The 72,089-nt window shown below is 36.7% G+C and overlaps 2 protein-coding genes and 2 non-coding genes across 6 annotated transcripts; 2 read left to right on the top strand and 2 right to left on the bottom strand.

Annotated features, from left to right (window-relative positions):
* The first annotated feature begins 33,144 nt into the window (after positions 1-33,144).
* On the top strand, positions 33,145-38,535 carry LOC111023024 (zinc finger protein 7). Of its 2 annotated transcripts, XM_022300364.2 has the most exons (4): positions 33,145-33,402; positions 33,683-33,727; positions 36,628-36,701; positions 37,608-38,535. In XM_022300364.2, the coding sequence occupies exon 4, from the start codon at positions 37,715-37,717 to the stop codon at positions 38,438-38,440; it is 726 nt and encodes a 241-aa protein (XP_022156056.1). In that variant the 5' UTR covers positions 33,145-33,402; positions 33,683-33,727; positions 36,628-36,701; positions 37,608-37,714; the 3' UTR covers positions 38,441-38,535. The 2 variants fall into 2 exon arrangements, with proteins under 2 accessions (XP_022156056.1, XP_022156055.1); XM_022300363.2 differs by lacking the exon at positions 33,683-33,727.
* A 9,910-nt stretch (positions 38,536-48,445) lies between these two features.
* On the top strand, positions 48,446-53,593 carry LOC111023039 (helicase SEN1). Of its 2 annotated transcripts, XM_022300380.2 has the most exons (6): positions 48,447-48,644; positions 49,218-49,754; positions 49,990-51,006; positions 51,338-51,665; positions 52,151-52,415; positions 53,063-53,593. In XM_022300380.2, the coding sequence occupies exons 1-6, from the start codon at positions 48,522-48,524 to the stop codon at positions 53,280-53,282; spliced, it is 2,490 nt and encodes an 829-aa protein (XP_022156072.1). In that variant the 5' UTR covers positions 48,447-48,521; the 3' UTR covers positions 53,283-53,593. The 2 variants fall into 2 exon arrangements, with proteins under 2 accessions (XP_087974144.1, XP_022156072.1); XM_088118018.1 differs by lacking the exon at positions 53,063-53,593 and having other exon boundaries at positions 48,446-48,644; positions 52,125-52,327.
* Positions 53,594-57,180: 3,587 nt separating this feature from the next.
* TRNAD-GUC (transfer RNA aspartic acid (anticodon GUC)) lies at positions 57,181-57,252 on the bottom strand. Its single transcript has one exon. It is a non-coding gene; the product is annotated as a tRNA-Asp (tRNA).
* Positions 57,253-57,316: 64 nt separating this feature from the next.
* Positions 57,317-57,387, bottom strand: TRNAG-GCC (transfer RNA glycine (anticodon GCC)). Its single transcript has one exon. It is a non-coding gene; the product is annotated as a tRNA-Gly (tRNA).
* Positions 57,388-72,089: the final 14,702 nt, after the last annotated feature.

Here is a 72,089-nt window from a genome sequence, read left to right as displayed (position 1 = left end):
ATCTGTTTTGATTTTTATTCTGAGCTGATTCCAACCTTTTTTCTAGCGAGTGCACGCTTGAATTCGGGTGTTGTGTTAACCTCGGAAAGCAACCGGCAAATAACGATTTAGCACCACGTTCGTGTCGAATTTTGTTTTCAAGGCAATGGGTTCCACTACATAACAACTTCTTTTCTAGATCGTGATCTTCCTCTATTTGCTCTTACAATTTGAAAGCAAAATACCCGATGGCTTCAGTTAGATCTGGCAAGATGGGCTTCAGTTAGATATGGCATGGTACTTCGAAATCTATCCAAACTCGAACCATTAGATGGATCGAATTACCAATGCTGGTCTCAGAAGCTGCTCATCTTCTTCAAGCAATTGAAGGTAGACAACGTTCTGACCACCACCGTAGCTGCTGCCGCTGGAGCCACCACCACCAGTGTCATCGCCAACAACTTCGCCATCACCACTCGAACCGCCACCACCGATAAGTTTGAGAAAGATAACAAGACTGTCTGTGGGCATCTCCTTAACCATATGAATGACTCGCTATTTGATATGTTAATTACCAAAAACTCTACAAAGATTATTTTGGACATTCTAGAGTAAAGATATGGTGGAGATGATGCTGGAAGAAAGAAGTATGTTGTTGGCAAATAACTGCAGTTTCGAATGACGTATGACAAACCAGTCATGGATTAAGTGCACGAGTACGAAAACTTGGTGGCTAATGTTTTGTCAGAGGGCATGAAGATGTGCGAAATCCTCCAGGCGAATGTGCTGCTCGAGAAATTTCCTCCTTCCTTGATTGATTATCACAATCATTTGAAACACAAGAAGAAAGATCTGACATTACAAGAATTGATTAGTCATATCCGCACATAAGAAGCCAATAGGCAAAAGGATAAGCTCTCTTATAAATTTGCCAATTCAAACTAATGCTAACTTAATTGAATCTTCTGGTGCAAATAAAGGCATATTCAAAAGTAAAGGAAAACAGACTGCCAAAGAAAGTGTCCAAAAGAAGAAGGGGTTTCAATTTAAAAGTTCTGGTGGAAGAATTAGAAAATAAAAGATAGTATGTTTCGTGTGCGGGAAACCTGGACACAAGTTGATATGATCATAATTGGCCTTAAGTCCTTGGAACAAAGTAAAGCTAATATGAGAGCTCGACTGCATGCAAAATGCCTACAGCGCGCATGCGTTTACCATTAATGGCAGGCTAACTACACAAGGCATCACCCCGTGCATGCTCGCCATCTCCTTTTGTAGGCCCTGCACGCAAGCCAGCGCCCCGCACGCATGCGCTTGTGCCTTGCCACACCGCACGCGTACCCTCACCCACTCGCTTGTCCTTGTTGCCCATGCTGCTTGCCATATGCACGCCCCAACTGTGCCAGCGCCCCCTGCCGCTTCCTTCTTCCGCATGCCCAACACGCCTACATGTTCCAGCGACCATCCACCCACGCCTTTGAACGGCCGCTGTTGGGTGTGTTGTCCTAAACTCATAGTTTGTATGTATGTAAAAAGAAATTTATATTCAATAAAGTTATATTCAATCATTTTATTTTTGAATTCATAACATTGCAATTATCTAATCCAATAAACTAAACATTAAAGGTTATTGGCATGTAATCGGGACAGTATATATACTGAGTATATATTTGATATACCCTCGATATACAAGTAGATAATGTCTCGAGAATAACCTAAATGGTCTATGGTATATGGATAAGGCTGGGTACCTTATCCTGGGAACACTATGAATACGACCCACTTTGTAAATGTTACAGACGATCTGATCTAGGTCGTTCGTGTGGAGGTATGTGAGTGGGGATATCCTGTACAATGAGTTTGTATAAGACTGAACCAAGAAATAACCAATCTTTAGATGTAACATCGTTGATTAATAGATTGCTGTTTCATAAGATGACTAGGCAACTCATTCTCAATCCTTTGTGAGTTATGGACTCCTACTCATGAGGGCTCGTTCTTTGATCTGTATGAGTGAGAATGGTTCGAGTCCCCGACTAAACATTCCCACCATTTTGGGGACAAGACCGAGTGGGGAGCTGAGAATATAACTACATAAGATGGAATTCACTCCTCCCCGACTTAAGGTACAAGATGTAACACAGGGGTAGGACACTCGTGAAGGATTGACTTGCCATTAATGGTCGATATCCGTAGACACATAAATATTCTATAGTGAGAAGAGTTCAGCTGCGGATTTTTAGGGGAGTAACCCGTAGTTAACGTATGTTGATTAGGGTGGTTAATGAGTTTAAAGAATTATTCTCGTAAGGTTAGAGTTTTTGATCTATAGGTCCATTAGGTTCCCTTGCTAGCTCGTAAAGCGTAATTATGAACATTAAGTCTTGGAAGGAATTTGAATTGTTCAAATTTAATTAAAGGAAATTTTAGCTAATTGTGTATGACACAATTTAATATAATGTATGATGATGAATTATAGAACTATATATTATGAGAGAATAATGTGAATACGATTCACATTAAAAACTATAGATTAAAATTTAATGTGAATTAGATTCGTATTAAATACTATATGTTATGAAATGTATATTTGAATATGATTCAAATATTAATTGATTTAATTAAATGTGAATTAATTAAATTATGTTTAATTAATTAATTAATTTAGATTTAATTAATTATTAATTAAATTAAAATAGTTTTAATTTAATTAATTATTTAATTTATTATATTAAATGTTAAATATTAAATGTTATATTAATTAATTAAGATTTAATTAATTATTAATTAAATTAAAATAGTTTTAATTTAATTAATTATTTAATTTATTATATTAAATATTAAATATTAAATGTTATATTAATTAATTAATAATATTACTTTAGTTAATTAATAAACTCACCCTATCCCAGTAATTTTGTTGGGAAGTGGCGAGGTAGGGAGTGGGAGGTTACACCCTCCCGTCTCCCCTCCCTCTTTGAATAAAAAATACAGAGTTGTGGTGTTTTTGGTTGATCTCTTTTTAGAACAAAACAAAAGCTCTCAATCTCCCTCATTTTTGATAATTCGATTATCTTATCTGTTTTTCCTTTCAAACAGGAAGAGGATCCCGCAATCCGTTTTTGATCCTAGAGTCTTAGCAAGGTTGCTAAGTGATGATGTTCAATCATGCATTCGGGAATATTTGTTCGTGCTATCACAAGTTCTGTGCTCCGAGAAAAACGTTTGCTAACAGTTTTCAAACATAAGTCTTTTCTTCCCCAATAGGCTTAACCTCTAACTTTTGATAGAATTGTTTTGTTCTTTTAAAACCGGTATCGTATTGTTTTTAAACCGAGTTGAATCACAAGCGATCAACTGCTTCCATTTGGGATTCGATCCCTTGAGCCGCCTGTAGCCCCACACATGCCGGCCCGCACGCCTGCTCACTATAGCCTCAATGCCTCCCCTTGTTGTGCCATGTCGCTCACGCCATGCGCCCATGCCTCGTGTGCGCCAATGCCCTCACCATGTCCCGCACGTGCCCTAAACACTTTGACACCAAAAAAGTTGCTTGCTACCCACTTTTCACAAATAAGGAAATTATTTCCTTATATTTTCCTTAGTTTTATTTTTTGTTTTATCAAAATACATTTAAGGAATAATTTCCCTTGTTTGATTAATAATTTAAGGGAAAGCTCTTTTAATTATTTTGTTTATTCTTATTTTTCATAGAATTTAGGATTATTTTAATTTTACACATTTTTTAAAGACCATGGGCCTTAGCCTATAAATAGAATTGTACCCCTCCTTCTTTAAACACCTTTGATTTGATATAGAATTGGAAAATTGAGAGTTTTTCTCACCCTTTGCATTGTTGAAAAACCCCTTCTCCCCCAAAATATCGGTTTTCTTTGTGTAGTTGAACTTAGGATCTCATATTTTACCCTCGGGGCATGCTTGTTTAACTGGTCATAAAACTCATGGAGTTTCCAGCCTCGAGCATAGTGAGCTATTTGTCTGCTTAAGGTAACGACTACATAGGTAATCCCTTTAACTTTTAACCTTTCGGATTGAAACCATCTATAAGATCAGATTCAAGTGGCTAGTGGCTCGAGTAATCTATACGCTTGAGTTGTTGTGTATCACAAGTCCTACCAGTGCAACCAAAGGAAAGCAAAGCTAGAATAAAAGCATGCTCTACAAGCCAACATTGCTGAGACGACGACATCATTGCTGCTGTGGTTATGGAGGCAAATCTGGTTGAAAAAAAGTCCGACTGGATTCTCGACATTGGAGCTTCCCGAAACTTTTGTTCAAATCGAGACTTCTTCCACGAGTTTTAAGACTCCACTGACGGTGAATGCGTCATTACGGGTAACTCAGCTACTGTTGGAGTCCTTAGAAAATGGAAGGTTATTCTAAAACTTAAACATCTTGTAAAACTTTATCCTTAAGTGATGTTTTGTATGTTCCTTCTCTACATAAGAACTTGATATCTGGAAGTTTACTAAACAGGGTGGGGCTTAGGATTGTCTTTAAGGCTGACAAGATTATCATCGCAAAAAATGGTGATTTTGTTGGTAAGGGATATCTGGCTGATGGTTTATTTGTCCTTAACACTACGTCTACTTTTGGTAGAATGACTGAAATTAATTCTCGGTATGCTTATATCGTTGAATCCATTGATATATTACATGGTAGACTAGGTCATCTGAATATTGCATCAATTAAAAGACTTAAAAGTTCAAATTTAATCAATGCTTCTGAACGACATGAAACTGGAAAATGTCCTGTCTGTGTAGAGGCAAAATTTACTAAAAAACCATTTAAAATTTTCTCAACTAGGAGTACTGGATTTTTAGAATTAATTCATTCTGATTTAGCTGATTTCAAGAGCACCACTAGTAAAGGCGGAAAAAAAAATACTATATTTCATTTGTTGAAGATTTCTCTAGATACACAAAAATTTATCTTCTAAAATCTAAAGATGAAGCAAGCAACATGTTTTTAAATGTAAAGCTGAAGTAGAAAACCAATTCGATAGAAAGATAAAAAGGTTAAGATCTGATAAGGGTGGAGGATATAGTGACAACTCTCTTAAAGAGTTTTGTGAACTGCATGGTATTATACATGAAGTTACTGCTCCTTATTCACCTTAATAGAATGGAATAGCTGAACGTAAGAATAAAACTCTAAAAGAAATGATGAATGCAATACTTTTGAGTTCTGGTTTATCTGATAGTATGTGGGGGGAAGTTGCACTTTTTGCCTGTTTCATTATTAATAGGGTTCCTCATAAAAAATTGGATAAGACACCATATGAGCTCTGGAAAGGATATGAACCTAACCTGAGTTACTTGAGAATGTGGGCGTGGCTGGCAAAGGTAGCATATGTAGAATTCAAAAAATCCACGGTAAGATCTACCTTTAACTGTGTGTTTATTGGTTATGCTCAAAATAGTTTTGTATATAGATTCATGAACTTAAGTAACTATTCAATTTGTGAATATAGAGATGTTGTGTTATTTGAAAATATATTTCCCAAGATAAAATCTGTTGGTGAATCTAGTGGAAATTTAGAACAAGTGCCTATGTCTGTTCTCTTTACCTGTGATTCTATGATAGAACTTAGGACTGATGTTGTGAATCATGAACCTAGGAGAAGTAAAAGGTAGTAGACTAGCAGAATTTTTGGACCTGACTTCTTAACTACCTTTTTGATTAAAAATTGTGATAAGATAGATGATCATTTTGTTTGGATGTATCTAATAGATGAAGATCCTAAAACCTACCAAGAAGCAATCAATTCAATAGATTCCAGCTTATGGAAAGATGAAATTAAAAGTGAGTTAGACTCTATAGTTTTAAATCAAACTTGAGACTTGGTAGATCTATCTGTAGAAAATAAACCTATTAGGAGTAAATGGATCTTCAAAAAGAAAATTAGACCAGATGGTTCAATAGAAAAATACAAGGCTAGATTAGTGGTTATGGGTTATACACAGAAATTTGGTGTTGACTATTTCGATACATATTCACCTATAACCAAAATAGCTACTATTAGATCTCTAATTGCTTTTGCCGCTATTCGTGGCCTGTTAATACATCATATGGATGTAAAAACGACATTTTTTAATGGACATTTAGAAGAGAAGATCTATATGACTCAACCTGAAAGTCTTGTAGTGGTTGGTCAAGAAAATAAAGTATGCAAGCTTAAAAAATCATTCTATGGTCTAAAACAAGCTCCCAAACAGTGGTATGAAAAATTTAATAGTACTTTAATAAACAATGACTATAAAGTAAATTGTTGTGTTACATGTGTTTATTCAAAGATGTTTAGAGCTGAATGTGTGATTATATGCTTATATGTTGATGACATGCTTATCTTTCGTATAAACTTAGATGTCATTAATAATACCAAGTTATTGATGTCTTCACATTTCGAAATGATAGATCTAGAAGAGGCTAATGTAATACTCGATGTTAAAGTATTACATTAGAACATTATATTGGGAAAATGCTGAAGAAATTTGATTGCTTTGATAAACCACCTATTAGAACATCCTATGACGCGAGCATAAGTCTTATGAAAAACAAGGGTGAAAGTGTATCTCAATCTGCATACGCAAAGATCATAGGTAGTGTTATGTTTTTAATGAACTACACTAGACTTGATATCGCATATGCTATCAGTACATTGATTAGATATACACATAATCCTCGTAAAGAACATTGGAATGCTCTTCATCGTTTATTGAGGTAATTAAAAGGTATAATGGATTATAGTTTTCATTTTAACAAATCTCCTGGTGTGTTATAAGGTTATTGTGATGCAAATTGAGTTACAGATAACGATGAGGTAAGCTCCACCAGTGGATATGTGTTTATTTTGGGTGGAGGAGCTATATCATGGAAGTCAGCGAAACAGACTTGCATAGCACGCTCCACCATGTAATCTGAGTTCATAGCACTTGAACTAGCAGGGCAAGAGTCTGAATGGCTTAGAAGTCTTTTTCGAGACGTGCCAATGTGGGGGGGAGGGGGGCATATCCCTACCTTATGATCACTCACAAACTGCCATAGAAATTACCAAAAACAGTGTGTACAATGGCAAGAGGAGGCATATATGCTTGAGACATGGAGCTGTGAAACAATTGTTGAAGGACAGAGTCATCTCCTTAGAGTATGTGAGGTGTGAGAGAAACTTGGCAGATCCTTTCACGAAAGGTCTGACAAGGAGAGTGATTTTTCAGTCCTCGACATGTATGTGACTAAAACCCTGATGCTTTATTTGTGAATTCATAGCCCTTGTTGGGTGGTATATATGTAGACTTGTTGGATTATTGATGAGTGACGTAAATCCATAGCCCAGTCTTTGGGTGGTAGATTCATAGACTTGATGGATTGGTTACAAAGTCTTCATAGCTCAAGTGGCTTATCTTTGATAAACTTGATGAAGCACTGATGTGATTGTGAAGGTAGGATAGCCTTCCATGGAAGAGTTAAGGGTCTCTTTCTAGAGCTTTCACATGATCCAAGGTTCTATGTGCATGGATTTAAAAGCACCTGTTATATATTGCGGAATCGAAATTAAGGATTAAAATGTGTTGTGTGGGTCTCAACCATAATTACTGAAAGTTCAAGAGGTAACTCACTTTCATTACTTAGGTTGTTGCCTCACTTCACTATGCATTAATTAAAACCATAAGATATTAATGCTTAAGTTCTATCCTTCTTTTGCTCAGAATTTGTTGTTTAATTTTTTCCTCTTTTTGTCATTCGTGGGGGAGTGTTAGGAATGTCAAAACAGAAAATTAGTTTACAAAACAAAAATTGGTTTTGTTGTTGTCCCACATGGAAAAATTTTAGAGTTGAGAAAGCGTTTATAATGGGAGGTGTTTTAGTGGGCTTACAAATGTTGCATTGAGTGAGTCTAAGGCACTTCCCCACACATGCGCTGCTGCTGCCATCTGGTTGGTCAGACGGGTGGCTTTGGGTAACTCACGTTTGCGCGAAAAATAAAAATAGTTTTGGACCGTTATGTGTTTGATTCCATTTAAACCGGCCACAAACATTTTAATTTAAAAACGTTTAAGGAGTATTAAAAAAAGTTTCGTTTGTTTCATAAAATGATTTTTAACGTTTTTTCATTTATTATAATAAATGAAAAAACTTTTTATTTATTTTGGAAAGTATGTTTTTCTTCTCAATTCCTGTTTAAACCACTATTTCTTTCATTTGTAACACACACAATTTCTTCAACTTCTTCCTCTACTTCTTTTCTCCATTCTCCTTTCATCTGTTTTGATTTTTATTCTGAGTTGATTCCAACCAGTTTTCTGGCGAGTGCACGCTTGAATTCAGGTGTTTGGTTAACCATGTGAAGCAACTGGTAAATAACCATTTAGCACCACGATCGTGCCAAATTTTGCTTTCAAGGCAGTGGGTTCCACGGTACAACAACTTCTTTTCTAGATCGTGATCTTCCTCTATTTGATCTTACAGAAAATGCCCAATAGAAACAAAAAACAATGGACTGTAGCTCTTCATCACTAGTGAAAAATATATGGCAATGGAATGTAGCTCTTCATTGGCGGCAACTGAAACGAATGAAAGCAGCCGAAGAGATTAGGGCTGAGATTTGGAGAAGAAATCCAAATGGAGTACGAACAGTTTTTATAGTAATATTTGAGTAGGAAATCATATCGAATGACACACAAATTATGTATGTGTAAGTTAACTCAAATTGCAAGTTTGATTCTTTTAGTTTTTTAATTTGTCTAGTCCAAGTCCTAGTTTCTAGGAAGTTGTTAGGGTTATTTTTTGTTATAGTCAAGTCAACTAGGTAGGTTATTATTCTTATGGCTAGTGGAGTAGTTGCCTTTTATGTGGAATTAGATGAGTCTAGTGTATAAATATGTAGCATCATTGAATGAAACTTATACTTCCTCACTTTCTCATTTCTCTCTCAATAATAAGAACTACAGTGGTATCAGAGCCTTAAATTCTTAAGGGATCTGTGAGTGAGGATTAGTGAAATATTCCCGAAAGAAACTAAGTGATACACCTGTGAGAGTTTTGTCCAATGGAGTTAGGATCAAACAATCTTTCTTCACTGGCTCCACCTGTGTTTGATGGTGAAAACTATCAAGCATGGGAAATCAGAATACAAGCCTACATGGAGGGTTGTGATTATTGGAAGCAATGAGTAAGATTATGACATTGCTCCACTTCCTGATAATCCAATAATGCATCAGATCAAGACTCACAAGGAGAGGTTCACTAGGAAGGCAAAGGCTCGAGCTTGCCTATATGCAGCTGTGTCTCCCACCATATTCAACAGAATTATGGCATTGAAGTCAGCAAAGGAGATCTGGGAGTTCCTCAAAAGTGAGTATGAAGGTGATGAGAGGATTAAAGGCACGAAGGTATTGAACTTGGTGAGGGAATTTGAGAGAATGCAGATGAAGGATTCTGAGTCCATCAAAGAGTACTCAGAAAAATTAATCGGGATTGCTAACAAGGCAAGAGCATTAGGAACTGATCTATCTGACAATAGATTGGTTTAGAAGATTCTGGTTTCAGTACTTGAGAGATATGAAGCAACCTCTCCAAACTCAAAGTGATAGAATTTGTTAGTGCTTTGCAAGCACAGGAGCAGAGGAGATTGATGAGGCAAGAAGGAAGTATTGAGGGGGCACTGAAAGCTAGAATGCAGTAGGGATAAGGTGGAAGAGAGAAGAAGTGGAAAGAGAAGAAGGCGAGTGGAAGTAGTAGCTCAGAATCTGCTGCAAAGGATGTTGGTAGTGCATGCAAGCACTACGAGAAGTACAACCATCCACACTTCAGATGCTGGAGAGGGCCAGATGTGAAGTGTAGAAGGTGTAATTTATTGAGACACATTGAACGATTTTGTAAAGGTGCCAAGACTCAACAACAATGAGGAGCACGTGCTGCAGTACAGCAAGAAGAAGATCAACTCTTTTTGGCTACCTGTTTCTCATCAACCAATCAATGTGATGGTTGGTTGGTTGATAGTGGGTGTACCAATTATATGACAAGTGACAAAGAGTTATTCAAGGACCTTGACAAGTCATTCAAGTCAAGGGTAAAGATAGGAAATGGTGAGTATCTAGAGTGAAAGGGAAGGGCATAGTGTCAATAGAGAGTTGTGCTGGAACCAAGTTGATTAATGAAGTGTTGTTTGTTCCTGAGATTGATCAAAACCTGTTAAGTGTTCGTCAACTAGTAGATAAGGGATTTAAAGTGTTGTTTAAAGACAGCAAGTGCCTCATTTCTGATTCCAGTGGGAATGAGTTGTTCAAAATAAAGATGCAGCACAAGAGCTTTTCATTAGATCCATTTGAGAAGGAGCAAATAGCTTTCAAGTGTCAAGTGAATGACATTGAGTTATGGCACAAGAGGTCAGCATTTTCATCAGGGGTTGCAGTATCTGCAGAAAAATGAGATGGGAATAGGAGTACTGGTTCTGAAGGAGCTGAAAACAAACTGCAAAGCTTGTCTGACAGGGAAGCAAACAAGATTGCCATTCAAGAAGTCAGTTTGGAAAGCAACCGAGAAGCTACAGCTCATCCACAGTGATTTGTGTGGACCTCAACAAACTCTCTCATTGAATGGTAGCAGGTATTTCATTATCTTTATTGATGATTATACTCAGATGTGTTGGATATATTTCATGAAGCAGAAATCTGAAGCAGTTAGAGTGTTCCTGAAGTTTAAAAGATGGTTTGAGAATCAAAGTGGCTGTAAGATTCAAGTGGTGAGGACCGACAAGAAGACTGAATATACATCACAAAGGTTTAATTCCTTCTGTGAAGAAGCTAGGATAGAACATCAACTCACTGCTCCCTATTCTCCAAAACAAAATGGAGTTAATGAAAGGAAGAACAGGTGTATTATGGAGATGACAAGATGCTTGTTGCATGAGAAGACTTTGCCAAAGGAGTTTTGGGCTGAAGCAGCAAACACAACAGTCTTTCTATTGAATAGACTACCTACAAGGGTCTTGGAGAAGAAAACCCCCTTTGAAGCTTGGTTTGATACTAAACCAGAACTGACAAACTTGAAGGTCTTCGGTTGTTTGTGTATTTTTTCATGTTCCACAGGTGAAGAGAGACAAGTTGAGTGAGATGACAGAACCAGGAATCTTTGTAGGCTATAGCATGGTGTCCAAAGCCTACAAGATCTATCAACCTCACACAAAGAAGATGGTGATTAGTAGAGATGTTCAATTTTTGGAGGATGGGGAGTGGGACTGGACAGAAGAAGCAGAGGTGAAGCAACAAGAAGTCTTAAACAAAGCATGCTGCAAATTTAATCTCATTTAACATATTGGTGTGCCTTTTCTTATTTTTCATGTCGATGATGATTCTTAAGGATTACATGAACTTTGTTTTCTTTTTGTCCTAACAAGGCATGAGCCATTTGTGACCGAGTTCTTTTCAATAACATGTTTTCTTTGCTTTTCTTTTTTTTTTGAAACTTAAACTTTTTCAATGTTTTATGAAGTCTTTGTCCTCTTTCATTTTTATTTTTGCATTGCCTCTTCAAAAATCTTTTCCAAGTGAGGACACCGTCTCTTTTAAGTTTGGGGGGGGACAGTCTTTTGCTTTCAGAAAGAAAATGTTGTTTTTTTTATTCATGAAAGAACATGCTATTACTTTGCATAAAAGAGTCACTAGAAAGAAAATGCGTATAAAAAGAGTCTTTGCAAGAAAAAGAAAAAGAGTCGGAACAAAAAAACAAGTTTGCAAATAAAAGAGTCCTCTTTGCTTGTGAGAAAATAAGAGTGGGGAAAAGATTTAAAATTGTGAGAGAACAAGAATAGAGGTAAGAAAAAAGGGTGGCAAGAAAATGTCTTTATTTTTATCACTGTAGACACTCGTTGTAGCTTCGGTCGAGTGGCGTAAGCAGCTTCGAGGGTAGCAGTTGGGTCTAGTGTAACATTGTGCAACCCACCGTAGATATGTTATGACCGGTTGTTACTTGAAAGGCCTCTACAAAGCTATGGAGGAAATCCCCACAGAGGCTAGTAGCCATTCCTTCAGTGTTAAAATTTAAGTGAAAAAGGAAGCGTGCAAATTCTAGAGCGTCGTCAAAAAGTTTTCATGTTTTGAAAAAGGAAGGATTTTAAGAAACTTTTTATTGTTTTGAAACTTGTTGGCTTATGGTAATTTGGCTTTTGAAGATAGGAAGATGATGAGGTTTTGATGATCTTTCCTGAGATACCATATGAAAAACAAGTCTAGTCTATCCTTATGTTCGATGTTGCTTATGATTGTTGCATGTGATTTAAGATATATAAATTGTTAAGTTTGCTTGGGGACAAGCAAAAAGCCAAGTTTGGGGGTGTGATTTCCCTTGTTCATAACGGTAAAAAGAAGCTAAATGTGTGCTGTTTTCTAACGTTTTAAACTCGGAAACCGTATTTTAAGCTTATTATAGTATCCAAAACCTTTCATTTTAAGTTATCTTAGGTTATACATGCACATAGGACGTTTTTACATCATTTAGAGTTTATTTCTAACAAAAATTATACTTTTGTGCAGAAAAATTTCGAGCTAGGTGCCTGGCACCTTCCCCAATCCCGAGATTGCCCTTAATGTAAAACGCACGTTTTGGTGTGATTTGAAGCCTTCCCAAGCTCTGCCACGTGTCTTTCATGCATTAAAGGTTGTCAATTCAACAACTACCCAATCAAAAGGCGTTTGAAATGGATGGCTCTCTACAAAGCTTTCAACCTTCTAACCACCTTGAAGTCCCTCTTGAAGTGATGTGAATCCCGGAGCGGAAGCGGACCGTTGTTCATGATATTTGGGAAACAAAATGAAAATGTGCAAGGAGAAAAACACAGGGGAAAACAATACCTTTGAAGAACTTTTCTTCAACGAATTCCTCTCGAACACCACCATCGAGTCTTCCTCGCTATCCTCTTAGGTCTCAAGATCGTGCTTGTGGGAGCACCTTGTTTGGAATGAGAGGGAGTATTGAGAGAGAGCTTGAGAGAGATTGGGTAAGAGTTCTTTCTTTTTCTCTGTTCTGTTACCATTGCAGAACTGTTCTGCAATCCAAAAAGAAAGAAGAATGACGTGGGGTAACTCCCCACGTCATATTAACTCCCCACTCTCCTGCAAATTTGCAAGGGAGTTTAATAATATTATTAATATTAATAATATATATAATAATTAATATATATATATATATAAACAATTAATCATATTAATTAATAAATATTAATTAATTATTAATCTAATTAATAATTAATTAACATATATATATATCAAATAATTAACACTTAATTATTTATCACATAAATAGAATCATATTCTATAGCATTTCTCTCGTATAACCTATAGTTTTAATGTACATCTTATGCACATTATTTTTAACCTATAGTTTTAATATGAATTTTATTCATATTAATTTTATTTGAATCATATTCATATAATTTCTCTCATAATATATAGTTTTAATTTAAAATTAACTATATATTATAATGTATCAATATACATATAATCCCTTATGAAATTTGAACAGTTCAAATTCTTCCAAAAACTTGATCCTCATTTTACCCATTATGAGCTAGCAAGAGTACCTAATGGACCTACACATCAGAAGCTCCAACGATGCAAGATTAATCGGTCAAACTCATTGACCAAGTTAATCAAGGTTCGTTAACTACAGGTCATTCCACTAAAGACCGGCAGTTGCACTCTTCTCACTGCGGAATGTTTTCGTGTCCATGGATATACGACATTTAATGACGAGTCAATCCTTCACGAGTGCTCGTAACTCAAGTTGGGTCAAATTACCGTTTTACCCCTGAGCTACATCTTACTCCTTAAATACCACTGCTCCTCTAATGAACAACCCGGTTATGGTCTGACCAATAACCCGGAAGTCCCTCTCGGGCTAATGAGAGGGTGGGGCCCCTTGTTCAAGTCCCGGAGTTAGCATTTAAGGGAACACTCATCTACTCTTCTAAAGTCGGAGAGGAGTGAATTCCATCTTGTGAAGTTATGTTCCCAGCTCCCCACTCGGTCTCGTCCCCAAAATGGTAGGAATGTTGAGTCGGCTACTTGGGCCAAAGGACGAGCCCTCACAGGCAGGAGTCCATAACTCACTCAGGATTGAGAATGAGTTGTCTGGTCATCCTAAAAAACAGCAATCTATTAGTTAACGGTGTTACATCTAAAGATTGGCTATTTCGTGGTCCGGTATTATACAAACTCATTATATAGGATACCCGCACTCGCATGTCTCTACACGAACGACCTGGATCGAGTCGTCTGTAACCTTTACAGAGTGGGCCGTATCCATAGTGTTACCAGGATAAGGTACCTAGTCTTATCCATATACTATAGACCCTTTAGGTTATTCACGGGACATTATTCACTTGTATATTAGGGTATATCAAACATATACCTCGTATATCAGGGGTATATCAATTAAATACCCAGTATATCAAATATATACCCAGTACATATACTATCCCGGTTACACTAAAATAACCTCGGATGTTTAGTTTATTGGATTTTGGACAATGCAATGCTATGAATTCAACAACAAATTTATTGAATAAAACTTTATTGAATATACATTTGTTTTTACGTAAATACAAACTACGAGTTTAGGGCAACACACCCAACACCTATAAATTCAGCAACTCATTCTCTTCATTCATCATCCCAGAGTGATCAATTTAGCTTTAGACGTTCCTTCTCAGTTTATTTACGTTTTCTCTTTTAGTCTTTGAGTTGTTATTGTTTTAAACCTTGTTTATTTCTAGTTCACCTTTTATTTTTAGCTTGTTAGTCTTGAATTGTAAGTTTAATCTTGTTTAATTAAAATTCCAGCAAGTTCTTTGTTACTCTCATCTCTCTCTCGTTCTCATTACGAAGTTGTAATCACTCAACCTTGAGGAGTCGACCGTGTATTGCTCCCCAATCTTGAAAGAGAACGAGTTAGGGTCATTCGGGTTACAACTCCACCATTTCTAGCTTGTTTTAATTCTACTCATCTTTTAATCATGTCTTTTACTTCCATTAACATTCAATTTTGTTTTTCCTTTATAAGCATGAGCTAAATTTATTTTTCCCAAGCTTGGTTATGAATAGTTAGTTAAAGTTTTTAAAATCCAACAAGGCAAAAGACGTTTTTCTCCTCTTTTATCACTTAAAGTTGTTTCCATAAGTTGAAACTTGATTTGACCAATTAATGTTTTAACCAAGCATCAATAATGAAAGGGTTGATAAGTTTTTACAACTTTACTGATTTAACTTTAGAGAGGAATACTTTAGACATAAAGATTTCGCTCGAGTAGCCTAGACATAGGACCTCGACCTAAGGTTACGGTTGGTTTTCACTAAATTAAGTTCTTTTTTCTAATAGACATATTAGGAATGGATTTAAACCTTCAAAATCACTTAGACATAAGAAGATGACGAAGTAAAACCGAAGAAAATTTATGAGAGGCGTCTGGCGCCTAGTTGGAAAAAGTTTGTGTATTTTTAGCTAATTTGAAGTAACTGGGTTGGGTTTATTGCATTGAGTTTTTAAATATCAAAACCAACATTATCCTTATTATTTGTCACCCCAAATTCAATTACAAAGTCACCGATCATTAACATTTCCTATAAAAAGACTTCATTTGTCCCTAAGGATCGATACTCGGAATACTCGTTTCGTTTTTACTACTTGTAACGGGTGTACACTTGCGCTCTCATTTATTTTGAATCCAAAATCCCAAACAGAATGTTAGAAGAAGAGATCTACATTGAGCAACCAGACGGGTTCATTACACCAGGGCAAGAGCAACAGGTTTATTTACTGAAGAAGGCTCTCTATGGGTTGAAGCAAGCTCCTAGGGCATGGTACAGCAAGATGGATGATCACTTGTTGAGCTTGGGTTTTGTGAAGAGTCTGAGTGAATCCACACTCTATGTGAAGAAATCAAGTACTGCTATTGTGATTGTATCTCTTTATGTAGATGACTTGCTGGTGACAGGAAGTGATAATAATCAAATAGAGGTGTTCAAGCAAGAAATGATGAAGGTGTTCGAGATGACCGATCTAGGTCTGATACATTAGTTCCTTTGCATGGAGATTCAGCAAGGGCAGAATGAAGTGTTTCTTTTCCAGAAGAAGTACATGAGAGAGATATTGAAGAGGTTCAACATGGAGGAGTGTAAGAATGTGAACACTCCGATGATTTAGATGGAGAAGTTTCAGAAGGATGATGGGGAGGAACCTGCAGACGAGAATGTGTACAAAAGTTAGTTGGATGTCTCATGTATCTCGCATCCACTAGGCCTGACATCATGTACACTGTAAGTGTCTTATCTAGATTTCTTCACTGTGCAAGCAAGAATCATATGGTGGCTGGAAAGAGGGTTTTGAGATGTCTTAAAGGCACACTGTCTTTTGGGATCAAATACAATAAAGTTGAAAATTTTGAGTTGCAGGGTTACTCAAATAGTGATTGGGTTGGGTCATTAGATGATATGAAGAGCACCTCTGGCTATTGTTTCACTTTTGGCTCAGGATGTTTCTCATGGTGTTGAAAAAAACAAGATATAGTGGCTCAGTCAACTGCAGAAGCTGAGTTCATTGCAGCAATAGCAGCAATCAACCAAGCTGTTTGGTTGAAGAATTTGATGCGTGACTTGCATCTAAAGCAAGAAGAGAGTGTGAAGGTGTTTGTGGATAATCAAGTCACTCTAGCTATTTAATTGAATCCGGTTTTTCATGGAAGGACCAAACACTTTAAGATCAAGTATTATCTTCTTAGAGAGATGCAGAAGGAAGGAGAAGCTTAGTTGGTGCATTGCAGCTCAGAGGAGCAAATAGCAGATATCTTCACTAAGTCCTTTAGTGTGGGCGTTTTCAAGCTCTTAGGAGCAAGTTGGGTGTTTGTAGTATTTGAGTTAGGAGGAGAATGTAAGTTAACTCAAATTGCAAGTTTGATTCTTTTAGTTTTTGAATTTGTCTAGTCCAAGTCCTAGTTTCTAGGAAGTTGTTAAGGTTATTTTTTTGTTATAGTTCAGTCAACTAGGTAGGTTGTTATTCTTATGGCTAGTGGAGTAGTTGCCTTTTATGTGGAATTAGTTGAGTCTAGTGTATAAATTTGTAGTATCATTGAATGAAACTTATACTTCCCCACTTTGTCATTTCTCTCTCAATAATGAGAACTACAGTATGTTTAGAAAATATTTTATTTATTTATTTAAAATATATAATGGGCAAGTTGGTAACTTTATATGTACTTCCTAGCCAAGTTATCTTTTGACAAAAATGAAAATATTTGAAATTTTAGACATTTTTGTATTTAAGATCTTGAAATGGGCTAGTTGTTTACTTTAACCCTAAAATCATACTCACCTCATAAAGCAATTTTAAAGTCTTAAGGAGTGGAAGATCTTTTAAGTTTTCTTTTGAATTTGATGGTAAAAGATTTGATTTCCTTTCAAAAGTTTAGTTTGTTCCTATTCTTCTTGATCTTTAATCTTTTTTAATTTGACTTCCCTTTGACATTTAACTTTTAAACTCTCAACACAATGCTTTGCATTCTTAGTCGCGGTTATGTTTGGAAGCAAAACTTGTAGTTGTGGTTCTCTAGTTGATGGGTGTGTTATCTTTGACTTGGCACCTTACCTCTGTTCATTTTCCCTCATGAGGATCGGCCTTGTGAGAAATTGCCATTTAAGATACCAGCACGGTGGGGATCGAAAATACATTTTTCATCTCCATTCTCGATAGCGCTTGTCCTGTGTGTGTGTAAAATAATAAATGGGAAATAATTCTCTGCAAGGAATCCCTGCTCTGATCCCTGTGAAATTTCATATTTCGGGACGACGGAAAATTAAGTGAGGGAGACGGGGAAGTCATCCCTATCCCTACCTTGTCCTGTGAATACTCTTACTTATCTCAAGCATTATGTCGTAATTTCATTTCTCCAAGTTTTACTACAAAACTAGTGCATTGATTTCATGCAAAAGCTCACAGAAAAGACTAGAAAAATAAGGTTCGAGTTCATACATGAGATTAATTATGCGAAAAATTTCAAAAACGGTGTGCTTTGTAAGCGTAAGAGAATTAACTTCACAAATCTTTTCACATGAACTCCATAGTGGTTCATTAGAACATGCATTGGAAATGTAATTAATCTTTCACTAACTGTAGTGCTCTTTTTCATTAATTATGAAATAAACTTAATTACAAGAGTATTTATAGACCAAAATACACTAAGGTTCTGCAAATAACAAAATAACTCCAAACATAAACTAATTAACTAAAGAAATAACTAAAGTAGTTAATCGATTAACATTTCCCCTCAAACGAAAGCCATCAGGAGGCTTGAGTTTGTAGCGTAGCAAAAGAAGGCGAGCTACAGTGAGAGGTTTCGTAAACATGTCAGTAAGCTAATGAACAGTGGAGATAAACTGCAGAAGAACATCCTTTGGATCAACATATTCCCGAATAAAATGGAAATCAATCTCCAGGTGTTTAGTCCAACCATGAATGATAGGATTTTTAGCAAGTTGTATAGTCGAATTATTATCACACCATATAATAGGAGGTTGCTCACCAAAGACATGAATATCATGAAGAAGTTGTTGAATCCAGAATAATTGCGAGAGCTTGATATTATGCCTCTGTTGAGCTTCGAGAAATAGTGGATTGCTTCTTGGCACCCCAAGAAATAGGATTAGGTCCAAAAAAGAACAAAACCAGTAGTAGATCAGGGATCAACATTCTTACCCAACCCAATCTAATCAGAAAATGCATTGAGACAAAAGAAATATGAACATTCTTAAAACAAAGGCTAGAATTAATAGTACCAACAATGTACCGAAAATCCCTTTTAGCAGCTACGAAATGAATGATGTAGCAGAGGAGAATGCATATGTTGAGACAATTTGCTAATGGAGAACGATAGGTCAGGGTTTGTAAAAGTAAAATAATGCAAAGCTCCAACCATAGCACGAAAATTTTGAGCATCAAAGGCTGAACAAGGTGAACAATTATCGTCAGTAAAGACAAGAGCAGAAGGAGTATGGCAAGGCTTAGCATTAAGCATACCAAAATAAGATAAGATATCCCTAGCATATTTGAACTGCGAAACAAAAATTCTAGAAACACTCCGACCAATTTCTAGCCCAAAGAAATATTTCAAGGCACCAAGGTTGGTCATATCAAAACGAAGTTGAAGTTCAGCAACCAATGAGTGAGTCAATAAACAAAGAGCTATTTCCAGTAACAATAACGTCAACGTAAAAAAGTAGATAATTAATAGACCCATCAAGAAATTGATTGAATAGAGAAGAATAAGCCTGAGATGCTGCAGATCGAAGAGTAAATAGATGATTAGTGAAGCATTCAAACCAAACCCGAGGTGCCTGCTTTAACCCATACAAGGATTTCAAAAGTTTACAAACATAGGTCGGATGAGAGAAACTAACAAAACCCTGAGGTTGTTGCATATAAACCTTTTTCCTGAAGCTCACCGTGCAAGAAAGTATTCTTGACATCAAGTTGCCTAAGAGGCCAATCAAATTGGGCAGCCAAGGATAAAATGATACGAATAGTCAACTTCTTTACCACAAGACTAAAGGTTCCAGCATAATCAATACCCTCCTCCTGAGGATAACCCTTAGCAACCAAACAGGCTTTTTAACGAGTTACACTACCATCCAGATTATGTTTAATTCTATAGACCACCTACATCCAATTCCATTTTTTCCAAAGGGTAAAGTGGTCAAGACCCACATATTTTTGCTTAAGTAATGTAGTATACTCCTCATTCATAGCCTTACGCCATACCATATAGGATGCTCATAAGCTTTTGAAAATGAAGTAGGTTCAACATAGGCAGGAGAAACAGTGGAAGATATAAAATATTTGCGTTTAGAAATGCCAGATTTACTTTTAGTCTACATAGGGTGAGTATTGTGCACCAAAGAGGAAGTAGCAGAAGTATCAAGAGGCTGTAAATCAGTAGTAGTAGAAATATCCGGAACTGTAAAATAGAGGCAATGGGCAGAGATGCAGAGATGGATGCAGCAGTGGATGTATGAATTGGACTTTGAGTTGAAGTAGTAACATTAGGAGGTAGAATTGATACAGAAGCATCTGTATAAGTAGCTGGAGTGATCAACTAATTGTATAACTCATTTGGTTGTGGTAAAGAGGGTGAAAACAGTAAGGAAAAAGGAGTATAGGTTAAGTAGAAGGAGAAGTAGAAGAAGAAGTAGAAATAACAAATGAGAACATAGACTCATCAAATATAACATGGTGTGAGATATAAAGTTGCTTAGTACCCAATTTATAGCATAGGTAACCTTTGGAATCAGAAGTATAGCCAAGAAACCCACATTGAGTTATCTTGGGTTGAAGTTTATGAGAAAGGTACGTGTGTATATTGCAAAGATTTATCATTGATATTTAAGAATTAAGCATTTAATTAGAAATTTTTTAAAAAAAAAATATTTAACTGAAAATTTATTTTTAAAAAGTAAAGATAATAAATGGGAAATAATTATCGGGGAATCCTTTTCAATCTTGGTCACAAAGTATACCATTTTGTTCAAAGTGACATTAGGTTGAAGTTCACATTCTTGGGCAATTTCTCTTTGAGTCCACTAATGAACCAATTCACATTGGTTGCCTCATCTTTATTGTTGATGTTGAAATCTGACCACCTGGAGATCATGTAAAATATAGGACGAGCCAAGTTATATTGTGGAGCGAGGTATGTATGTGAGGAGAGACCCTCACAAAGAAAACAAACAGAAAAAACCTGCAAAGAGAAAACAAAAATTTAATGCTCAAAGTTAGTAAGAATCTGACTTATAGCTCTCAAGACAAGGAATTGGAATTGCATACTTACGTACAAAAAAATCTTTGTATTTATAGGTGGATAGTGATGGGTCCCACTTCTCTAGTATGTTATGATCATGTTTCAGAATTAGTTACATAGTTATAGATGATTACCTCGGATACCGCGACTTGGACCTTAAAGTACTTAACATCTGACATGACCAGAATGAGATATTCATCTTAATCTTTGGAATGAGCTTAATAGCTCGGCTGCTGCTTTTCTCTAAGGTATTATCTTCGAATTACTCAGGATGATGTATTCTTCTTTCGTCATATGGTATATCGTATTTTTGTCCCCAACACTAATCAAATCAATTATCTTCAAGTAATAGGCACGTCTTCATGTAGTAGACTTTTACACCTTAATTAGTCTTTTATCTCATGCTTCAACATGTGAAATGATTTAGGAACAAAGTGTCTTCCTAGACTTGAGTTCACTCCGCAAGGCTATTTAGGCTTTTGATTCCTTGCCCTATTCAACATCAAAAAATTGAATCTCACCCAGTTAAAGCACGATTCATAAGACAACTGATGATGAAGATTACCTTTATGCTTTCACCATATTGATAGCTTTCAAATATGTCTTCAATTACCCTCTCCAATGGATATACTCCTTCAGAATATTGATGTTTCCATAGAACTAAAAAATTGTTGTGCTTCTGAGAATCCTAGCTCGGTCTTTGCATGTGTATTCAACGCTTAGTTGTTGTAATAATGAGAATGAGCTATCTATGAATATTATTTCCAAAAGTATAACAAGTTCACTCATCTTAAGTGCTTTGGGCCAAGTTTAAGCATCGCTCAAGAATGCCATGTTATGCTGGAGCATCGATTTTTACTGATGACGATGCTGAAGCATCGGCATCTACAACCAATAAAATGCAGTTTATTGCTGTCTATACTTCGCACATTTTATCTATTTTTTGCCTAATTTTTAAGGAGTTATAAAAGCTTAAGATGAGGGATGACTAAGACGAGCAATCCCTAGAGGATTTTTAGAACAAAAGAAAGGAAATTCAAGAGAGAAAATAAATAAATAAAAAGAGAAGCAAAATTATACTGAAAAAGACAAAAATTAGATAAAGAAAATTTGGAGATATATTTCCTAAAGAGCAATAGATTAGAAAGAGAAAAGAATTATAAAACGGGAGATTTGAGAGAGAAAAAAAAATTTTTAGAGAAAGAAAATTAATAGTGCTATGTTAGAACAAGATTTGTTCTTGGACTAGAATAGGCCTATTGAAAATTTAGGGACTAAAATTATTATTTCAACAAAATAGAGAATTAAAATAAGAATTTTAAAATTGAGGACCCAAATGATCTATTATTCCTTGAAATTTTTCTATTTAATCTTTCTATTTTAGAAAATAGAGATGTTCAAGTAAATAGTGTATATCTTCAAATATTACAAAAAGTTTAATACCAGCGTAATACAATTCAAATCAAACTCAAATTCTAATGTAATATAAAACACAGTACGAAAAATTTTCATAAATTGGACGAATGGGTTGTAACGAGGTAGTATTTGACCAAAATATCGTGGCTTCAAATCCTCACCCAATATATTATACTAAAAAATGAAGGTAGTAATTGTAATTTTACATTTAATTAAATACATGAAAATAAATCATCATTTTTAGAATTAAATCTCATTTTGATGTGTCATGAGTCTCAAGTTTTGTGATTATTCTATTTTTATTTTATTCTTTTTGGGTCTTTTAACTTTTAAAATAGCTATTTTAATCATGGAATGTTTTCTAAAAAATATAATTATTTTGGATCTCATGTGGGATTCGAATTTATGATTTCTTGGTCAGAGAAAGGTTTAAATTACCATTAAGTTAAGTTCATGGTGACCACTATTAATCATTTAACAAATGAATAGCATAACTTAGAATTTGTCTATTAATGTTATGATTTAGGCAATATTAAAGCTACATAGATTTAGATAAGTATTGCATGTGAGTAAATATTAGGTGGTAATAATATTAATGACAAATTATATTTATATTTTATAAGATTTAAGGACTAATACCTATAAAAGAGATGGAATACTGCGATCACAGGATAAGTAAAAAATTTATCATTAAACACTAAGGTCCTTATCGTTTCTCTCCTCTCTTGTGATTACTAACTTGATTATCGGAGAATATTAGGTGGGACACCACATCAGTGTCGAAATTCATTGCTTCATGTTAAACTTGTCCTGTGATCCTCGATCGAAGAACACGTGGACTCTCTTAATTTCGACATCAACAAGTTATATTTAGTTGTATGTTCATTTTTCATGCAATCTTTCTATTGATTTTGAAGACCCAAAAAATGATTATTAAATAATTTCAACCATTTTTGGGGTTTGGTAAAATTGATTGTATATTAATTTAAAGGACTGTTAGGTTTGGTGCCCTTTAACTCGTGTATTTGTAATTCATGATCAAATTATTTATTCAATAAAGAGTTATCTTATTATTTCTTTGCATGACTCGTATTCCAATAAACTAAGATCCAAGGTCCTTTAATGTAACTGAAACAGTATATATTTGATATACAGTATATATTCGATATACAATATATATTCGATATACAAGTGAATAATGTTCCAGTAATAACCTAAATGGTCTATAGTACCCGGATAAAGTTGGGTACCTTATCTTGGTAACACTATAGATATGGCTCGCTTTGTAATAGTTACAAACAACTTTATCCAGGTCGTTCATGTAGAGACATGCAAGTGGGGGTATCCTATACAATGAATTTGTATAAGATCGGACTGCAAAATAATTAATCATTGGCTCTAATACCATTAGTCAATATATTGTTATCTCATAGGATGACCAGGTAATTCAATCTTAATCCTGAACAAGTTATGGACTCCTGTCTATAAGGGATCGTCCTTTGATTTGTATGGGTGAGAGTGGTCCAGGTTGCCGACTCAATAATCCTACCATTTTGGGGACGAGACCGAGTAGGGAGCTTGGAACATAACTATGCAAGATGAAATTCACTTCTTCCCGACTTTAAGGAAGTATATGAGTGTCCCCTTACATGCTGACTCTAGGACTTGAACAAAGGGTCTCACCCTCACATTGGCTCGAGAGGGACTTCCGGTTATTGGTCGAACTATAACCGGGTTGTTCATTAAAGGAGCAGTGGTATTTAATGAGGAAGATGTAATTCAGGGATAAAACGGTAGTTTTACCCAGCTCGAGTTACGAGCAATCGTGAAGGATTGACTTGTCATTAATGGTCGTACATCCGTCGACACGAAAATATTCTACAGTAAGAAGAGTGCAGCTGCGGGTTTTTAGTAGAGTGACCCGCAGTTAACAAATGTTGATTAACTCGGTTAATGAGTTTGACTGATTAAATCTCGTATCGTTGGAGCTTCTGATATGTAGGTCCATTAGGTCCCCTTGCTAGCTCACAACGGGTAAAACGAGAATCAAGATTTGGAGAGAATTTGAAATGTTCAAATTATATATCAGGGAATGTATATAATGTATATTATGATACACATTATATATATAGTTTATTTTTTAATAAAGATTCAATAATCAAACTATATGTCATGAGAGAAATATTTGAATAACAGTCAAATAAATTAATATGAATTGGATTCATATTGAACTATAGGTTATACAAGATATATGAATTTGAATATGATTCAAATATATAGTTTTAAAAAATATGTGAGATTTAATTAAAAGCTAAATAATTAATTGTTAATTATTTATTTAATTAATATTTGACTTTAAATTAATTAATTATAATTAGATTAATAATTAATAATTAATTTAATTAATTATTAATTAGATTAATTATTATTAATTTAATTAATTAATTTGTTTATTATTAATTAAATAAAAGGAAGAATATATCATTATGGTCCTGGGATTTCCTCTAGAGATAAAGATATCGTGATGATCTTAAGATTTTCCCTCCCTATAAATATAACGCTGAACCTTAAAAGAAAGAAAAATGCTAAAAAAGATCTTTCAACTCTCTTACCCTCTCAATCCCTTACAATTGGATCTACAATCTGGATTCTCGACCGAGAGATATAACGAGGAATATCAGGTGGTGCTGTCTCATTGGGATTACACGAAGAAGAGTCTTCAAACGTAAAATCCAACATCCTTACCTATTTTATATTTTTTTATGTTTTAAATTTCAAAAGAAATTCAAGAACTCGTTCTACTACTTCTGCTACGGGATTGACATCCCCTTCAAAGGCAAATTACAGTTTTTATCCTCTAGATTTCGATTAAAATTCTATTTGGTCACTAAATTTAAAAAACTAAATAGTCTTAAGAATTGATACCTGTTAGTACATCTAACAAAAAATGATGTGATAGTTAATTTGATGGGTGGACTGCTTACATGATTTTCTTAAAAATGAAGCGAGATTTTCTTTTAGAGTTTATATGGCATTCTTTTTTTCCTTTTTTTTTTTTAAAGTTTGAATGTTAGGTTTGAAGGAAGAAGTATGTGCCAATTACAGTTAAGTTAGTATATTTTCTCTCTTTTATCTCTCCTTGAAAAATCTATAAGCAACTTGAGCTTGAAAATATAGTTAGACCAACTCAAGAAGGATATGATCAGTGAGTTGAAGGGTAACCGGAAGAAAGCAAGCAAGCCAACCTCAAACGATGATGTGCCTAAATAGCTGCTCTTTAGTCAGGCCCTCCTCGATGTACCCATCCCCTAGAAGAGCTGCTTGCCGACCTTCGACAAATACGATGGCACGACTGATCCAGTCGATCATGCAGAGACCTTTGAGTCCATAATGGATTTCCATGTCTACAATGATGCAATGAAGTGCAGAGCCTTCTTGATCACTCTACAAGGGCCTGCCAGGAAATGGTTTAGGTTGCTTCCACCTTATTACATCTCGACTTGGAAGCAATTGTGAAAGACTTTCGTAGCTCAGTTTGTAGCCCACAAAGATGCAAAACATTCAAATACTTACATTTTCTCTATCCATCAGAAACCAAAGGAGCCTATCCGAGATTACATCAAGAGGTTTCTGGTCGATCAGATTAAAGTGGAGAATTGTACTGACCTTCTTGCCCACACAACCTTGTGCAACGGAGTGACCCATGAGAAGCTAAGCTGGTCACTCGAAAAGAAGCTTGAACCACCCTGAAGGGCTGCCTTAATCGAGCTACCAAGTTCATCGAGGCTGAAGAGATCATGTTGTCCGAGGATGACAAATACTTCAAGCGTCATTCTCAATCAAGTCCAAGGAGAAATACAAAGAGAAGAAAGACAATAGGTCAAGCTCTTCACGCCGACCTGACTATGATGGTGAAGCGACCAACGCTCTGACAACTCGCAGAAATTCAATACATATACCCAGTTGAACGACCCCATTTTTTAATCTTAGCAAATATCCAAGACGCAAGACTAGACTTGTTGAAGGACCCAAAGCCGCTGCGTTAAGATACCAACCAGCGCGATAGATCAAAGTATTGTGGTTTTCACCGAGATCACAGACATTTTACCTCTGACTACTACGATTTGAAGCAACAGATTGAAGGTCTAATCCAACAAGGCTACTTCAAGAGGTATGTCTGGAGGAAGGATCGGAAGAGCAGCTCGAAAAAGACAAGTAGAAAGAAAGTGAAAATGAGGGAGAGATCCAGAACTCCTTCCAAGTGTGAGGATCGGCCTTCAATGATCAATACCATCCATGGAGGACCTAGCGGGGGCCAATCAGGCCACAAGCGCAAGGAGCTAGCATGAGAAGCTCAACACAAAATCTAATCAGCCCAAGCTAAACTAGAAGCCTGCCCATCACTTTTTTCAATGTCGACTTGCAAGGCATCCATTTACTGCACAACATGCATTTGTCATCGCTCGTCAAATCAACCATGTCATGGTTCGATGAGTCCTAATAGATGGTAGCACATCTGCTAATATTCTATCCCTCTTGACCAACACAGTACTCGGATGGGGCAGAGCTCAGTTGAAGAAAAGCCCAACTTCGCTAGTCAATTTTTCAGGAAAAAATGTTACTCTAGAAGGGTGTATTGAGCTCCCGATCACTCTCGATGAAGGAGACACTCGAGTAACTCAGGTGACTGGCTGAGTTTGTAATGATCAATGGTAGATTTGTGTATGACGCCAACTTTGGCAGACCAATTCTCCATGTTCTCAGGTCATCCCTTCAACATATCATCAAATCTGCTACAATTCTACTGTCTACAAGTTTCTTTTTATACTGAGCTACGAGCTCCCAGTCTAACTAGTTTATGAACACTGAACTCTCTATTAACTAATTTATTTTATGAATGATTCACTTGACCGAGCTATCATAAAAGGCTAAAAAAATAAGAAAACATGTTAAACTCCCAACTACTGACCTATATAGGTAAGTTCTCTAGCTTACTAACAACGGAAAATGTTGAGTTCTCAAAACCCAACCTCAAAGTTAATTAATAACGGTTAAAGGATCAACTCAAGTAAATCAATGAAATAAGTGAACTCAACAAGAAAAGACTAAGAAAATTTCAGGCCCCGACCTACAAACTCATAAGAAAAAATACAAACAGAACAAAGTGAAACGACTTATCCTAAGGCTGAGGAGAATTTTCCTAGGAGCTCGTCCCAATGATACCGACATCTTCTTATTCCTCAGAGTTGAGCTCAGCCACGTAGGATTCAATTACAGCGTCCAAGGCCCTCAATTTATCTGGAAGGGCAGCCCACTCCTCGACATAAGCTCTCTTTACTCCAAATAGGTCGATTTAAGGATGACTCCTCTTTAGCTCAACCAGGGAAAACCTGAACCCACTATCCATAAAGTCCTTCACAAAGGACAAGTAAGATGATGTTTGTTTGAAGGTAGCTTCCACACATGAGCCCTCAGTAAGCTTCTTCTTCAAGTCAGCCAGATCCTTACTTGCAACCTTCTCCCCTTGCATGGAAGTGTCGAGGTCATGCTTCAGTACATTCAAGCTGTCCTTTAGCTTGGTATAAGCTTTGGACATCCTGTCAAAGTCATGGAACTTCTCCATCACCTCTTTCATTGTGGCGTCGCAGCTCGCCATCTGCTTGGTCGTCTCGGGCAGGTTTCATCAGCAGCCTTTATCTTGGCCTTCACAATGATAAGCTCGTCCCCGTATGCCTTAGCATCAAGCATCACCGTTTTGCAGGACTCCTTCTCAGCACCCAGCAGCTTATCACGCCAATTGAGTTCTAGCTTGGTCTAACAATAGTCTGATAGACAATCATAAACACCTGCTAGAGGAAAACATATCAACTCAAGTCAACGTACTGTGACAAAAAAAAAAGGAAACCACTTACGTCGGCAGCCATGTCGATGGCTCTTTAAACAATAAATTTTTTAAATTAAAATTTAATTTAATATATAAATCTATTAACTATTAAATGGATTCTAAATAATTAGAAAGATAAAATATAAAAAAATTATTAATATTTAATAAATCAATATTTACAGCGACGGGCATCATGGCCAAGCTCTGCCTCTACACCAACCTAGCCAAGCCTTTTTGTGCAACCTCTTTTACAACTAACTTGATTCCCTCACTGACGTTCTTAGCTCAGAAGTGAAGTTTGTAATCTTGATAAGCCTCAATCTGAGCTCTTTTAGAGACCGACTCCACTTTCTCCAGTTTGATGGAGGCGACCTCCACCTTCCGGTCCTTTTTCTTCTTTTCCTTCTTTGGAGAAGAATTGGTTCCCGAGCTAAAAGGGATGTGAATCCCAAGCGAAAGCGGTAGAACGTATTCTTGAATTTTCCTTTGAAATTTGAAACACGGAGAAATAAAAAATAGGGGAAAAGCCTTTTACCTTTGAAGTTTTTCTTTTCCTCTCTAACACCAAAAGGACACCACTAGATCTTCCCTGCTATTCTCTGGACGTCAAGAACTCGGTTATGTGGGAACCTTATTTTGAAGAACACTGGAAATATTTTGGTGAGAGACGGAGCAATAAAAAATTGGGAACCCATAAATGCAATTTTTCTATGCATTTAATGATGGGGTGGTTAGAGCTACCCACTTCATCGCTTCCCTATTCTCTTGCAAGAAGGGTGGAGAGTAGGAAGTCATTAATTAGTTAAAAATAAACAAATAAATAAAATTAATTAATTAATTAAATTAAATTAATAATTAGTTTAATGAAATAATTAATATAATTAATTATTCAAAAAACTAATAATTAATTAATAACATATATTTAAATCAAATTTGAATATAATTCTTTTCGTCCCTATGGTTTTAATATATGCACATTAATTTTAACCTATAATTTTAATATGAATCCAATTCATATTAAATTTTAATTTGAATCTTATTCAAATAACTCTCTCATGATAATATAGTATAATTTTGAATCAAATTCAAAATTAACTTTATAATGTATTAATATATATTATATTAATTGTATCTCATACAATTATCTTTAATTCCCTTTGAACAATTCAAATTCTCTTTAAAACTAAATGTCCTTAACTATCGTTTACGAGCTAGAAAAGGGACCTAATGGACCTACAAATCAGAAGCTCAACGATACGAGATTAATTGATTAAATTCATTAACCATGTTAATCAACATTCCTTAATTGTTGGTCACTTCACTAAAGACCCACAGCTGCACTCTTCTCACTGTGGAAAATTCGGTGTCCGTGGATTTTTACCATTAACAATAAGTCAATCCTTCACAAGTGTTCATAACTTCAGTTGAGTCAAATTATCGTTTTACCCCTAAGTTACCTCTTTCACCTTAAATACTACTAAACCTCTAATAAACAATCTTTTTATGGTCCGACCATTAAACAAAGGTCCCTCTCGGGCTAGTGAGAGGGTGGTGCCCCTTGTTTAGGTCCCAGAGTCAGCATTTAAGGCAACACTTATCTACTTGCCCTATCAGGAAGGAGTGAATTCCATATTTCATAGTTATGTTCCCAACTCCCCACCCGGTCTTGTCCCCAAAATGGGAGGATTATTGAGTTGGCAACCCGGGCCACTCTCACCTATACAAATCAAAGGACGATCCATTATAGGCAGGAGTCCATAACTCACTCAGGATTAAAATCGAGTTACCTGGTTATCCTATGAAATATTAATCTAGTTAGTTTACGATGTTATAACTAAAGATTAATTATTTCGCGGTCTATTATTATACTAACATCTGAGGTTATGTATGTAACTTGATCAATATATAATAGATATAAAATATATATTTAATATACAATGTATATACATACAGTATATATTCGATATACAAGTGGATAATGTTCCAGTATTAACCTAAAGGGTCTATAATATATGGGTAAGGTTGGGCACCTTATCTTAGTAGCACTATGGATACGACAGACTTTGTAATTAATAGTTACAAATGACTTGATCTGGGTTGTTCGTGTGGAGACATGCAAGTGGGGGTATCCTATATAATGAGTTTGTATAAGACCAGACCGCGAAATGATTAATCTTTAGCTGTAACACCGTTAGCTAATAGATTAATATTTCAATAAGATGACCAGGTAACTCGATCTCAATCATGAGTGAGTTATTGACTCATTCCTGTTAGGACACGTCCTTTGATTTGTATGGGTGAGGGTGGCCTTAGTCGCTGACTCAACATTCCTACCATTTTGGGGACAAGATCGAATGGGGAGCTGGGAACATAACTTCACAAGATGGAATTCACTCCTCCCCGACTTTAGGAGAGTAGATGAATGTTCTCTTTAGTGTTAACTCCAGGACTTGAACAAGGGACCCCACCCTCCCACTAGCCTGAAAGGAACTTTTGGTTATTGGTCGGACCATAATCGAGTTGTTCATTAGAGGATCAGCAGTACTTAAGGTACAAGATGTAACATATGCGTAAAACGGTTATTTGACCTAGCTGTGGTTACGAACACTCGTGAAGGATTGACTTGCTGTTAATGGTCAATATCCATGGATGCAAAATACTCTACAGTGAGAAGAGTGAAACTGTGAGTCTTTAGTGGAGTGACCAACAGTTAACGAATGATGATTAATATGATTAATGAGTTTAATCAATTAATCTCGTATCGTTGGAGCTTCTGATCTGTAGGTCCATTAGGTCCTTCTACTAGCTCGTAAAATATACTTAAGAACATTTAGTATTGAAAAGAATTTAACTTGTTCAAATTTGTTAAAGAGAATTAAAGTTAATTGTATGAGATGCAATTAATATAGTGTACGTTCATGCATTATGATATAAAGTTAATTTTGAATTGGATTCAAAATCATGAGAGGGATGAATATTTGAATTTGATTTTAATATGGTTGATTAATTTAAGTTTAATTTAATTAAATATGATTTAATTAAATTAATTGATTATATTATTTTCGTTAAAATTAAATTAATAATTTTTTTATAACTAATTAAATTTGATTTAATTAATTGTTAAGTTAATTAAATTGTTTTAATTAAATTAATTATTTAATTTAGTTGTTAAATTAAATAAAAGAAAACAAAAAATCTCTCGCAATCCCCAACATAAATATTGGGAAGTGGGAAGGTGGTGAGTGCCGTACCATTCCTTCCTTTAAAAGGGAGGTTCTCTCCTTTTGGTTTTGGTTGGTGTTTTGAGTTTATAAAGTCTAAAATAAAGTCTCTCTCTCAATCTCCCTCCCAGTTTTAAGAAAGGTTTCCACAAACCGAGTTCTTAACATCTAGAGGATAGCGGGGAAGGCTTTTTGGTGGCATTGGTGTCTACATTGAATAAGTGTGTTCAAATGTATGTTTCACTACTTCATTTTAATAATGTTTTTGTCTTTTCTTTGTTGTATTTCTAAAACAAAATCGAAGTAAAAGCGTTCACGCGTTTCCGCTGCGAGATTTGATCCCTTCACTTTCCTCTCACACTCCCTCCACTGGAGGTAGTAGGGTCCATACAACATCCCTCATCCATTGGGAGGGAGCTGAGTTGGAGCTAAGTTCACATTATTAAAAAATTCTTGAGCAAAAGCTGGAACGGGAAGGCGCATGCCGAACTCAAACATTTTCAAGTAAAACTCGACGTGTCTAGCAAGTGGCTCCACCAACTTCTCACCTTGCAACAGGGTACCTCATGCCTATGCACGAATGAATGTCATACTTAGCCCTAATAAAGTCAATCCATCCCCTATCGAGCTTGGATGGATAGTCAGCACTCCTAAAGGTCTCTTCCTGGGAATGATTGTTGAATCTAAGCTAGAATAGCTCGACGACGAGCTACTGGAAGACCTACCATTCCTTGAGCTACTTCTATCGCTATCTACTCTAGACAAGCCTATTAAGGCCACTAAATAAAGGAAAAGCTAAAGGAAAGAAGATCGACTTTTAGGGGGAGTGCTTGATAGCTCAGCTCGGCTCAAGAGCAAATCTGATTAAAAGCATGAGAAATGAAACCTAAGTACCTTATACATAGGACCCAAAATTCGATCACCACCGTCCATATGGCATTCGAAGAGCGGCCTAAATAATCTCATCAATCGGCGGTTCGCTACTCAAATGCGTCGCCTTGTCAGGGCGACCTTCTACCTTCTATCAGAACAGTTGGATTCATATCTCAGCTTGGTGCACAACAGCTCGCAACCTTGATCCACTTCAAATCCTCTTCTTTGTCAAGTTGGAGCTTGGATCTATCTAAGAGGGAGCTAATGTGGGAGGAAAAATTAACACTGACACGTGGACTCAGTTTGGAGTAACTGAAAGTGGAACTCTAAATCTAAACCAACTAGACATACCTACCTGACCAACTACCAAGGTGAGGGGAGCAACATCACCCCGCCGACGTAAGGATTTCGACCTTAGACCCGACAACCGACTTGGGGGCCTGACAGCCATAATCGCTGGTTGGAGTGGTTCCAACAACCTTGTCACTCCGCCAGCCTATAAAAGAGACACTCCACATCATAATCTAGATCCAAGTACACAATTATACTATGAGAATGACTTACCATAGCTCGTGCTCACTCTAACTTGAGCATCAGATTGTTTATTCCTTTTGTAGGTCCCTCTTACTTAAAGGTCGCACCTTGATAGCTCATCTTGGTTGACTCGTGGTTGATTTGTGGTAGCTCGGTAGAACCCTACATCAACATCCATATTTATTAAACTAAAAAAAATAAAATAAAAGTCAAATACGAGTCTTAGTAGACAAAAAGTACCTCACCCTACCATTGACGACGAAAAAATGAAAAAATGAAAAAAATAAAGTTTTTATTCTCGAACATGTAACCTTTTGGGAGATATATAAGATATTTTTAGATAGAAAGTATTATGATCGGTAAGAAATTGGCAATGAAAATTTAAAATTGTTGTGAGTTGTGTGAGCTTGCACATTTATCCTTGGATGAGTCTCTCACCAGTGGAGTAAGAGTACCCACCACCATGACTTGAAAACAAACTGGGTCTCCCCAATGTCTCCTTGTCTGGGATTTTCTGTTTCCTTTTCAAATTTCTACACCACCACCATTCTCAAACCTCCACTTCCAACTCCCAATTTCATCTTCTCCTCAATCGCGCCCTAACTCTCATTCTTATGCTAACATGTGATATGGTACGCTACTTCTCTTTCCATTTCATTCTACCTTTTTGTTTTTGCTCTTTGATCCAGTTTTGCTTCATGGGTTTTTAGTTTATTGCGAAGATTTCATTTGGGTATCTTTTGTTGGGGACTTTCTGTCCTTTTCTGTACTCGAATTTGTGATTTCTCGGCTTTTCGTCTGCTTAATTAGGTCCCCTTTTCTTCCTTTCTGGTACTGTCCTTAAAAGGGTCTTCCAATTTTGCCAATAATTCTCTTTCGAAATGCTTAATAGTGAATTTTAACTCTGTTTAGAATTTCGGAGCAAGCTATGAAGTTGAAGAACAACGATGCAGAACTGTTTGTTTCTTCTTCTTCTTCGTCTCCTTTTTTTTTTTCTTGCGTGTTCCCTTGAGTGAATTGCTGATTTGATTATATTGAATTGGTTTCTGAATTTATCTTTTCTTTCTGAGTTTACCTTATACAGTATGCCTTTTTGTTAATTAATCTCATCTCTCTGGCTTTCCTAGTTTTGCGCACCTATTTATCCAAGAGTTTCTGTTTTAATGAGAATTCCTCTTTTCTGTTTGGAAGTGTTGAGAAGTAATTAAAACCACCATATTAGGTAATGGCTAATTAGAAAATGGAGAGGAGAGGGGTGTTTATGTTTACGTTAAGTTTTTAACTGATGCTATATTAGGTTTCCTTGGCTAGTTAATTCTAGAGAAGATTATTGATGCAATGGATTTTTTTTATCCTTTACTCGTGTAAAAACAAGTATCTAACAGAATAGAAGCTCATTTTATGTTGTTGAGAGAGATACATTTCCAGGGATAATTGAAGAGATCTCGGACTATCCCGACCTCCAATCTATCAACTACCGAAACTTACCTGAGCCTTTATGTAACTCCCATGGATTGGAATTTGTCCCTTTTTGTACTCTTAATTTCGTAATATCAATGAAATTGTTTATTCTTAAAAAACTACCAAAACTTACCTTATCTCTATTATAGTTGTGAAGTCACACTCTTAGTTACAGCAGACCCTGTACTCCTACTTATCAGATGTGTCTTTTTTTGATGATGAAAACCAAAATTTCATTAAGAAACGTTAAAGAAAAAACAAGAGCATACAAAAAAAGATCCCCACAAAAGGAGTCCTAAATCTACCAAAGGGAAAAGTTGAACCTAACACATTCCACACCTCTTCCCAAGACCTCTCAATGCCCAAACGCCCAGACAGATGCCCCTATCTGTCTTACAACTATATGCTTTCACTACCGGGGGCCTATCAGTATCCTAATCTCTGCCTTTGCTGTGGTTTTCTTAATCAACTGCAGCTTTACTTATTCTTGCTGGTTGGTGCCTTTTGATTCAGTGGTTTCAAATTCTATGGTCCCATCCTAGAAATCTCGAGAGTTTTTGCAAACTCTATCTTGTGGCTATCCTTTTGGGGAGAAAGAAAGGCTCTGGTCATTTAGTTGAATGCCTTCAAGACTATACTGTCCCTTGGCTAAGAAATAGACGAACTTTTAAGGCTCCGATGGAATATGTACAAATATATAATATATATTATGAGAAATGGAGCTTTCATTTAGAGAGATGAAAGAATATACAAGGGCCTACAAAAAAAACTTGTGAAATTTTTAAAAAGCACTTTTAGTCATCTAAATTCACTTACAATGTTATACTAAGTACACTAAATTAATAATTTTTCCATTTTTTTTATTAGAAAAAGTGTTTTTCAAAAGTCATCCTAAAAATATTGTAATTCTTCTATAGAAATAAGTGCTTCTTTTCTAAGAAGTCATCCCAAATGTACACTTGTTGGGTTTCCAATCCCATCCTTTTGGAGTTCTCTTTATAATGATTTTGCTACTTTTTCCCCCTCTTTGATATTGATGAATTGGACTGGTTATGGTTCTTGGAGTATATCTTCTCTTCTTTTGTTTTTGCTCTTCGATTGAAAAGCTTGCTCTTGTAGGAGGATCTCATCGAATGAAAACGATGCTCTTGAGATACAAGACTGTAGATGTTTATGAGGACCAGTCAGGTCACCAAAAATGGGATTAGTTCAAGGAAATATTGGTTGAGAAAATATCATTGAAACTAAAATCTGAAAGATTTGAACTACTTTCATGATTTCACCTCTATCCCCAAATGGCCATTCAATTTTTTCTCTCTTTTCCAATTTTGTTTTTCTTATCTTGAAAGTTTAACAGGATGGTGGAAAGGTGAGACCGGGCTAATATCACACAGTTTAACGATTTAACAATAAAAGTTAGATAAGGAGAGGCTTCTATTTATCCTCTAATTGTCTTTGAGTAGTTATTTATTTGACAATGTGGAACTCTTATTAAGAAAAATGAAAGAATATAAAGGGGTATATTAGATGGCCATAGATTTTTTTAAGAAGGTTGAGTTGGACAGGAAAATAGTGTGCAACTTTCCTGCATGAGACGAAATGATCGTGTCTCACTTTGTGATTATATATATACACACATATATGTATATATATATATATATTTTTTGAATATTTGAAGTATAATTATTCTACAAAATTAGTATGTCATAATTAAGGTGTTTTGTTTATTGTCCCTGAAATATCTTACTGTATATCAGAAATCTTGCTTGGTTAAAGGTTATGCTACTGAATTTTAGAACAAATCTCTGGAACATTAAGATAGAGCTCCATGTAGTTTTGTTGAAGTAACGATTTAGTTCATGAATTGTATATAATTTAGCCCCTCTACTTTAAAATTTTTGACAGTTTAGTCCCTATGGTTTAGAATTTGTAAAATTTAGTTCCTACCGTGTATAATCTTATCAAGATTTAATGGGTTTCTGATCTATGTAGATTGAACATTGCGTTGGGTGTTTATAAACTATATGGGCCGAATCATTATATAATAAAAATCGATATTTCACCTTGATGTAAATTTGCATGGTAGGGATTAAATTTTAACAAATTTTATGCTATAGGAACTAAATTATTACATACTAAAGTTTGATTAAAAATTTAAAATTACAAAAACCAAATTGTTACATACTTAAGTTTATGACTAAATTATTACTTCAATAAGAAGTGCTAGGACCAAAAGTGTTTTTTAACTTATATCTTTTAAATTTTCGAGCAGTAGTGTTAAATATTTAAAATTTCTCTTGAGATGATGTTAATTTTATGTCTGAAAATTTTCTGTTCCATAAGCTTTTCCTGTAAGATTATTGGATAAAGTCACTAACGTAGTACTTACATGGTAGGATGGGAGCATTTATCTTTGTATCAGCTTTTGTGCATCAATGAAGTTTTCCAATGCAAGGCATGTCTTGCTCTAGTAAGTTCCGAAACCCTAATAATGTTATCGATTAACATTTTTCATCGTAGGGTGTTACTGTATAATACTGTAGTTTGATGTAGGGTTATGGAGAGTTAGTAATTCTTTAAGATTTGTACTTGGCTTTCTCCCTAGGGCCTAGGCAAATTTGATGAATTCTCCTACTATTGATACATTATTTTCATTTTCTCATAAATTTGTGTTGTAATATCATGATTTACATGCACACACGCTCACGTGCACGTTAAGACATACGTGAAAAAATATCAGTAATACTTGAGTACATACTTCTGTTGGACAAAAATAAATGAACAGCATGAGGATAGATCCCATGTAATATAGATTAAATTATGAGCTTGTCTCTTGAAATTTTAAAGTTTGTATTAATTTACTCCATATACTTTCAAAATTTTCTAATAGGTTGCTGAACTTTCAAGGTCGTATATTTTTAGTCCCTTTACCTTTACTTAAAAATATTCTAATAGGTCTCTATGCTGTCAATTTTTTTTGTTTACACATGCATCTCTAAACATTGAAATGTGATGGAAATCAACCTACCGCTTTATTCATAAATTATATAATCACTATTCACTATGCCATGGAAGTGTTAGATGGTTGAAATTAACAATAAGTACCCTATAGACACAATAAAAAGTACACGAATTAAATAGACACCATCTAAAAATTCCAGGATCAAACTTGTAATTGAATTAACATGTCTACTAATTACGTGGCTGAATGTTAATGGAGTATATAATATGGTAAAAGTGGATTTTTTCCTGATATACATAATCATATGCTGGCAGAGTTGTGATTTATCCTGTAAATGGTAATTCTCACGAGTTGCAAAATAAAAGAAAAAAATCTCTCAAGTTGCATTAGACTAAGTTTCCATTGTTCATGCAGGTCGAAAGCATCACCAGTGACAGTCGACGTCGATTCAATCGTCTGTGTTTCTTACAGTTACTGTAAAGGAAGCATTCGACTGTGTAGGTCTAAGTTCTATTTCCGATATGCAATCACCAAAGTTTAATTTAGAATGTGAAAATGATTCAGAAGTCAGTACCGAAGCTGCTTCTAACACGGTTGTTGTAGAAACAACCCCAAAGCCCTCCAAGGACAGCAGTATCACTTCTTGCCTCACAAACTTGATTAAAGCTAATCCCGATCTCGGTCCGGTTTCCCTCGACTTGACTCTTCATTTTAACTCAAATGACATTGATGCAAAAGGAATTGGAGATACTAGTAGTGAAGCAGTTGGCCATGTTTCTGGCCCCACAAACCCAAGGGTGTTCCCTTGCAACTACTGTAGGCGTAAATTCTTTAGTTCACAGGCGCTTGGTGGCCACCAGAATGCTCATAAAAGGGAGAGGACAATGGCAAAGCGAGCTATGCGGATGGGTATGTTCTCAAACAGATTTACTAGCTTGGCTTCACTGCCACTCCACGGTTCGGCATATCAGTCACTCGGGATCGAAGCTCATGCTGCACTGCACCATAAACTCATGCCTGCTAGAAACAAAGCAGTGTTTGATCAAGGCTACGTAGGAACACCATTCTTTATGGAAGACGATGATGTTGCTCCATTTTGGCCCGGGAGTTTCCGACGAGTAAATGAGGGGTTTGTTGGTTCTATGCCAAGTGAAGTATCTCAAGTTCCAAGTCCAAACTCTGGTAGGAGCATGCCGCCCCCGAAAACAAGTACTTCCTCTTCACCTGATCTTACTTTAAGACTCTAAGCCTTTTCTGTTCTGTTTTTCTGTTCTACATATTGCTAATTGTTACATATTGATGACTGCAAGCTTTTTCTTAAGTCATAATTCTTCTGTGTTTATTCTCATCCTTACTAACATCATAGTCCTGTCAAACGATATGGAGATTCACACAACTTATAAGAATGGATTAATATTAAGGGAATATAGGGTAGATTGGTTACAAGCTTTGGATTCAAGTTTCCAGATTGATGAGTTTATAATCTCTGGTCAGAATTCTAATCTTGTTATTTTGTCAAGATTTTAATAAATTTAGGTTATATTTTTATGGGTAAATTAAAAAAAAAAAGTACCATTGAAGTTTGCTCTTTGTTTAAATTATACTCCTATCTTTCAAAAGTTTCAATACTACACCTTGAACTTCATAAACATTTCAAAAATACCATCTTGAACAAATATCTATTAATATTTCAAATCGAAACTTGATGTAGTATAGTGTTGATTAATGTGACAATTAATGTGAAAACTTGATTGGCTATCCAATTTTGTCCTAAAAGTTTTCCTCCTCTATAGTTTGCTTTTTCATTGTTTACCAAATATTGTCCCAATCCTGCTTTTAAAAACGATAGAGCTTATTCCATATTTCCTCTTTTTTTAGACTTAATCAAAGCAAGTTTCTACATAAGTCGTCACGTTATTCCAAATTTTGTCATGTCAACTTTTCATTCAAAATATTAATTGATTGTTGGCTTAAAATAGTATTTTTGAAACGTTTATGAAAGATTAGTGGCCATATTGAAACTTTTGATTGGTTATGGGTATTTTTGAAACAAATGGAGGTTTCAACGGTATTTATTGTAATTTAGCTTTTTTTTTTAGCCCACATTGTTAAGGCCGTTAATAAAATGCAATGTGGTTTGTTCGTTAATGTATCTAGTTGTCTATCACATCATGTCGAATTTTTTGGATGGTATTAAGGTATATTATTCTTATTATTATTATTTTAGATCGGTAAATTCACCACCTGAGCTACGACAACATTAATTTTTTTATTATATCTTTATAACATTTTAAATAATGTCGGAATCGTCAAAGGGAGCATAGCTCAACGGTAATTGACGTAGATCACTAAAAAGAATAATTTTAGAATTCCCTTCGATGGAGCCATGCCAAATTACAGATAAGCTATCAACTAATTAAAAATTTAGGCATCCGATAACTATTTTGTTTTTTATTTAATTTTATTTAATTAAACTTAAAAATATTGTTTTCACCCATATATTTCCGTTATTTACTTTTCAAAAACTCAAGAAAGTTGCTTTAAAAAATATATTTAGTTTTTGATTTATCTCAAACTTCAAATACTTTTTAAGAAAGGTAAATAAATACAAAATAAAGCTGAAAGAGACAATTTTTAAAAATAGCTGAAAACAAAATTGTTATCTATAATTTTTGGGCTAAAAACTTGGTAAGACAAGAAACTTTTGGGCAAAATCTTGGCATGATTGAAAAATTGCATCCTTAGAAAAAATATTTTTTTTTTCAAAATAAAACATATTTGGCTTAGATTTGTTCTCAAAATCTTTGCAAGATTACAATCTTTATATGTAAGGTAATAATTGTATATCTTGACCATTATATTCTTAACATAGAAGTCTATCTATTCCCATTTCTTTTATAATGCATTTTGAATTTATCTTTAAAATTCTAATGAAATTTCAAAAAAATATGCTTGAAGTTTTTTTGGTATGTTTTTCACCTTCATTCCAAACATATTTTAATTTCAATAAAAATTCAAAAATGAAAACAAGTTTTAAAAGGCTTTTTTAGTTCTCAAAATTTGACACTTACAATTTGAAATTTTTTTAAAGAGACATCAAAGCAATTAGTGTTTCCAAACTTAAATTTTAATGCAAAATAACAAAAAACGGTTATTAAAAAAAATGTCTTTTCGTTTCTTTTTTTTCAAAAAAAAAAAAAAGTTTCCTTGCAGATTCAATTTCCCATAAAAACTAAAAAGTAAAATTTTCAAATAAAAATGTTGATGACAGAGGATGTAAGTGTAATTCGGTTAGTAAGTCAAAGCGAGCCTAGCTCAGCACTGTAATTGACATATATCTTCAATCAAGAGGTTATGAGTTCGATCTCGTAATCTTTTCCATTAACAGTCAGATGCAGGAACTGAACACATTGTGAGCCAAATGGTCTTGATTCAAGTTGTCCAAGCTACATTGGGTGAGCATTGTTGGGATTGGTGGAGCCAAAACGATGTCGGAACGAGTTAAGGATGTGTTGGGATCAAGCTGGGACGCGTCGGGACGATCGAGGGCATGGAAACAAGTGGAGAGCTATACTGCATAGGTGATCATTTGGCTACGGGCATGGCACCGCGGCACTACAACGAAATTGAAAAAAAAAAGTAAAACATCTCAACGCTCCGAACATGGAGGCGGTAATTGAAGAAGCACGTAGGAGCGTGTTTTTAGGGTTTGACGCTTTGGGGTCGTAGCATTGAGATGCTACAATGTTTTTCTGTATAAAAGCAACAATTCGCTTTTATTTTAGGGTAGTCGTCAGGGTAAATTTGTGCAGCCGATTTTGTTAGGGTTTTGGCAGCATATTTATGGCAGCGGCTCGGGATTGTTGGCAGCAGAGGGAGATCAAGATCGTCTTATTCGGGTATTGTATCTTGATCATATTTGTGAGTGCTTTCATTCCTGTACCTAAGTATAGTGTTTATAATACTTAGAAGCTGAGGCTTTTGTTGGGACCTCTAGGGTATATTTTTGGAGAGAGTTATTATATCCAATCCTTGACTATATTAGTGAATTACCCACATCTGAGTGGAAGACTGGACGTAGCCTTTAATGGTGAACCAGTATAATTTGTTGTGTTGTTTTCTTGTGCTGTACAATTTTCTTCTTTAATTGTATATTGTGGTTGTATTTGGATATTTCTTTGTGGTAGAGAAAATTATACAGGGACATTAATTTCCAACAAGTGGTATAAGAGTTGTAGGGTTGCAGCATCATGGGAGACAGATATCAAGCACACCATTACTATGAAGGGGTTCTGAAGTTCAGTGGAGAGAATTTCGGTTTTTGGAAGATGCAGGTATGCAATCTCGTGGCGAAATAAATGACTGCGAAAGCATTGTTGTAGTCTTTGCAAGCCAGGTATGGAAAACTTTATGCCGATACAAAAATATTCTCTGGGTGAAGTATTTCAACATCCACATGGAGGAGGAAACTTTGATGAATTCCCACATTGGTGTTGCGAGATGTCAATATATTCCTAACTTCAGATTTAATTTGTTATCTGTAGGGAAGCCAGATGATGATGGCTACAGCAGTGAGTTTGTTTGGGGTTGCTGGAAGCTCAAGAGGAAATCTGGGGTAGTGGTGATAGGTCACAAGAGATCTTCTGTTTATGTGTCTGAGTTTGCGGTTTCCAAGGGATCTGAGAGACAGAGAATGCACAGGGCTATAGATGGTTCAGGGCGAGATTTGAAAGAATCAGCAGAATTGTCAGTCAGGATAGATCAGGAGAATCTACCATCAGTTCAAGTACAACACTTGGAAAGTAGAAGAAAGGGAAAGGGGAACAACTCAGTGAGGTGTTTAGTAGACTGTCGGGATAATACCCTGGTTGTCAGACGGATGAGCGAGCTAATGAAGTCGCATAGGCGAGAGAGTGCATCAAGGAGGAAGACTACAATTGGTATTGAAGTTAAGGGTAATGTCTCTAGTGTAGCAACAAACTGGGTGGGAGTGCCAAGTCATCAGGGGAATCTTTCTTCAGAGGTTGTTGGGTTCGATTGAGAAAGGAAGCAATGGGGACCACTTAGATAGAGTAGGAGCACGTGGATGCGTCTCTAACGTCTGGGAGACAAGACTATATAGGATTCCTCAGTCTCGGGGTAATCACAGACAGAGCTTAGGTAGGACCGAGTAGTGTGGATTAGTTCATTGATAGAGCAGTCAGAACTGTGCCTTAACAGTGGGTGTCAAGATGATGGAACACTGTTGATGCAGTGGAAGGTAGAGAGTTGTCTCTTTATCTCCAAGTGGGGAATTGTTGAGATTGGTGAAGTCAAAACGACATCGGAATGAGCTAGGGATGTTTCGGGATCGAGCCGAGACAAGTTGGGACGATCGAAGGCATGAAAACAAGTGGAGAGCTGCTGTATAGGCCATTTGGCCTCGGGCATGGTGCTGTGTCGCTAGCTACAACAAAATTGAAAAAAGAAAATCGTGTTGAGACACTGCTTAGAACGTCCCAATGCTCTGAACATGGAGGTGGTAATTGAAGAAGCGCGTGGAAGCGTGTTTTTGGGGTTTTATGCTTTGGGGTCGTAGCGTTGAGACGCTACGACGTTTTTCTGTATAAAAGCAAGTTCGCTTTTATTTTAGGGCAGCCGTCGAGGTTAATTTGTGCAGCCGGTTTTGTTAGGGTTTTGGCAGCATATTTGTGGTAGCAACTCGGGATTTTTGGCTACAGCGCTAGGAACAGCACCGCAGCGCTACAAATTGAAAAAAAAGTAGAGTGTTGAGACACTGCTTAGAGCGTTTCAACGCTATGAAAATGGAGTCGTAATTGAAGAAGCGCGTAGGAGCGTGTTTTTGGGGTTTGACATTTTGGGGTTGTAGCATCTCGATGTTACGACATTTTTCTCTATAAAATCAATAGTTCGCTTTTATTTTAGGGTAGCTATCGGCGTTAATTTGTGCAGCTGATTTTGTTAGGGTTTTGGAAGCATATTTGTGGCAGTGGCTCGGGATTGTTGGCAGCAGATTAGGGAGATCAAAATCGTCTTATTCGGGTATTGTATCTTGATCATATTTGTGAGTGTTTTTGTTCCTATACCTAAATATAGTGTTTATAATACTTAGAAACTAGGGAACTTTTGTTGGGACCTCTAGGGGATATTTTTTGTGAGAGTTATTGTATCCAATCCTTGACTATATTAGTGAATTACCCACATATGAGTGGAAAACTTTACGTAACCCTTAGTGGTGAACTAGTATAATTTTCTGCATCATTTTCTCGTTCTTTACAGGTTTCTTCCTTATTTGCATATTGTGGTTGTGTTTGGATATTTATGTAGAAGGATAAAGTATATAGGGACATTAATTTCCTAATAGGGTGAGCATTTGGTTGAGAAGCCCTTTTCCATCCAGACATGGTTTAACTTATACAATTTTGAAAGGACAGAGAAAAGCGCAAGATGACTTCATTTGTATTTCAGGCGATTGCCCCAAGTTAAATGGTAATCAAATTTATTACACATCTAATGATTTTCTTACTTAAACTGACATTAGTGATTGCAATTTTGATGTCTGCAACATAAAAGATAGAAGTAGTTGAGCCTATCATTATCTTGTCTTACATTTCAAGTCCCTGCTTATCTCAATGATGTAACGAAAAAAACGAAGAGACTAACAAAATGGAAACAATAGAGAAACTATACGAAGTAAGAACTTCTATTCATGGAATTAAGAAATGTTACAAGTATTTAAAAGAAAAACAATAACGAACCACCACTAACCACCCACTATTTAGGCCACTACTCTTCAAATTCTTAATAAACCAACCCCACAACTCCACTGAGTCACTAACTTATAAACTCTCCAACTTACACATCCACTCATCCACTACTCTTAGTTAACTATCAACCATGACATTTAATTATCAAACACAACTCTTAAAGTGTGAAAATACTAGGAAATAATTTAACACATGTTTGTACTCATTTTTAACACTCCTCCTTAATGCAAACGCACATGCAACAACATTAGTGAAAATTTACAATCAACAACTCTAGCACTTTTGATTGCTTCAATCTTGCTCCATAGGAGTAATCATTGTTTTTGTCTCCCCATTTGAAAACGATCATAGTAGTACTGAGTTGCTTCTCCCTTTTCAGTTTCTTGACGTGGCTGATGAGTAATACATCATTTTATTTCGCAAAGAACAAGATGTGAATTTGACATGTAACAATGTCTAAACACATCATCTCATAACAAAAAATATCAATCATTTATGATGATTCTGCAATAAATAAATACTTCAGTTTTATATGATCCGTTATCTCCCAAACTTGAGTGACATTAATCATTCTAACACCAATCAACTTTGCTAGGCCAAAATCACTAATAATGGCTTCAAAATCTTCATCAAGAAATACATTAGTAACCACAACACCTTGATAAGATTCTTTGGATTGCAACTTTCAAAACAATACTCTAAACCTTGAGTTGTATCCAATGACACAGACCTTCGAGTGTGCCAATCCAAGCCAAAGTCCCCAAGCTTAAGTTCTTGAGGATGGTAGACAACACTCAAGTTTTCAGGTTGGAAAACATCTTCTCCAATATTTTCCTTCCATGCAAATCCTTTCAACTGACCGAATGAAACTCTTCGATCAACTTTTCACCAGCAACATTTACAAAGACTCCGCACGTGTAGCATTTATAGTTACTCTTGCAGAAAAACAATAATCCGACCAAATAAACAAATGTTAACCGAGCTATAAGTCCAAATATATGACTAACCTTAAAATTGCTTAAACAACTTAAGTCTACACTATCTTTAGAACAAATAAATAGAATTTCTGCAACAATTTGACTTGTTTCCAAAAAAGCTCTTAGCATCAGCAAACTACGAGACTGAAACAAAATTCTCATTCAAATTTAGACCATGACAACCATCTTTACAAGGAACACCACCCAATTCACGATTTCTAATATTGACATGTCCACCTTGCCAAGAGAAAAAAGTGAATAAAAGACCTTTTACAGGAAAAGGGTCATATTGCCAAAGAAACCTTATAACTTGTGCATTCGACCTTTTTGGTCCAATGAATGTCCAAGCTAAAGGAGGATATGAATATTTCATCTCTTTCATAGATGATTATTCAAGATTTGGGTATCTTTACCTAATGCAACGTAAGTCTAAAGCTCTTGAAAAGTCTAAAAAATATAAAACTGAAGTTGAAAATTTATTAGGTAAAACATTAAAACATTTCGATCTGATCGTGGTGGAGAGTATATGAAATTGATATTCCAAGACTATATGATAGAATGTGGAATCACTTTCCAACTTACAGCACCAGGTACACCTTAGCAAAATGGTGTATCAGAGAGGAGAATAGAACCCTGTTATACATGGTTCGGTCAATCATGAGCTATGGTCAGTTGTCTAACTCGTTTTGGGGTTATGTAGTAAAGATTGCAGTTTATATCCTAAACAACGTTCCATTAAAAAGTGTCTTGGAAATACCTTTTGAGCTATGGAGAGGTTGTAAACCTAATTTAAGAGAGTTCAAAGTTTGGGGATGTCCAGCACATATGCTCACAACAAACCCAAAGAAATTGGAACCGCATTCAAAGGTATGCCTATTTGTAGGTTATTCCAAAGAAACGAGAGGTCGTTACTTCTTCGACCCCAAAGATAATAAAGTATTTGTATCAACAAATTCCACTTTCTTAGATGAAGATTATACCAGGGATCATAAACCAAAAAGTAAAATGGTTTAAATGAAGCTATCAGTAAAACAACAAGAGATGCTGACACTGCTAGTCCATCAACAAGGGTTGTTGACGGAGCCTGTACATTGGGTCAACATAATTCTTCTCGAGATCAGAGAAGACGTCGACATAGTGAGAGGGTGGTGAGTCAACCTGACCGTTACATGGGATTAACAGAATCCAAGTTGTCATACCGGATGACGGCGTTGAGGATCCATTGTCTTATAAATAGGCAATGAAGGATGTTGAAAAATATGAATTGGTCAAAGCTATGGATCTGAAATAGAGTCTATGTACTCTAATTCCGTCTAGGAGCTTATGGATTAACCTGATGGGGTAAAACCTGTAGGTTGTAAATGAATCTACAAGCAGAAGAAAGATGCCAACGGGAAGATACGGACCTTCAAGGCTAGACTCGGGCAAAGGGTTACACCCAATACGAGGAAGTTGATTATGAAGAAACTTTCTCCCCTGTTGTCATGTTGCAGTCTATCTGTATTATCTTCTTCATTACCACATTTTATGATTATGAAATATGACAGATGGACGTCAAGACTGCTTTTCTAAATGGCTATCTTGATGATCCATAAAACAAGGTCAAGAGCAAAAAGCTTGCAAGCTTAAAAGATCTATTTATGGGTTGAAACAAACTTTGGATTGTGGAATATAAGATTTGACATATGGGTTTGACCAAAATGTTGATGAACCTTGTGTCTATAAGAAGGTCATCAACAATATTGTAGCGTTCCTAGTATTATATATAGATGATATCCTACTCATTGGGAATGATGTAGGCTTTCTGACTGATGTTAAAAAATGGCTAGCAACTCAATTCCAATGAAAGATTTGGGGCAAGCTCAGTTTGTTCTTGAGATTCAAATTTTCAGGAATGGCAAGAACAAAATGCTAGCCTTGTCTTAGACATCGTATATTGACAAAATATTGGTTAGATATTTGATGCAAAACTCCAAAAAGGGGCTTTTACCTTTCAGATATGGAGTCTTTTGTCTAAGGAACAATGTCCTAAGACACCTCAAGAAGTTAAGGATATGAGACGTATTTCCTATTTGTAAGCTGTGGGATTGTCAGCCGATATCAGTTCAATCCAAGCTCGATTAGTAGACTGCAGTCAAAACAATCCTCAAGTATCTTCGAAGAACGATAGACTACATGCTTGTGTATGGTGCTAAGGATTTAATCCTTACAGGATACACTGACTCTGATTTTCAGACTGACAAGGATTCAAGGAAATCCACATTAAGATCAGTGTTCACTCTTAATGGAGCGACTGTAGTTTGGCAGAATGTTAAGCAGGGGTGCATTGCGGATTCCACAATGGAAGCTGAGTACGTAGCTGCTAAAAAAGTTGTCTGGCTTAAAAAGTTCCCAACGGACTTGGGAGTTGTTCCAAATATATCCCTGCCAATCACAATCTATTGTGATAATAATGGTGCAGTGGCAAATTCGAAGGAAGCTCGAAGCCATAAGAAAGACAAGAATATAGAGAGGAAGTATCACCTGATAAGGGAGATTTTTGCAACGATGAGATGTGATCATCACGAAGATTGCTTTGTAGCACAATATTGCTGCTTCATTTACAAATGCTCTCACAGCTAAAGTATTTGAATTTTCTAATAAATTATTGATGTAAAAATGCTCAAACGAGGCTTTGATACCACTTGTTGGGTATTTTCAACTTACGCTAACGACACCAATAATTTCAGAAAATATATAATATACACTTTCCAACAATAAATTTTAACAAATAAATGAGGTAAAGAGAAGAATTAACTTTATAGTGGTTCGATCAACGTGATCTACACCCACTGTGACGACCTATCTATTCCATTCATATCACCAAGAGCAACAATAAAATACATGGAGTATTACAACAGTGAGCAGAAACAAATACAATAGAAAAGTCCCCTAAAATAATACACCACTCTCACTCACCATCAATGAAGTTGATACAAAAGAGAGAAGAAGTACCCAAGGAAATTTTTGCAAGAATTTTTGCAAGAGAATGCCACTCAATGTCTTTGTTTAAGCACCTCACACACAAACGAGGAAGAAAAGGCCCCATGTTCTGCCGCACCAAGGAGAAAACAAAAACAAAAATTTCCAAACACTTTTGTTTTGTTTTAACTCACTCATAGAAATGGTGCCCTAAAATAAAATACTACCCACAAAAAAGTGTCCAGCCCAAACATATTTTTTTCAGCACATGAAAAATGGGCCCAAATTGAATTCATGGCCCAACACACACACATAGAGGAATAACAAAAGGAAAGAAGAAGAAGAAATTTCCACCAAAAAGTGTGATAAATGAATTGAATTACGAGGAAGGAACAAAAGTCATTGTGCAGAATATATTCCATAGACTAAAGCAAGTCAATAGAGAGTCTCCCGCGCTTCCTTCTCAAAGGGTTTTCCTCTAAATTCTTTTTCTCTCTCATCGACCAAACAAACATTCACAATATATATATACATAAGTAACTAATGATGCTCCCTCATCTCATAGCTCATAAATCTCTCTCTTATTTTCATTCTCATAACTCATAAATCTCTCTCTCTAAACAATGGAAGGAGGGGAAAGTTGTAGAAGCAAGAAAGCTAATGCCAAGGATTGCAATGGTCTCATTGATATTTTGTTTTCTTGGGAGCTCAGGCATGTGTTCAACCAAAATTTCTACAAGCTCAAGGTACGTAATATATCGTTTCTCGAACTCGTCTCGAGGTTTATATACATTTTCTCTTTTCTCTTTTTTCTTTTCTATCATAATTTCAATACAATACTCAATAAATTTCTTAAAATGTACTCCTAACTTTGTATTAAAGAGTAATTTCAAAAAATGAATGGAGGATTAAAATATACGGACCAAAATAGGATTGTTTAAACCTATATTTAACAGAAGCATGTTTTAACTTTTTAAATACAATATAAATTTGACTTTTATTATTGTATTATATTTTAATTTAATTTGGAATTTGATTATGTTATATGCCTTGCAATATATGAAATTAATTATTTATATGCCTCCAGAAAACACATTCATTTTTTAGTTTAACAAAATTTGGTATATTCTTAGCCCTTATTTTTAATTTTTTATTAGCTATATAACATGATTCTAAATCTGTTTAAAAATCCCGCAACACTTACTTTACTGCATACGACTTCAAATATTTGTCCATACAGACATGAAAGATGAGTCAACGTCGGATATCTCTTAAAAGTTCAAATATATTAATTAACTAAAGCATTAAAAAAATTTCAGGTGGGAAAGATTCCAAAATCATTTGAATCAGAGCATCACTACAGAAGCTCATACATATACCCTTTGTTAGAAGAAACAAGAGCAGATTTGTGTTCAAGTTTGAAGACAATTCACAAAGCCCCTTCTGCACAACTGCTTTCCATTGAAAAAGAGCCAAAGCCAAAAGGACCCAAAATCTTGTTCAATGTGAATCTTAGCTCTTGGAGAATCAATAATGGGAAGGGGCAACAACAGTCATATAGGCCACTTCCTGGGGATATTTTTGTCATTTTGGACATTGATCCACAAACTACCACTGATTTGGAATGCTCAAACACTTGGGCTTTTGCTTGGTTGGGGCACATCATTGACAATAATGCCCCTACTACTCATCTCAAGCTTTATGTTTCAAAAGACATCTCAGCTGAAGGTGACATCCACCAAACAACCACACTTTTCATTGTTTTTCTAATGAATGTGACAACCAATTTGAGAATTTGGAAGGCCTTACAGTCTTCTGCTGATGTCGGCATCGTTAAGCGTGTTCTGGGTTCAACGGTAAGTTTTCTATATCTAAAGCTAAGGTTGTACTCGTTAAGGATTTTAGTTTTCTGTTTAAAAATTAAGACAAGTTTGAGAAATGATTTAATAAAATAACTTTAAAGGGTAAACAAATAAAAGTACTTTTCAAATTTTGGTTGGACAGTAAAAATTGTTGAAACTAAAAAAAAAAAAAAACCAATGACCTTGAAAATTATCCCTTTATATAGTTGAACTTTTTGGAATGTTTCAGGGTAATCAAACATGTAAAGAATGCAGTGAAGAAAATTCCATAGAAAATCCAACAACTCTGAGCTCATCTTCTTCACTGAATGAATCCCAAAAACTTGCAATAGAAAGTTGTGTCCACAATGTTCTTTGCCAACACAAGCCCTCCATAGACCTCATATGGGGCCCACCAGGGACAGGAAAAACCAAGACCACAAGTATGTTACTTTTGAAAATTTTAAGAATGACTCACCAGATTAGGACTCTTGCCTGTGCCCCCACAAATATTGCCATCACAAATTTGGCCTCTAGAGTGGTGAAGTTGCTCAAAGAAGAGGCCTTTAGTAAAGAGTACAAACTCTATTCCCCCTTGGGAGAATTGCTCTTATTTGGAAACAAAGATCGACTCAAAATCGACTCCGAATTGGAAGAGGTCTATTTAGAGAATCGTGTTGAAAGTCTCGTAAAATGTCTCGGAAAAAACGGTTGGAAGTTTCAAATAACGTCAATGATAGAGTTTTTGGAGGAAGGCAAGAGGAGAATACATCACTTCAAATCTATTGCCCCAGCACTCCATGAATGTCTCTATTCATTGGCCACTCATGTTCCTCCACAAGTTATTTTGGAGCATAATTTGAAGAAAATGGAGATTCTTGTCAAGCTGGTTGATGATTTTGGTACCCTTTTGCCTCAAAATGACAGCAAAGTTTCTGTGAGGGAAAATTTGGCTGATTTGAAGAGGAAATGTTTGTTGGGTTTGAAGAATCTTTTGGTTTCTCTTGAGCAGATTGAGGTTCCAAGTAAAGTTAGTAGAAATTCAATTGAGAAGTTTTGTTTTCAGAAGGCTTCTTTGATTTTCAGCACTGCTTCAAACTCCTTCAAACTAAACTCAGTGAAGAAGAATTCAGTGGATTTGTTGGTTATTGATGAAGCTGCACAGTTGAAGGAATGTGAATCACTTATACCTTTGCAAGTTCCAAACATAAGACATGCCATTCTCATTGGTGATGAGTTCCAATTACCAGCAATAGTGAGCAGTAAGGTAATTTTATGTTGTGTTTAATATTAAAAAGTATTTAGTACCTTTCTAAACTTTCAATATTTTGTTTGACGTGTTTTTGAAGTTTAAAAACTTTTCCACCTTTCAATTTTGTATCTAATAAGGTCATGAATCCTTAAGAAAAATGTCTAATAGTCTTCCGTACTCTTTTTAAAGTTTGGAAACTTATTAGGTGTAATATTGAAATTTTAGGGACCTATTAGGTACTAGAACTATTATACACCATTCTAAAAGGTATTAATTTTCTTAATTTAAGCCAAACTAAAAGCCTGAGTTTGCATAGCATTAACACTAATACTTTAATTTGAACTAGGTTTGTGATGCAGCTGGATATGGTAGAAGTCTCTTTGAAAGGCTGAGTTTATTAGGATACTCCACGCACCTATTGGATACACAATATAGGATGCATCCATGTGTGAGCTTCTTCCCAAATTCCAAATTCTATGGCAATCAAATTTTGGATGCTTCCATTGTAATGGATAAGCAATATGAAAGAAGTTATCTTGCTGGCCCCATGTTTGGTCCATATTCTTTCATACATGTTTGTGGTGGACAAGAGGAAAGCAATAGAGATGGACAAAGCAAGAAGAATATGGTTGAGGTAGTTGTTGTGACCCAAATAATCCAAATGCTTTACAAAGGTACCATTCTAAAGGCTCAATTTAGGTTTTAGTCCCTAACATTCGTGAATTATTTTTTATTCAATCCCTATTATTTAAAAAGTCATTTTTCAATTACACTGTTCTCTTCTACTAGTGATGTTAGTTTCAACTAATGATAAGCTTACATGACATGATACTTAATGATAAGTTGACTTAGACTAAACTTCCACAATTCAGGGGGAGACTTTGTAATTCTTCCTCTAAATTTCTCTAGAAGTTTGACATAAATTTTGATTTTTCATCTTCTCCTCTAAAATTTTTGTCAATTCACTAAGTATCATGTCATGGTAAGTTTATTCATTGACAACATCTAACATCCACTATCCCAGAAATGATATGATTGAAATATATTAAAACATAAGGGGCTAAATTTTAATTAATTTCTAACCAATAAGGACTAAATTGAAAAAAAAAAACACTGACTCTTAAAATGTAAAGTAAGGGCCACATTCATTGAAATACAGCATGGTGCAAGAGCAAGAGGGATGTGAGCATTGGGGTAATATCTCCTTATGCAGCACAAGTTTCAGCAATCCAAAACAAAGTTGGAGGAAAATATGAGAAGAATATAATTAATGAAGGTTTTACGGTAAAAGTGAAGTCTGTGGATGGTTTCCAAGGTGGTGAAGAGGATGTGATCATAATTTCTACCGTCAGATCCAACGATCGAAACGATATTGGATTCCTCTCTAGTTCTCAAAGAACCAATGTTGCCCTAACGAGAGCTAGGTATGGTCTTTTTCATTGATTCTGTGTGTGTTTGACATATCTTTCAAAAATATTTTTCCTTAAAAAAGTTTTAGTATTTGGTTAAAATTTTAAAGAGTTAGTTTTGTTCTAAAATACTCACAATATAAATGTTTCACTTGAACATATTTTCTTCCAAAAGCATCCCAAACTCACCCCTTAGGATTTGTTTGGTCATACCTTCTTTAAAAAAATTTAGTGGATGGGATCACACGATTCACTTTTGAAATACTATTAGTGGTCTTATCTTGAATTATACTTAGATTGGCATAACTAAATAAACTAAATAATTTTAAGATCAAAACACGGAAGAAAATTAGATAAATGTTTCATCTAAAAGTGCTTTTATTTATGTAGTTTTTATCTATATCTAAAATTTCTCAAACCACTTTTAAGATTCTAAAGAGCTCTTTTATTTGCCAGCGAAAGCACTTTTTCTCTTGAAAATTGTAACCAAACACTACTGACAATTTTTTAGAAAGACACTTGTAGTCCTCCCTAACGACTCTAATATGAATGCTAAACACACAATTAATTCCAATGCTATAAAAAAAAAAACATTGGACATTGGAGATTTCACTTTCACACACATTCATTATTATTATTATTATTTTCTTTTTTTTCTTTAGGTATTGCCTTTGGATTGTGGGAGATGCAGAAACCTTAGAAAAGAGTAATTCAGAATGGAAAGATGTTATTGATGATGCCAAGTCTCGCCACTGTTTCTTCAATGTTGACGAAGACAAGGAGTTGGCAGATGCAATGAGAATGACAAAGACTTGGCAAATGTCTAATATTAAGGAAGAGCTCCTCAAACTAGACAATATTTACAACAAGGATTACAAATGAAAGCAAAATAAATCGGTGATGAGCGTGTTTGATATGATGCTATATAGATTATATTATTAGATTATGTTATTTGATTAGGATGTATATCTTCCCTGATGTATAATTTCACAAGTTAGGTATGCAAATAGTTTATTATATTTTATTAATATAGATATATTATTGGAGTTTGTACAAGGGGCAAATGCACATTGGTGGGCCCAGAGGAGGTTCGAGCCCCCTCAACTTTAGAAAGTACTGTTTTAATATATATATATGTTGTATCAATTTTTTTTGGAAAAATGTCTATTGCTCTAGTGCTTTGATGCGCTTAATCCTCTCCTCGTGTCCAAAGTTTGAGTCTCCCCGCCCTTAAATCTATATTGTTTTCTTCAATTTTTAGTAAGGGTGTTTATGGGTTGGGTTGGGTCGGATTAAGGGTGTTTTTGGGACCAACCCGAATTGGCCATATGTGGAAACCGATGGGTTCAGTTGTCGGGTTGTCTTACCTACTTCAAAAACGGGCAGCGACGATGGGAGGAGATGGTGCAGCGAGAGGTGGCGACGGTGGACAAAAATGGAGGAGAGGGTTTGATGGATGGTGCAGCGGGCGACCCAATCCTAGTTCGTCGGGTTCTCGAGTTTTTTGAACACCCTTAATTTTTAGTATTATATTCTTTTTTTTTAAATTTTTATAAATAACAATTATGTAATTGTGATATTATACTTATAAACGTTTTAGTTCTTTAAAAAATTGATATTTTTTTAGTGTTAAATACAAGTGGAAATGAATAAAAAATATTTTTAATTTCAATAAACTATTTTTAATAATTTATTGGTTAAAAATTCTATATTTCTTATAAAAAGAGAAGATTTGATTTATTATTTCAAGTTCATTCTTTTTCTTTTATATTTACCTAAAAAATTTTGTTCAATATCTTATTGAACAAAGTTAATTGGATTAATAATAAGTTTAGTTTATAAACATTAAACATTGATAGTCTGTTTAAAAGATTTGTGAACTTTAAAAAAAGTTAAAATGAGTTACACAAACTTTCATTTATGCATCTAATAGATCCTCGAACTTTCAATTTTATGTTTAATAAATCTTTAACCTATTAGACTATTTTTAAAGCTCAAGAATTTATTGGTTCAAACGACTATACCTAGATTGTTCTATGTTGTATTATTGTGTCTATTAGTTCATATTCTCTAAAAAAAAAAAAAAAAATCTATTGGTTCAAAAACCTAGTTAGACGCAAAAACTTATTAGATGCAAAATTGAAAGTTTAATTTATTGAATTTTTTTTAAAGCTCAGCCTATCAAATATAGTGTTGAAGCTTTGAGGAAAGGAAATCCACAATTTATACTTGTATCGTTCGAAACTAAGTTCGCTAAGCATGTTTACTGAATTTTATATTAAGCCCCGTCACTATTTGTATGTAAGAAAATATTTTATCAATAAAACTCTAGTGGTTCTGTGCGTTCTCTCACCATATGGGATAGTAGGATGTTTGAAAGGAGAGAATGTATGTGTTATAATGGCGGGAAACCGAGCCACATTAGAAGAGAGTGTCACTTATTGTTACAAGGAGGTATTATTATGCAACGATCATTTCTACAAAAAGAGCATAATTATGAAAACAAATTTGAAAAATGATGACGGTTAGGTTTGTGCATCATCATTTGTGCGACATTGTTTGTGCATCATCATTTGTACGTCGTTGTTTGTGTGTCATAGAAGGACTATATTTCAATGAAATTTGGGCAAGATGTGTTCCCTTTGCCCGAACTGTCTTTGACATGGGAGTTCCGTCAAGTTTTGCTACGGTATGGGAGGCGATAGGAGCTCAATTGACAGGGGAAGATCTGGAAATGGGTTCGGTCGTCTGCCGGTCCATTTGGAAGGATAAAAATCAAATTACTTCAAATCGAGAGCCATGGAGTAAGGAAGCCAGATGCGAATGGATTCGTAATTATTTTGAATCTTACCAAAGAACGATATTTCGAAGGAAGTGCATCTCAACAGAGCGTGACCATCCCACCAGATTGGATTATTATTCAGAGCGATGCTGCGTGCAACGAAGGTTGGGTCTAGGGCCGCACAAAACATTCTGTGCTGAAACCAAATTCCTTGATATCGGCCTTTCCCCTTTCTATGCAGAGTTGCAAGCGATTAAGGAAGCCCTTCAATCGGCATTAAGGATGAACTTCAAACTGATTTTGATTCAATCGAATTGTCTTGCGGTAGTCAATCTTCTACAAGGGGAGTGTGAATACAGAAATGAAACAATGGTTTGGTACTCGGACATAAAGGAGTTGAAGATTTAATGTCCAGGCTGATTCTTTGGCAAAGCACGCTTTGTTCACTGGTGTCTTCGACGGTGTGGATTGAGTTTTTCCCGTGTTTGGTTATTGGAGTCCTCTAGAATTAATTACCCTTTACGAACTAGTGAGGGGATCTAATGGACCTATAGATCCGAACCTCCAATATGTTACCAGATTAATTTGTTAAACTCATTAACCACCTTAATCAACATAGGTTAAATATGAGTTATTCCACTAAAAACTCGTAGCTGAACTCTTCTCACTATAGAATATTTATGTATCTACGGATATCGACCATTAACGGCAAGTCATTCCTTCACGAGTGTTCGTAACCACAGATGGGTCAAATTATCGTTTTACCCCTGAGTTACATCTTACTCCTTAAATACCGTTGATCTTCTAATGAACAACTCGGTTATGGTCCGACCAATAACCGAAAGTCTCTCTCGGGCCAGTGAGAAGGTGGGATCCCTTGTTCAAGTCTCGGAGTCAACACTAAAGGGAACACTCGCCTACTCCCCTAAAGTTGGAGATGAGTGAATTCCATCTTGTATAGTTATGTACCCAGCTCCTCACTCGGTCTCATCCCCAAAATGGTAGGAATGTTGAGTCGACGACTCGGGTAACTCTCACCCATACAGATCAAAGGGTGATCCCTAACGGGCAGGAGTCCATAACTCACTCGGGATTAAGAATAAGTTGTCTAGTCATCCTATGAAATAGCAATCTGTTAGTCAACGGCGTTACATCTAAAGATTGGCTATTTCGCGGTCCGATTTTATATAAACTCATTGTATAGGATACCCCTACTCGCATGTATCCACACTAAGAACCTGGATCGGGTCGTCTGTAACATTTACAAAATGACCGTATCTATAATATTGCCAGGATAAGATACCCAGTCTTATCTATATACTATAGACCATTTAGATTATTTCCAGGACATTGTCCACTTGTATATCGAGGATATATTAAATATATATCCAGTATATACTGTCCCAGTTAGATGATAATAACATTGGATGTTTAGTTGGTTTTTGACAATGCATTGTTATGAATTCAACAACAAATTAATTGAATAAAACTTTATTGAATATAAATTGTTTTTATATAAAACTACGAGTCTAGCGCTAACACACCCGACAAAGGAAAGTATGACAATTTGGATTTTGAAAATATATGGAGCGCAATTTACAAAAATGTCCTTGACTTTCCATCTTTAATTATTTATTTAATAATTAAATTTATTTCTATATATTTATGTATTATATAAGCTGAATAGATAAACATGACTATTATGAAAAAGATTAGAGTTAGATTTTTGAAGACACGGAAAAATATATTGATAAATATATACTAAAACCCTTTAAAAATTTTCAAAATCACCCCTTATAAAATGTTGTCAATCAAAAAATTAGGTATGAAAATTTATACTTAATAAAAAAAACTAGAAAACAATTACATAAATTTCAAAATGGAAGATATTTAAAAAATAAATTTAACATTTAATTTCATTAAGTAGTTTGCTTATATTATTTGTTAAATATTAGGAGTACTTGATAGGAGAAAATGTTGAAAAGTAAAATGCAAAAACGCCGTTGCCGGGGATCGAACCCAGGTCACCCGCGTGACAGGCGGGAATACTCACCACTATACTACAACGACTTTTTGTACACTGAATTGCTTTTCACATAATAACCAAAACAAAGTAAAAACATAAAAAGAAACATGCACCAGCCGGGAATCGAACCCGGGTCTGTACCGTGGCAGGGTACTATTCTACCACTAGACCACTGGTGCTGCTGATTGTATTTACATAATGGTGTTTATTTGTTTCAATGTTTCTCCATTTCGATCCGGATATATATTTTTTATTTTGTTTTTTCAATCTTTACCTCTCTCCTCTTTCTTTTTTTTTCCTGATTTTACAATTTTAAAAGCATAATTTTGAAGACTATATAATTTGTTATAAAAATTGGAGGAGCAGTAAACTTATGTTGAGAATACCTAAATAGTTACAATCAATAATATGTAGGTTTAATTCATGACTATTAAAATTGTGCCTAATTAATATCGATTCCTATCACATAAAATGAAAATAGACTAATTACCATGATTAAGTTAATTGATACTTATCTTTTAACGTTTCGAATTTGTCACTAATTGAAGTTACTATCCAACGACAACAACGTAACTGTTCCTTCATTTTGTTCTTTCCTACTCCACCAGTCACATATCAATTAATCACTATAGATTGCACTGCATAATGTTGGTTAAATAACCACCAATCTAAGATCTAAAAGTAAAAAATTAAACTAGAAAATTATCCAATAAAATCACACAAATTTTCAAAACTAAATATCTAAACTCAACTACAAAATTTCTAAATTCAATGCTCAATTAGTACATTTAATAGTTTTCTTTCAGAGTTAAAAAGTTTTAACTCTATTTCTTGAAAAGGTTATTGAATGAATCCGCCACAATATGACTGCTCTATAATAATCGTTGGATGTAGATTTGAAAATCTCAATACTCACTAATGACACCACGCGATATTTATTCGAAGTTCTTTTATGATTTCTCACTCGTTAATTCAACAGCGTAAAACTGCCAGGTATATTTTGATTGTCTCTTCCAACAATTTTTTATAATTCTCACCTATCTATTGGTCGAACTTAAAAAAATTACACATTACTCTTCAGATTCCTTAACAGCACGTCCGACGACTATTCAAATGGATCCAGTTCCTACCCACCCGCAACCCTTCTTGGGAATGGAATCCTATCGATTGGGCACTTTTAGACCAAAAATATTTGAGCAACTTTCACTATGCGAGGGCTTCGCCTCCGCTCGAGGGAAAGGTCTCCATTTCTATGGCGGTTGGTAGAGAGTGGGGAGTGAAAACACCAATGCAGTAGAGAACGACCGCATGAATCGGAATCCACAACGAGAAAGAATGTCTATAATATTCATACATCTTTAAAATAATAATAATAATAAATAAAAAATAAACTATTGAAAGTATTAATTTTCTTAACTATTGAATTCTGCAGATGGAGGAGGAAAACCATAGAATATAAATAATTCTTAACCTATTTTCATTATTCTTCTTCATGTTTTTTTTTTTAAACAAAACAGGAAAATGAAAAGCTACAAAAGCAATAGCCTAAATCATGATCAATCAAAGTATTCACTCTTGTGTCTATCGGAAGGCTTGGGACTGATAGGATCTTTAAAGAAGGTTCATTTGGAATCCAATTATCACCATAGATCAAGACTTTATCTGGCCATCTCGTTTCTTCTTTCAATAAGTCTCAGCCCTAAATAAGACTTCGTCAAATAAACGAGGGGTTCCCGCTAATAGTCGCTTCCATAAAATCACAATTTTTAAAATAACGCCCTTTTCAGACTTGAGATAGGATTCCTCGTGAGCAAAGCCTTATTAAACAACTCCAAATTGTAGAATCTCATTCCTCCCACACATTTCGACAAGCAAGTTTTCCAACCTACCGGTGTATTTTTTATCTTCCTCACCTGACCCCACTAAAACCGAGCCGCAAGCTGGTGTAATTCATTAATAGACCTTTTCGGCAACCGAAAACATGATATAGTATAGCAAGGGATAGCCTCACTACAACTGCTTTAATAAGCACTTTTTTCCCTCCGATGGAAAACAAATTCATAAATTCAGGTGATTAAAAATTATATGGATCTAATCCATAGATGAGGGAGAAAAGGTAAAAGTGGTACATTAATTATAATATATACATGGGGTTCACGGAATAAGAAATCAAAATAAGATGGGATTGTAGGTCAGCCCCGACCCAGCCCAAAGAAGTAATGGCCCAAGACCTGCGGGCCTCAAGTATTGTTTGGGCCGGGCTTAGGTCGGCCCAACCACTCAAACCTAGGCTCATAGCCCAATTCATGAGCCTAAGTTGATGAGCCAAAGTTGGATCGGGCTTGGATCGGCCTTAGATCGGCCCGTATATTAATATGTTTTTAATTATTAAATTTTAAAATTTAAATAATTTCCAAACTAAGTTTTTTATTTTTAAATTCTCGAAGATGTGTTTTTATATAATTTTTGGTACATTTTTTTTGTTATTTTTATAATCTTACTAATAAATTTTATTATGTCATATTTTATAAATTTAAGTTGCCTTATTTTTAAAAATTATATTTTTTATTTTTAAAAATTAAATTTATATCTATTTACAAGAGAAATTGAAAATTTAAACCCTCCGAATCGGTACTTGAGAGGATTTGAGATTGAAAATTAGAATTAGAATTTGAGTGAAGAAAAAGAAAACAAGATTGATATTTATAAGAAAATTTTGTATTAAAAATTTTGAAAAATTACAACCTAAAGATATGTTTAAAATAATTTTAAATTTTGAATTTGAGAAGTTGAAGAGTTTCCTAGTAATATGTTTGAAAACAATTATTTAAATGAGATATTGGGGGTGGTAGTCTCTTCGAAATATGTACCTATAAGAGGGGAAACAAAATATCCTTAACCTACCATATCTAATTTATTTTTTATAATATAAATAATAAAAGAATATATTAATATTATATAATATAAATATTAATAAATATTGGATCGGGCTTTTGGGTCGGCCCTACAGGCCAATCCAAATACGGCTCAAATGGGCTGGACCACGGGTCGGCCCAAATTAAAAAATGAATATTCATATCCAATCCAATTAATAGAAGGGTTGGATTGGGCTGGGCTGGGCCGATCAAACGTTGACCTTGGATCGAGCTTGGATTGGGCTTGAACTGGGCCTGGGCCGGCCTTTAGGCCTCGGGTCCGATGATGAGGCTGAGTTGTAGGAGTGTAATGTGTAATGGGAATACACCTTTTCATATAGTGAGATTACAAAATTTGAGGTGGGTCCAACCATTTGATTACGTAAATATCATGAAATCAAAATTTTGATTACGATTCATTGATTACGATTGCGTGTAAGTAAATGGGGCCTTAGATTAGGTTCTCCCACTTTCATTAATTAACAATTTATTAATAGTTCATTAAAACTATTTTTTTTTCGGAGGATGGGGACCTTCCCTCTTAGAAGCGGTAGGATCGAGACCATAGAGGTGTGCCTATTTGCATATGGGTGTGATGCTGAGAGAGTTTTGTCACACATCCTTTCACACATTCAAATGAGAAGTTAATAAATAGAGGTGCAACTCTTCAACAAAGTGATGCGCTCATTCGCATATAGATGTGATATTTGCAAACCATCTATAAATTAAAAGAAAACTAAAATAGTCATACATAAAAACTATCTTTTTTTTTCTTTTTTCTTTTTTTTTCCTTTCCTTAAGAATGTCTATGAGAATGTTTTTTCTTTCATTAGATAATTCATATCATTCCAAAAAAAATTAATGTAAATTAGTAAGTAAAATTTGTGTAAAATTGATATTTTGTTAATGTTATTTTTTATTTTTTATTTTTTATATAAGTTAATGTTATTTTTAAGTTTTAAAATATAAAATATTCATGTTATATTTTAGTTAGAACGCTCATATTTATTCTAATATGGCTGTCTTACTTGATGTTGGTTTTAACTACTTTTGGATTCTGTTTATATTGTGTTTACATATTTTTTATTCTTTTTTCAAAAGAAGTTTTTTTACGAAGGAAAATCAACACAAACTCAAGGTTCTCGTGCAAAAAAAGAAATGAACAAGAACACGAGATTATATGAAAAGTAAATCTTTCGATCATTTTGTATTCTTTGATTTATTTTCTTGAAATTTTATAATTTATTTTTTCTTCTATTATCTTCAACGACCTCTTAATTTTTTCATACTAACAAGTTTCAAACTTTTTTTTTTAATTTCAAACTAGCTTATTATTTTATCTAAATCATATATATTTCTAGATTTTAATAGATATTAATACTACAACAATATCATTATGTCAAAGTTTGTATAATGTGATGATTTATTTATTATAAATTCTCATAAAATTTATAATGGTAAAATTTTACAGTATCATTATTTTTTCTCAATTTGTTTAATATCTTTATTAACTAAATAAAATATTACTAACAATTGTAAAATATAATAGAAGATAATATTTGAAAATAAGTAGTCATACAAAAAATTAAAAAAAAACCAGAAATTTAACTGAAATTTAAAAATTAGGAGTTTAGAATAATTACTTTCTTTCCGAAATATATTTTACAACTTTAAAATATAACCCAATATCTCTTCCATGAAAAAAAAATGGTAAAAATAATAATATAAGCATTTTTTTTCCTAAAGTAAAGATTTTACATCATTTTTTAATAAGATCTTTCACAAAATATCTCGAATAAATATAAGAAATTACCTATTTCACTTTTGTTTTGTACTATAATTACCTGTTTATAATTCCATTTAATACTATTCCATCATTTGCATAATTCACATTTTTCTTTTCTTAAATTTTTAACTTTTTCTATGTGTATATTACTATTTTTAAATGAAAATTAATTCGAATTTTAGTATTAATTATGAACATGGGAAAAGTTCTTCTCATATATATGCACTTAAACTTTAATTATCTATGATTTTTTTTATCATTTTCTTGCTTTGATTATTTTTAAAATACATGTCAAATATTTAATAGTTTCATTCAAATTTAAAATTTCATCATAAAAAATTACATTCTAAAATTTTTAACCCACGTGCATTGCAGGTGAATCTAACTAGTATTCTTGAAAAGAAATGACATGGTCTAAATTTTATTTTGTAAACAAAAAAATAATACTATATTTGGATCCAAAAAAACTAGTGTATATGATAGATTTATTTTTTCTAGATTAATATTTTTAGTTAGATATTTATACAAATATGATATATTTATAACTGGAGGGTAAGTGAAAAATGTGTTACTCAATATTCAAAGTGTTTTACGGTCTTCCTCCTCTCTTCAAGTTTACTAATTTGACCGTCGGAGAATATTAGGCAGGGTACTACACCGGTATCGAGGTCTATTGCTGCAAGTTAACTTGTTCAATGGTCCCCGATCAAAAGATACGTGGACCAGCCAGATTTTGACATCAACAAATATAAATCCAACTTAGTGAATATAAATTTTTGATTGAGTTGTTGTTTTCACTTATAATGTATATCATGTTTCTTATGTTGTTTGTTTGCTTTAATTATATTATTGTATTATTTGTTCGTGTTCGCGAATCATGTTTTATAAACTTTGTGTTTCTTTTGTGCTTTGATCTCAAAACTAACATGTAAAATGACTAATGCCAAGACCATAGATAATGTTCGGGGATAAAATATCCAATTGCCACGTGGAGGACAGGGATTGGCTGTCAGAAGAGATGGTTTGAGAGAATTGTTCAGCAAAACTCTTCCTCGGAACCTTCCGAGGAGGGAAGTTCATTACCCCTAATAGAACTGCAACATCGAAAATATCCGAGTTCGACCTACCCGAGCCCGACACGTCCGACCTCAAAACCTACCAAGGTAACTGCCTGTCGTCACCTCTGTCGGGACCTAAACTTATAAATAGAGGGCCTCATTTCACCATCAGGTATCGATTTTCTCCTCGAACTTAATATTGAGTCCAAACTACTTACTGACTTGAGCGTCGAAGATTTTGCCCTCTTATGTAGGTCTTCCCGTCGTCTTTCGAGTTGGAGTGAGGACCAGGTTCGAGCTTAAGATCCGTTGTGCAAATTCTTGCATAAACATTTGGCGCCGTCTGTGGGGAGGACATTTCAAGTCATCTCGACGACTAAAAAGTGATCCGAGAATGGTGCAGCCAGCGAACTCTGCCAATACGATAGAACGAAGAGGTTTGAACACTGACAATGGCACTCAGCGTGACCTTGACACCATAATAGTAGAGGACCAAGTCTGAGCAGGACAAGAGGGAGATTGCCACGAAGATCTACTCGCCATGCGAGTCAGGAATTACCTCCTGTTCACCCTAGACCTTCAAAAGCCAACCGAGGTCGAGGTGGGACCTCAAAGAAGACCTCCTGAAGGGTTGCCCCTGGCGCGGACCTTGAAGTTCTGGCTACCCTTCAGCGGGAGTTGGACGACATGCGCAATCAAGTGCGCACCATGGAGGACATGTATGTCGAGATGACACGGGCCAATCGGTAGGATCTCCCTCCAAAGTCCCAGGCGAGGATGATATGCCTGAAGACGGAGAGGATCAAGATCCACCTCTCCACCCTGATGATCGTGAGCCCATTGCCAATAACGAAGGGATTGACTATAGCCTGAGGGATCACGATCTCAGGAAGCACCTTGTCGACAAGAAGAGGAAGGCCTCAAGGGGTCCCGGGGTCTCTCCATCCTACTCTCGAGGATACTCAAACTCTGACCTCAAAGCTCAGTCGAAGTACACACCTGTTACACCAGAGGCCGTGATTACAAGGGAAGAGTTTGACCTCATGAAGCACAGGTTTGATGAACAGGTCGAGGCATTGAAGGCTAAATGCGAGAAAAGGAGAGTCCATTCGATGATGGCGAGATGGGCGAGTCACCATTCACCTCGGACATCTTAGAGGCCCCTATTTCTCCAAAGTTCAAAACGCCCACCATGAAGCATTATGACGGGTCTAAGGACCCAAAGGACGATGTAGAGGTCTTCGAAGGCCTCATGGATTTCCAAGCGGCCTTAGACGCCATTAAATGTCGAGCTTTCCAGATCGCTCTCACGGGGAGCGCTTGGCTCTGGTATCGAAGGTTGCTGGCAAGGTCGATCTCGACCTATAGTCAGCAGAGGAAAGAGTTCATCAGCCAATTCTCTTCTCAGCACTATGACAGGAAGACTGCCACTCTTCTCGCCACCATCCGACAGAAAGAAGGTGAGACTTTAAGAGAATACGTGACCCGTTTCCAAGAGGAGCAACTCAAGGTCACGCATTGCTTCGATGATTCGGCCATGTGTTACTTACTCACTGAGGTCTTGCAGAAGGCCAAGAAGGTTATAGACGGGCAGGAACTGCTCATAACCAAGCTAAGCCAGACCGACAAGAGGTTCGACCAAAAAAAGTCAGGAGCCCAAGAGAAGGAGAAGTTCGACTCTAAGTCTAAGGACAAGGGGTCATCTTCTCAGGGACGAACTGACTACAGGAGGTCCGATTCGGATTCGAGCCGGAGGGGGCCGTACGAGCGGTATACCCCAACCACCATTCCGATCTCCGAGATTTAAAACAATATCCAAGAGAATGGTTTGGAGAAACTCCTCAAGAGGTCTGATAGGCTTAGAGGAGACCCATAGAAGCGCAATAAGGATAGGTACTGCCATTTTCATCGACATCACGGCCATGATACCTCAAATTGCTGGGAGTTGAAGCGTCAAATGGAAGACCTGATTCAAGATGGCTACTTCAAAAAGTACGTCGGCAAGCCGGGTTCGAGCTCGGCCGGCAAAAAAGAAGAGAGGGATGACCGACCTGCTGTCATCAACACCATTTTCGGTGGCCCTAGTGAGGGTCAGTCTGGAAACAAAAGGAAGGAGCTTGCTAGGGAGGCTCGTTGGGAAGCCTGTGCCATTTAGGAGCAAAAGCCGACCTGTCCAATCTCCTTCTCCAACTCCGACCTGAAAGGGGTACACTTGCCCCACAATGATACCCTGGTGATCTCACTAATGATAGACCATGTTCAGGTCAGAAGGGTTTTGGTGGATGGGGGCGCCTCTGCCAGCATCTCGTCTCTCACCACGTACTTAGCATTAGGATGGATCAGGGCGCAGCTGAAGAAGAGCCCAACCCCTTTAATTGGATTTGCAGGTGAGTCCGTCACCCCAGAAGGATGCACAGATCTTCCCATCACCAACGACAGGGCGACACTCAAATCACTCAGATGACCGAGTTCGTGGTAATAGATGGTAGGTCGGCCTACAACGCCATATTCGGACGACCTATCATCCATTCACTGCATGTCATCGCCTCGACCTTGCACCAAGTCATAAAATACTCCACGGTCAATGGGGTTGGCATAATCCAAGGTGAACAGAAAGCGTCCCAAGAGTGCTATATCTCGCCTCTAAAAGGATCAGCAGTCTGCGCCCAGGAAGAGGTGGAAAAACTTCCAAGTCTGGTAGCTCAAGCTTCCGAGGATGAGCAGCCCAAGACCAACCAGCGCGAAGTAGCTGCGCCCACTGAAGAGCTGGAGCTTGTCCTCTTACTCAACTCAGAGAAACAAGTGAGTACAAGCACCAAGCTGGGGGCCGCGGATAGGGAGGAGCTGATCTCCTTCCTTAGGGCGAATTCCGACGTGTTCGCGTGGTCACACGAGGACATGCAGGGCATTGATAAAAAAATTATGGTTCATCGCCTCAGCATAGATCCGTCATTCCGACCTGTCAAGCAAGAAAGAATACTTGTAAATAGGGAAATGAGTGATGTAATTGTTGAGGAAGTAAACAAACTCTTAAAAGTTGAAATATAAAGAAAATTTTGTATCCCGAGTGGCTCTCTAACGTCGTCCTAGTTAAAAGATCTAACGGAAAGTGGAGAATGTGCGTAGATTTAACCAATCTTAACAAAACATGTCCGAAGGATTATTTTCCACTACCAAGGATCGACCAGCTCGTGGACGCTACGGCCGGGCACGAGCTGCTCAAGTTTATGGATGCCTACTCAGGGTACAACCAAATCAAGATGCATGAGTCAGATCAAGCTCACACTTCTTTCATAACCGATCAAGGTTTATACTATTACAAGGTCATGCTCTTCGGATTGAAAAACATAGGGGCGACTTACCAAAGAATGGTGAATAAGATGTTTGCCAGCTAGATCGGATGAAATATGGAAGTCTATGTGGACGACATGCTTGTCAAAAGCAAGCAGTCCAGGTCGCACCTGGCCGACCTGACTGAAACCTTTGAGGTAGTGTGAAAGTACCAGATGAAGCTGAATCCCGCCAAGTATGCCTTTGGAGTTTCATCTGGCAAGTTCCTTGGGTTTCTGGTTAATAACCATGGAATTGAGGTGAACCCAGAAAAGATAAAGGCCATTCTCGAGATGCAAGCGTCGAGGACCCTCAAGCAGCTACAATGCCTTAACGGGAGAATCGCCGCTCTCAACCGGTTTGTTTCCAGGTCTACCGACAAATGCATTCCCTTCTTTAAAGTGTTAAGGACAAAGGGGCCATTCGAGTGGACAGACGAGTGTGAGGCCACTTTCGAAAGACTCAAAGGCTGTCTCTCATCGGCACCATTGCTTGCAAAGCCAATGCCGGGAGACAAACTACACTTGTCTGTTTTAGAGAACGCGGTCAGCTCGGCCCTGATCAAACAAGATGGAGTACGATAGAGTCCTATCTATTACACGAGCAAAGCCATGACCAAGGCCGAAACAAGGTATCCCTAGATGGAGAAGCTTGCCCTCGCCTTGGTCACCTCGACACGGAGACTAAGACCGTACTTCCAAGCACATACCGTGACCGTACTCACTAACTTGCCTTTAAAGCAGGTTTTTCACAAACCAGAAATGTCTGGACGATTGATGTAGTGGGTGGTGGAACTCAGTGAGTACGACATCCAATTCGAGCCTTGAACGACTGTAAAGGGACAAGTCGTCGCGGATTTCATAGCCGAGCTCACTCCTCCATTAGCTCGAACCTTCTTGCCCAACCAGTCATGGACGATGTACGTGGATGGGTCTTTGAATGAGAAAGGGTGCGGAGCAGGTGTGCTTCTCCTCGCCTCAGATGGCATACGCTTTGAGTACGTCCTGCGCTTCAACTATCGCACTTCGAACAATGAGGCCGAGTACGAAGCCCTGTTGGCCAGACTGTGCATGGCAAGAGGGCTGGAGGCCACCCATCTTCTAATTTTCAGTGATTCACAACTGATAGTGAATCAGATCAAAGAAGAATATCAGACGAAAGACCCTCGGATGGAGAAATATCTAGAAAAGGTCAAGTCGCACCTTGCCTACTTCCAAGCCTGTGAAATCAGTCAGATTCTGAGGTCACAAAACTCCAACGCGGACGCCTTGCCAAATTAGCGTTAGCATACGAGACCGATTTGGCAAGGTCGGTCCCCGTAGAGATTTTGGACAATCCCTCTATCTTGGAGCCAGACGTGATGGAGCTCACTCTCACCCTCCGTTGTGATGGATCCGATAAAGGATTTCCTGGAGGGAAAGGTCTCGACAGACTTAAAGGAGACCAAGAGGATGGCAAGGAAAGAAGCTCGGTACATGCTCCGAAATGGAACACTATACCGGTGCGGTTTTTCCCTACCCCTCCTGAAGTGTATTTTCAAGGAGGATGGAGAATATGTTTCTAGGGAAGTTCATGAAGGCGTCTGCGGTAACCATTCAGGGGCTAGGTCTTTGCCAGTAAAAGTCGTTTGTCAAGGATACTACTGGCCCATGATGGATCGGGATGCAAAGGAGTTTGTGAAAGTATGTGACAACTGTCAACGCTTTTCAAACCTCGTCCACCAACCTGTCGAGCTGCTAACTCTGATTTCGGCACCATGACCCTTTGCGCAATGGGGAATTGACCTTATTGGGCATTTCCCGTTGCACAAGGGACAGACAAAGTACGCAGTCGTTGCAGTAGACTACTTCACCAAATGGGCTGAGGCTGAAGCACTCTCGACAATCACGGAGGCTAGGGTCACAAGCTTTATCTGGACAAACGTTGTGTGTCGCTTCGGCATACCTAATGCCATTGTGACAGACAATGGCAAACAATTCGACAACGCCAAGTTTAAAGACTTTGGTCGCAAGCTCGGAATTGCTCACCTCTGCTCGTCCCCATCTCATCCCAAGGCCAACGGACAAGTAGAGACAATCAACAAAATCATTAAGCGCGGGCTTAAGCTAAGGTTAGACGCAAGGAAAGGACGGTGGGCGGAGGAGCTACCTGAAGTACTCTGGTCCTACCAAACTATGCCGCGGGAGTCAACTGGCGAAACCCCATTCGTTATGGCCTTTAGCTCCGAGGCTGTGGTGCTCGTCGAGATCGGTATGCCAACCGAAAGGGTTGAGTACTACGAACGTGTTAGGAACGAGGAGGAATTACTCTTGTATCTTGACCTCATCGATGAAAAAAGGGAAGCAGCCCAACTGCGCTTGGCCGAGTACCAAAACCAAATGGCAAGGCACTATAACTCGAGAGTTCGATCTCGGAGTTTCCAGATCGGATATCTAGTCCTTCGCAAGGTACAGAAGCACGTCGAGGTGTTGGAACCGAGTTGGGAGGGGCCATTCGAAGTCAAAGGCATTGTCCGACCTGGAACATATATGCTTGCCGACCTCGAAGGAAAGTTACTATCGCATCCATAGAACGTAGAACAGTTGAAGAGATATTACCCTTGAAATGTTAAAATGGTCCAAATATGAACTGGACTTGTAAAAAATTTCAAGGGCTAATCCCATTAAAGGACTCCGTATTATTTAATTTCATGTCTCCTTAAGGACCAAGTTCGATGTGAAATTAAACGGAGGCCAGAGGTGAGGATCAAAACTTAGTAAGACTCAAAAATCTCTAGAAAGAACTTACGAGTTCGAGGTAAGAGACAAGCTAAAATAATTTAATAATTATTTTGTTATTAAGAATTTATCTGAACCCCAATAGACTCGCAAGTACGGAATAAGTAACACAGTCAAAAATTGATCCAAAGTTGTATTAGCAAAGAGAAGTGCTGGCCGAGGTATATAGGCCTCGCGACCAAGTACAAAAAGGGAAAAAGTTAAAAATAACACAAGAAAGGCTGTGAAAGAGGAGGAGCTTTAGCTGCTTTCGAGATGCGATCCGAGCTCTCCTTGGGACCCAAGGATGTCAACCTCTTGGGAGTCTGTCCCCCCAGCCTCTTGGGAGAAGTTTACACCGACAGCAGAAGAATAGTCCCGATAGCGTCTTAGGAAGAAGGGTCCTCGTCCTCTTCCTCGTCGAGCTCGGCATCAGAGTCAAGCTCCTTCAGGCATTGATCGAAGAGGTGCTGGGGGCCAGGGGTCCCATTGGGACCCGAAGCCCACTCCTTTGCATATCGCAGTTTGATGGGTGTAAGGTCGAGCTCGGGGGCCACTTCCTGGACTCCCTTCATCAGGAATTTGAAGCCAGCATCGGTAAAATCTTTGGCGAACCCATCAAAATCAGGATGTTGGCTGAAAGCTTCCTCCAGCAAAACTCCGTTGCTGAGCTTGGACTCAGATAGCTCAAGCTTGGCCCTCAGCTTTACCATCTCGGCATCTCAGGCCTTCAGTTTGCCCTCCAGGTCATCTCAAAGACGTTTGAGGTCGTCGTTCTGCTTCATCAACGTGAACTTCTCCTTCTCCAGGCACTTTGCCACGGCATGCGCGTCTCGCAAGTTCTCTAGGTGTCGGGCAGCCTCTGCTTGGGTACTTTTGAGCTCAGCCTTATCAGCATCAGAAGTGGATTTCCACCCCTGAGCCTCCGCACGAGCCTCTTTGAGCTCCCCCTCCAGAGCAGCAACAGCCTCCAAAGTAGCAGAGGAGGCTTCTCGCTCCTTCACAGTGAGCAAGTCACACGCTTCTAGTTCGGCCTTCACCATGAGGGTCGTCTGGCAAGCTGCAGCTTGAGCTTGCCGAAGTGGGCAAACGAAAAAAAAGGAAGAGAGTTAAAGGGAAATCTTCTAGGGTGAGGCCATTAAAATTTGAGGAAAAGGAAAAGGCAAGCTCGTACCTCGATAGTGTAATCCAACAATCATTGGATGGCTGATCCCGAAGCGCTAACAAACTTAGAAGCTCTCCTTCAACAGCGGTCAAAGCAAGACCCGGAGATCTCCATGGCTCTCTCCCTCACCCCAACACTTGATGACTCGATCTTGAACCTCATCTCAAGGTCAGAGGTGCCATCCATCCTGGCCTCAAGATCATCCACTATGTCCCCGAAAGGACTGACCCGCCGGCCAGCACCCATCTCCCTCACTTCGTCCCCGGAGTGGTGGGTCTTTTTCTTCTTCTTTTTGTACTTCTTGGGAGAAGCCTTCTTCTTAATCTCCCTTAGGGGAGAGACCTCGAGGATCTCCTGATCCTGCGAGGTCCCAACCGCAACTGCTCCCTGAGATGAAGCAGCAGCAAGGTCAGCCCCGACCACCTCGACCTCGGCAGGAAGGTCGACTACCACGGGGCTAGGCGCCTCAATGCTTTTGGCAACTTTTTTAGCGCTCGGGCGTTTGCGCTTCAAGCTTTGAGAAAAGCCACAAACCATCGCTGCAAAGGGAAATAATTGCGGATTAGAACCGAAGGGTGCAAAATGTGTCTAAGAAGGACAACGAGCGAAGGCGACTCACCTAGTTCGGAGTTCGGTCTATGAGCTTCAGGCGGAGATAAGCGAGGGTTGTAGTCAAGGAGTCATGAGGCAAGGAGAAGTTTATCTGTTATAAGGGTATTGATCTGCTTTCCACTCTTGAATATATCTTTGAAAAATTTCAAGGCGTTGAAGGCCGGCTCAAAGAGTCAAGGAATCGGCCGAATAGCAACTGAAACTGACAAAGATATAGGTTAGACCATGAACAAAAGAAACTAAAAACAAGGAAAGACTCAACCCTTTACCTAAGTTCCCGAACCTATAGGAGACGCTGTGGAAGGACAAGTCGAACTCGTTCTTGGCCAGCCACGATCTGGAGGCGAAGAACCACTTCCCAACCCACTTCTTTATGGAGGTCGGTCCTTTTCAAAATACCTCCTGCGCCCTTCCTAGCGCACAGATAGTACCTCTCTGGCCTTCGAGAAATTCGCTTAACTTCGAAGCAAGCCAAAAGTTGATCAACTTTGAGGAGGTCCAGGTCGTCCACTTCTCTACACCTAAGCCAGAATAACATGGCGAGACCAAAGACAACTCCCCATCCGTTGGGGGCCACTTGCATAGGAGTTAGTCCGGTTCGGAACAAAAACTCCTACACTAAATGGTGAATGGGAAGATGGAACCCATACTCGAACATTTTCAAGTAAAGGGTTACGCACCCGTTTGGAGGATTATCAGCTCTCTCTCCTTCCCTGGGAAGCCTAAGGGTTATGTCATCGGGTATGCTATATCTCCTACGAAGAGGGCCAAGGTAGTTCTCAGGCATTTGGGAAGGATATGATAAACCTTCACCCGAGGTGGACATGTCACTATCATCCCCGTGATCATCAGAAAACCTAAAGTTTTCTATCTCTTCCTCCTCCAGTTCGAAATCTAACCTACTAGCGAACTCCTCTACAGAATTGGCTTTCTTAAGCGAAAAGTCTTGATTCTGAGCTACGTCACAGATGAGCTACTAAGGGAGGATGAACTAGAGAACTCCGACATGACTCGAAAAGTAAAAGGAGAGAGTAAGAGAAACAAAATCGAAAGAACAAAATTGACCTAAATCAAGGATTCCGATCTGATCAGGTCGGACTCCAAGATTTCTTATAGCATAAAAAGTGGAAACGGAACCTTGGAGGTATTTATAGCAACCCGAAGTTTAATCTCAGCCGCACACGTGTCAGAAAACAGACGTCCCAGATCAGAAGAATTCCAAACGTCGCAAGTACTCGAGTGCACGCCGAACGTCGGTT

Source organism: Momordica charantia (genome assembly GCF_013281855.1).
Source record: "Momordica charantia cultivar OHB3-1 chromosome 9 unlocalized genomic scaffold, Mcharantia_2.0 BLBB01000009.1, whole genome shotgun sequence".
NCBI lineage: Eukaryota > Viridiplantae > Streptophyta > Magnoliopsida > Cucurbitales > Cucurbitaceae > Momordica > Momordica charantia.
This window is presented reverse-complemented; position numbering and strand designations above follow the sequence as displayed.

Bases quoted from the DNA above. Each gene is read 5' to 3' on its own strand.
- LOC111023024 (XM_022300363.2), top strand. From the start codon at position 37,715: ATGCAATCACCAAAGTTTAATTTAGAATGTGAAAATGATTCAGAAGTC.
- LOC111023039 (XM_022300380.2), top strand. From the start codon at position 48,522: ATGGAAGGAGGGGAAAGTTGTAGAAGCAAGAAAGCTAATGCCAAGGAT. The intron at 51,007-51,337 runs GTAATTTTATGT...AATTTGAACTAG, and splicing joins CAGCAATAGTGAGCAGTAAG to GTTTGTGATGCAGCTGGATA. The intron at 52,416-53,062 runs GTATGGTCTTTT...TTTTTTCTTTAG, and splicing joins GTTGCCCTAACGAGAGCTAG to GTATTGCCTTTGGATTGTGG.